The following is a 62,129-nucleotide window of genomic DNA, read 5'->3' as shown; positions in this document are numbered from 1 at the left end:
ACTGAACAAGTGACTGATGGCAGTTCCAGATGAGGCCACTCTGAGCCAGCTGCTCTGTCATGTGGGTTGTGGCAAGGATTTCTGCTAGGATCAATAGAATAAGCAGGTTGTCTCTTTTACGGCTCTGTGTAGTTTTATAGTACAAAAAAATCTCATACAAACATGTTAATTATTCAATTTTAAGGATTATTTCCCAGCTTTATGTTCAATGTCCAAGTTTGTCTAACATTTCTGTACCCAGAATTCATATGGTTGAGCACCATGAAAACATCTGCCTAGCAGTCTCAACGAAATGCATTGTGGGATGCTTAAAGACGGAGGGGAGGAGGGTTGTAATGGAATGAATATGAATAGCACAAAGTAAAAACAGACAGCACAACCAGGAGGGGAGAATGGGAGAAAGACAAAAGGATTTAATAGGATCCAGACTGTTTTGAGCTCTCACTGTTTCAAAGGGAGATGCTGCCATATGTATGTCTACACTCACTGTGTTTGTTGGAGACCTGAGCAGGCAGGGCCAGGCATTCAGAGCTTTTCAAAGGTCACAGCAACACCTCCAGTCTCCATAACCTTTTTTAGGGTCAAGCTTCAATTCACAAATAGTGCTGGACCTCACCTCATGTGGCCCCATTAAACTGCATAGGCATGGCTGCTCTGTGTTTCCCATTACCCTCACAAATGTAAATACACACAGTTGCGACTGGTCGGATGTTACACATCATTATACCGTGATATTTTGATTTGTGGGCCTCTTACATGTAGTATCAGATTAGTCAGACTAGTCTGAGTTAAAATAAAACACTATTTATTAGTGTAATTAGTTCATATAATACAAATGTACACCTACAAAGCAACTATCCACTGTCCCGTCATTAAACAGAGAATTTTTTATTTTCCTGTCCGGCCACAAGTACTGATGGTACACTGGAGGACAGAATCAGAATCAGAATCAGAAATACTTTATTGATCCCTGAGGGGAAACTCTTTTGTTACAGAATAATGTTTATGCTGGAGGGACAATTTGTTTTATGTTTTAGCTTTCCTTTTTCCTTCACTTTCACATAATTTCTTGTGACGTGTTTAATATTAGTATTTATACATCTCAATTCTAAGTTTCAGTAACCAGTGCCTGTTGATTTTACACATTTTTACCTTGTCATTTAAATTGTTTTAAAATGATTTCATTTTCATTTGTCAAATATTTTATGTTTTTGTGGACTAGCGATTAGGTTTATCCACAGAAGAAAAATATGTTTGTGCACAAAACCCAAGACTAAACAATTTTGTGCAGTTGGATTGCGTTACAGAGGATTTATAGTTTCCAAACCAACATGGTACCCAAATGGAAGTTTATACAAAATCTGAGAAAAATCTGGATTTACCAGCTATTGAAAGACATCTGGAATCTCATGGGAATATTCTTCACCATTGCTTTTTCTTCTTCTGCTTTTCAGTGAGTCATACCTGTGTTTGTGCTAGGCAAAGCTGTCACTAATAAATCAAGGGAACGGTGAATGACTGCGACCCTGATTAAAATTCATCAGAGTAACTCTACTGCCATCTACTGTCTGCTCTGGTTTTCCACAATGAGAAGTGTGCACATTTTCTGTGTGTGGTGGAGCTTCATGTTGAAACTTGAGCAGGAGGAGCTTACTCTGACCACCAGTATGATAAAAGAAGAGCAGCTAAGTTTTCTAAAACTATTGAATTATTTTAAACTGACTGCAATGATAACGAAGAGTGCAGAGCAGCTAGTTTTGTCCAAACTGAAATCAGACAAACCTCTCTGAGAACAATGTGGGCGACATGGGCTTCCACTGATTCAAAGAACACCTGGGTCACCGTCTAAATCCTGTGCTGGACTGTTGTGATTTCTGCTCAGTGTTAAACTAAGTCACTTTGGAGTTGCCAGCTCCCAGCTCAATGCAGCTCACCTGTATGTCTAATGAATCATGGGTATTTTAGAGGTTTCAGTTAGCGCAATGGCTTGATGGAGCTAATCATGCTAGAAATGATTTTCTTTACCTGAACCTAATGTTTGTGATGATTTCTTTGGGTTTATACTTTGTTACTCAATTAGATTATTTATTTGTTTGTAGTTGTAGTAGCCTATTTGTGTTGTGTAAAACCATCCCATTCAATCCCTTCCCAATGAGAGAGACAAAATTTTAACTTTGTGTCACTGTGATTTAATGAACACTCTGCAATCAGTGTGATAATCACTGAACTCAAACTACCCAACTAAACATTACCTTAATTCACCTCCTACCTGGACCTAATCCAAGAAAACATGGTGGCCCTCTACTGCAGAGAATTGGCCACATGGGTATTTAGGTGATGTGCCAACAACCTTGATCATAACACAAACAAGACTGCGGAGATTAAATTGACTTCCACAAGAACCCAGATGCTCATCTCCCCCTGGTAATCAACAATGATACCTTGTGCACACAGTTGAGTTGATTAAATACATCAAAACCCTCAGATCGGATGAGGACATTTCCAGATTGACTGAAAGCAAATTCTGGTCCAAATTCTTATCAATGAAAATCCACTCAGCATCCATTACTGCTTGGTCTGGCTCTGCCTCCTGCTTTTCTGAGCAGTTTGTCATTTCTGTGTCTGCTGGCTGCTCTCCATCAAAGACCCGATTTTAAAGTAAGGGCAAGAGGAAAACATGATTGTTGGTGTTGTGTTCTTACTATAACCAAGACACCAGAGACGTGAGGTGCATGTTAACAAAACTTTACTGAAGAACTGACCACCAACCAATCACTGTCACCCTTGTACATTTGGCGGAGTGATCTCATTACTCTGCAGAGTGTTACATTATCATGACAGCTGCTGACTTTGCCCATCTGGGAAACCACCTGTTTGAGATACCGGTCATGTGCATCAGTGCTTGCACCAGCCGCCACTGCAACCGCTTCTCCCCAATCACAATCATGCTCTCACCAAAAACACACACACACACACACACACACCGCCGTCAGACTGACTGAACAAACAAACAAATCTGCACATGGCTCCTAGTTATTAGATTATTCAAGCTATTTATCAATGCCAGCCACTGATGCACCATTGCCACTTTGTTTTGTGCTTCACTGCACTCTCAAGTTGATCCTTTTCTGTTTAAGGTATTCACAGTAGGATTATGATCTACCACTGTCTGTCAAGTCCTGTATTTGACATGCACCTACTGTGTTTATTTGCTTTGTTACTGTCTCGTATGTTATGTGTAATGTCTTGTGTGCATAAATTGGTGCCCAACCTTATTATTGGTGAAATTCAGCGTGAAAATACATTATACAATTTCAACCTGTACCTTGTGCACAAACACATGTATCACATAAAGAATAGTTTCATTTATGTGAATTTAATAGGAGAAAACAACCTGAAGATGTATGATACTTTTGTACAAGAGCACACACACGCTATTGTCTCTTGAGGACATGGTGTTCTCAGATGTACTTAGTGGTACTGATTGTAAGTGAGGGATTTGACTTCCTACATTGCTACACACAATGGCAGGGGTAGTGTTTGTCACCACGGAAACCATCCGTTTCTTGGCAACATTCCTATCATCTCTAGCCGACTCTAAAATCAAATCTAATGATGGGATTCCAGCAGTCGAATGAAAGAAGAATGTTTGCGAGTGTCTGCAAAAGCTTTGGCAGTGTGAAAAAGCACACAGGTGAAAGGGAAAATAATGATGAGGTACAGAAAACTTTGGCTTTTTTGGTCCCCATCCAATCGGTCTGCACATACTTCTTGCAGCAGCTGACAGGTGGCTTTCTAAAGATGAAAACCAGACATTTAGGCTTGAATCCAGTCATCCACAATATTCTTGAATGATAACTGTGAGAGGACTAACATGCGTCTCCATCACTAAATGTCAACCTGTTGAAATAAAATAACATTTGTGGCATGCAGCAGTAGCCGAGCCACGAGTTGTTTATTCACATTAGTAATTCACCCTCTCAGACTGACCTCTGCACCTCCCAAACTGATACATTTTTAATTAGTCATTTGTAATTAGCTGTTCAGCTTAAAGAAATTAGGGATGATCCTCTCAACTACCGCTGTCTCCATCTACTATCTAGTAGATGCTTGGAGTCAACACATAAAGCCTCTACATTTAGAGAGCCATAGTTTTGTCATCATCATTACTATTAGAAATGTATTTTTGTTTCAAATATCTTTATTTGCATATGATGCTATGGAAGGTCCTCCCTTAAATACATTTCCCTGCTTATTTCTTCCCTGTAGCGCCTTCACGTTCCCTAAGGGTAAACCAATTTACATTCTTGTTTTGCTCTTCAGATCCATGCCAGTTTCCATGACAACATAGTTTCACTTTCTCATCCTCTCTGTCTCACTCTCTCTGTCTCCCTCCTCTCCCTTTCCTGTTCTCTCTTTCCCCACTGCTTCTTTCTTATGTTCTCTTGACCTTCCTCCAATGTTTCATTTTCTTTCTCTCCAAATACCAGGGTCCAAATTCCTCCTCTCCTCTCATTTCCTCACCTAATTGAGCTCATTCCTCTGCTTGCCGTATACCAGCAGAGAATAATGGACTCAGATAAAGCATATCTCAGGGGGGAACAGTGGGATAGAATTCACAGCATCTTTTTGCATTTTCATCATAAAATACAAATGCAGCATACTCTGTCTGCGGGCTGTTTTATTCCCTCTTAAATATCCCTGGGCTGGTCTATTTGGCATGAGCGATGCCTAGAGCCTAAAATTATTGAATCAGTGCAGCAGAGTATTCTTCCTTTTGATTAAAACAATACTCTTGTTTGGCAATTAGTGTGTCTATCCTTAATCCAGTCTGTTCTCCATTCTGATTTGGCATATAACGACAGAATAATGTAGAGTGCAGATCTCTACCCAGTGGCATAATTAAAATCTCAAGCTATTAAATTACTCAATGATTAAAAATGTCTGATGCCAACAGGTGTGATGGCGCTTCCTTGGCTGATTAATGCCTGTCCTTTCTGTCTTGTCTGCAAGGAGAAGGTCATGAAGAAGGTGGTTGTCTCCTGCACGACTTTGACCAATCTGCCTGCTCTCGCTACATGTCTGCAGGTCAGGGAGTCGCAGAGAGCCACCTCTGTGGTTTGTGATTATTGTCATTGCTCCATTCTGACCCGTAGCCACTGCAGATTTGTGTTTTATTCATCTCCCTCTCAGTATAAATCACTGCAGCTACCTCCTCAAGGATTTAGGACTCGAACTTCCTTCCCTAATATTCAACTGGTTGCCTCATAAAAAAATCAGAGTAAGGTTTCTTATTCCTTTCAGCAAAAAATAAAAAATATATATAACAAATTCCCTGCATTGTGGGTGGTCCAGAGACCTACATCCTAGAGGTTAGAGAAGCAACTGTTGCAGGTGCAAATCCTTGCACCAGTGGAAACATCTAGACAAGGAAAGCGTATGAGATGTGCTCTCCTCCTGAACAATGTCTCATGTTCCCATGATTATGGCAATTACTTTGGTAACCAGCACCGGAAAGGTAGAGGCCTTATGCTGCTCCTAGATATAGCCTACAGTAAGTCTTAACTGTATAAATGTGAAACCAGGAATTGCTGCAGTAAAACACATGTACACTGTCAGTCTTTCCTAGGTAACACATCATATGAAACATTACTTTCAAAACACTTCCATCTCAATTTAAGAACACAGTCAGTACTTTTGCAAGAAATGCTTTTATCCCAAGTTCACTTGAGGGTATGTTGCCAAGCCTACTTCTGCTACCCATACCACCAGAGGGAGTATTCAACTGAAAAAATGAGCAGGTTTAACAGTGCAACAACTGAATCTTCACTCTGAGTAACTTTATAATTGTTCCCCCAAACCTGAAGTGTCTGAGCTCAGTTTACAGTGTTTCTGATTTACTTCTACTTTGAATTTGAAATCACACGATCCTCTACTGCAGGATGGTGTCCATTGGAAATTTGATGTGAGATCTGAGATGGAAAGGGTGATTTGCTGGATCAGACAGGCCTGTGATGAGATGGAAATAAATGATAAATATCTGCTGTTTAATTGATTGATTGATTGATTCTCCCACGTTTTAGGAAAGGCATCCACAGTGCATTTTAGGTCTGCAAGACAAAATTTTATTTCAGGGTGTTGATCACCATCATCTGAAAATATTATGAATATTACCATGATAATTTTGAAGAGAGTGGAAAAAAAAAAAAATCCGACTCCAAGCAAGCACAGAAGTCCAGTATGACATATCAGTACAGTGACATACGGATGCCCGTGTGGCCACACTAATTATTGTCAGCGGCTGGGAGTGATATGGACTCGCAGAGAAATGCAACGTCCTGCCCTTCTACATCTTGAATAGTGGGAGTCATGAACCGCTGCAAGGTGACGCGTCCTCTGATTTCAACCGAAACTTCAACCTAGACACGCCGTTTTTATTTATCACCATCTGAACCTCACCAGCACAAACTGCACCAGCTCCTCGCTTATCAAACATAGGGATCGGGACCATCTTGCGCAGTGGGACGGCGAACGGAGCAAGCAGTGGCGGCGGCGGCGGCCACTCCGGGGAATGTCGACTGGCCGTCAGTCCTGACATCGGCCTCTTCTGATCTCAGACACCAGGTACAGTACACAGCATTTCAAAACACTGTCACTGCTGAAGCATGCTAGCTGTTCGCCTATTTCGGAGCCGTCTTCTTTACGTGTGGACTCGTGTAACTTTCTCTTCTTTTTATGAAGTCTTCAGGTCGCTAGCAAGCCAATAAACAAAGTTCAAATCCCGTTAGCTAGCACTGGTTCGCTTGCAGATGTGTGCTACGGCAACGTCAGTTTACAAGCAAGTAGCCTAGCGAAGACATGAATTAGCATGCTAAGTTAGCCCGTGGACCTGGCTGGCGCAGCAAGTCTCCACTCATGAGCGCTGGGGTTCACACCAGGGGCATGTGTCCTTAAATTCTCCTAACAACAATGCGGTGCTTGCCTAACTTTATGTTTTCGCGTTCTCGGTCTGCCGATAAGTACATTTCAATCCAGATGTGTAATTACTAATATTAGCTTGTCAGCAAGCTAATCTGACAGACGCAGCCAAAGCAGCATTTGAATGGTTTTGTGCTAAGCAAGGAGCTAAACCGTGTTCAGTAGGTGACAGACTGCGTAACGATACCTGTCACTTCAACACAGACTCAGTGTGGGCATGTGGAGACCAACATGCAGTTAATACTGCCGCTGCTTAACACTACCTGCCACTTTACTGTTACCGTGGTCAACGTTACCTTTTTAATGTAGAAAAATTATATCTATGTAGTTAAAAATATTTACATTTTAATAGGCGTTTCCTGCCCCGCTGTGATTCCGTTAAACACAGACAAGCGAGCCGTGTAGCTGCACGTCAAACTGAATTTATACCTGACAGCTTAAACGTTATGTTGGTTAAAGTTAGTTGTCAGTTAATATGTCGGTACCACTAATAGTTCGTACCACTATTAAAATTGTTGTTATTGTAATTTAAAGCTAGATGCTGTCATACAGCCTGTGTAAAGTGGCTCTGTGTGTGTGTGGTCTCAGTGCAGTAAACTTATGAGGACCCACGACCCTGCTAGTTCAGCCTGTTGAATATGGTGTGATAATGCTGCACTTAAACCTGTTCACAGAGAGATACTACAGCTCTTCTCTTTCCGTGTGTGTGCACAGACCTTCAAGCTGTTTGTGTATCTACAATATCCTGGAGAGCTATATATAGCACCTAACAGAGTTTGCAACTTGATCCGAATTGTCTTTCAGAGCCAGAGTACACTGTGCGTTTCTTTCCACTGGAAGGGAAATATCTCTTAGTTCAGAGCATCTTTTTCTTTAGTCCTTTTTTTAAAAAAAAAAAAAAAAGGACAGTCCATCACCTACCTGTAGACCTTCATGCAAGACTGTTTTATTTTGTGCTCTTGTTTTTGTATGTGTTTTGTCCTTAGTGGTCCCTGTAAATGAGGTTGTAGTGGATGATAATGGAAACTTTGTGTGAGACAATTAATCTAGTGTGTCAGGGCTTAATAGACCAAATATTATTTTGTTTTTAATCCATCCAGTGCTAAGCACTTTGCAAACTGCATAGATATTTCAGCAAGCAATTGTGTACACTTCTGTACGCTTTGCTTAGATAAAACAAGTGACAGAACAGGTGATGATGAAGCATCATCTTGTAACAATAAGAGGGCAAATGTATCTGTAATTGTACAGTAAATTTCTGCCTCTTTTGTTTTGTCCAGAGTTGATTTGAATGATTGGCACGTGGGAGCCACTGCATGTTCACACAGACTGCTCCACTGCAAGCAGAGACAGATTTGGTGAGCTGCTGACAAAGTGTTTCTTATCTGGTTAGGTGATCTGAGAACTTTGGGGTGAGTTACAGGGAGCACTGCTAAGGTGAGCTATGAAAGAATAATGTGATATTGAGAACGTTTCCACACGACAGAATATACTAAGACACTTAAGTGCTGGACTCTATAGGCTTAATGAAGGCCCCAGTCTAATCCCTAAATAGAAAGCAATTAGGCTAAGCATTTTTATGACACTTAAATTATGGTTCACATTAATGTTCCAGTGTCTGTTATGGTTCTGTGCCTTTCTGTGTGCTTATCTTTTGCATATTTTTGCATACCGTCTTTGTAGACAAAAGTACTCTGTTCACACTGCTGCTGGTCCTTAACCTTTCAAATTACATTCATATATTTAGTCACACTATGCCAGGCACAGTCAGAGCAGTGTGTTAACTTTAGTTTGTTCGGTCAGGTGAGAACAATGCCATTTGAACTCAGGTGTGCACCAGATAACCACACTCGGACTTTGTGAGCATGCAGGTCTTGGATCTTTTTACAAGCAAACTGTTGTGCTGTTTTCTAGAAGGGAGAATGTAAAATGAACCAACTACAGGATTTAACCCTCAGATACACTGTTTCATGGGTGCAAGAGGACAGATGTTCACCTCTGTTAATCAGGACTTACTTATGTGTGGAAAATCTTGCGTAGCTAACTGCGTGTCATCAGTGGATGCTTATATTAAGATATTTCCTCATGTATTCAAAACTGATGTGAACACAAGAAAATGTACGATTTAGTAAAGAGCACAGCCAAGTGTATCCTGCATGGTTACAGTTACAGGGAGAGGAATCTTGATACTGCCAAATTGTCCTAATATCCAATAAATTAGATACTTGTGGGTCTGTGCGACTTTTGTTTTCGAGCTTGAAACTTGTCTGTGTTAAGCTTGATGACTCAAATCGGAAAATGCATCAAAATAAACTTTTCCAGATTCAACCAACTGCAGGTGTGATCACAGGCTTGGTGACCAATGAGCCCCTGTTCCTCCTTTACCACGAGGCTCTGCTCAGATCTAACCAATCAGCAAAGCTTTGCAGCAATATTACAAACAGAGTAAATGAACAAAGTAAGCTAAGTCTGCTCTATGAAAGAAAAATGTGGGAACTGAGTGCTACATCTTTCATGTTTGAGATAATAAACATAAGTCTCGTTGAGGATGTAGCAGGTCTCATGCTTTCTGTGACTGGACGTCACAGTGCATTTTAAAGTGCCTCATACATGTCAAACAAAAAGTTCTGTTAGAGAATCAATGCACAGCATTTTAGTTCATTTACTGACTGCATAAAATCTCCACGTTACTTCCTGGTATGTGAAATCTGAACTCTTCACGAGTTAGTAGGTGCTTGTTTGACTCACTGCCTGCTGTATGAAAGCACAATAGTATTTTATCTTTGTGTGGGTCTCATGGAGCTCTGTGTGGCCTTAACAGTGTAAACCATTATTCCCTCTAAGCAGTGTGTATTGCAAATTGCATTATACAAATGCACAAACAAACAGGCTCTAACTGGGATTCTACATCCGGATGCTGCATCTGTCACCACCTCTGTCCTCTTAAAGGGACAGTTCACCCCAAAATCAAAAATACATATTTTTCTTCTTACCAGTAGTGCTATTTATCCATCTAGATTGTTTGCCTTTTTTTAATATAATAACTTGGCTTGTGGTGCTCAAAGCACCAAAAATATATTTGAAAAACTCGACAGCAATGTCTCTTTCCATAATGTCTCTATCAGTAGAAATAAAATAGTTCCTACATGAAACTGCTCACAACAAATCTGTGGATTATCTTGAGTAACCGGGTCATGATTTCTGTAAAGAGACATTGCTGTTGAGTTTCTCAAAAGGATATTTTTACGCTTTGAGCACCACAAGCCGAGTGTCATAAAAAACAAATGCAGACATCTCTACGGCCAATATCTCTAAAACTCGGCAACTCGCATCAAAATAATCTAGATAGATAAATAGCAACTACAGGTAAGAGGAAAAATATGTATTTTGGATTTTGGGGTGAACTGTCCCTTTACGCTTTCCTGTCCTATGCCTTTGTAATCATGCTATTACTTACAGTTGGTATGTAATATTATAATTGAGACACTCTCACTATTTTACCCAACAAATAATATAGAGAACATCACTTTCAAATTCAGATAGGTTACTTTACACTAAGTGTACAAACTGTAAATTAGCCAAGCATATGCAAACACTTTGATGATCTGGAGGTAATTTCCCACCTTGTTTATATCCGTTGCAATAATTACAAGTATGGTTGTTCAGTCCAGGTGAAATGTCCTCTTTCTTTGGCTTTCTTTCATCTGTTTTCCATTATACGTTTCTCACAGCTTGCATCATTGCTGTCACCACTTTTTGTTCCGTTATGGCCAGCTCAAACTCATAGTAGGGCCATGTCTAGGTTGGATTAAACTTGTGTCAATTTTGACGTTTCTCTAATTGTAGTCCTTCTGTTCCCCAATTTGGCTAATGTTAGGGTAAGTTTTTTTCAGTTAAGTTCAGGTTATGTTTATGCTAAAAAGTTTTGGTCACTGTTTATGGTTAGTTCAGTGATGTTTTGGGAAGAAGATGCTGTGTGCAACCCCTAATGCTCCCCAGGGGAACAACAGTTCTACTTTTAGTTCTACTTAGTTAATTCACCAAATCTGAAAGGGTCAGATGTAAAAAAGAAATTCGACACATATTGTATGATAAACCATGTGTGGAGTGCATTCTTACACTCATTTTCAATGATAATGATCTTTGACCTGTGGGAAAAATCAAGACGCCGTATCTGGTTGGACGGACAGACAGACGGGTCGTCCTCTCTTGTGCAGACTGGTAGGTGTTTGTTGCTTTACGCTGAATGGCTACTGTCCATCAGCCTTCCGTTTTCCAACTGCTTCTGTGCCATAATGCTTGCCTTCTGCCTGTACTAAGGCTGCAGTTTGGTCTTTTTCCTTGCTCTAGTTGGCTTTCTTCCCAGAATGTGTTGGAAAGGATACAACCCTTGACCCTCTGTATAAAATGAGCCCAGTACTTCCCTCTCCCTGAGCTGAGAACCATGGACTAGGTGCCTAGTCCATGGTTCTCACCACTTAATTTTCAGTCTGTTAGAGAGGTCTTTATCAGTGTTTGTCTGGAATAGCCAACAAATCCTGTGTAAATTGCCCACATTTCCATGCCTTCTTAAAAATTCCCCCAGTCCAGAACACATATGGCACAAACACGTGCAATATCCTCCCTGATTGTAGCACATATAAATGGCTTCATTGGATCAGTTAATATTTTAGCTGAAATATTCTTTTCCGTCCTCTGCTTAACTCACTGCTTTTTGTATGATTCATAAGTTTTCCCTTGGTGTAAAAAGGCAGGTACACCTTAGGTCATCTCTTTTGTCATCATTGTGTAGTGAGGCCTGTTACCTCAAAAGACAGCGATGCTTTGAGATCTTCACAAATGTCTCCGTTTTCCTTTTTTTTTTCTGTGGCCTTTCCTGTGTTGCAGGCCTTTCTCTCTGCACATCATCTACTGGTTAGCCTATATTTACTCAGCCCTGTGACATGTTTTGTTGCCACAGCAACCTGCCACAACCCCCCTAGTGTGCTGATTTTTTTTTTTTTGTTGGCTGTCACCTGTGTACTGTCCCACAATGCACTGCAGTTTACCCCCAACAAGTACTATGAGCGGACTGAGAACTGTGAGTGCAGAGAGGGAAGCTATCCAGATCACAGAGTTTGTGGATTATCTTCTCCCAAAAGTATAAATACCTTTTTAACTTGATAGTTCATTGGATCAACTGAATCCTTTTCATTTTTAGATGTTTATTCAAATGGGTGCTGACCTGCAGTAATCTCTTGTTATGATTGTAGAGTAATACATTCCTACAACACCAGGCTACAGAAAAACAAAGTGCATGTTGGGGAAAGCAAACAAGCGTGTGATATAAGGAAAAGGGGAGGGTACTTTTTTTTTATGGCAAGGACTATAAAAAGCAAGAAATAGATATAGCTATAGGGCTGAATGTGGTCAATAATCTAAGAACAGGGTTTCCCTGCCTGTTACACTCTTAGCAGGCCCATTTGAGTGCTCTGACCAAAAATGCCAAACATGCAGTATACTTTTATTTTTTCCTCCTGCAAGACTTTTGAACAAGTTCCAGTTGTGTCCTTTCCTTGCCTACAGCCTCTGACAGCATACAAATATAGTCTCCTCTCTACTTAAAAGTTATGAGTTTGAATCTACTGCCTCTGCAAGAACCATTCACACACGCTACATCAACACAAAATCATTTCTCCAAGATGGGTAGTAGTTTCTGAGTTCATAATCTGGAATTTGTTGCTATATTACCACTTGTGGATGATTGGCGCTTTCCAATTGTTACATTTTTTTTACACATTGGTTTTGTATGATTCTAACAGAAGCATGCAACATTTGAAACTTCATTCATCAAAGAGAGTTTAAAGGCTGTATTTTATTGGGTGCTGGCACGAATAATCACTCAAAATGTACTGATGGCTGTCACTTGGAAGCAGTTTCATTTTATTGGTCTCAGTTGGTTTTCCATGAGTGAAAGTTGGCAGGGGCTTGATAGATGATTCAACATCTTTTAAACCAAGCAGAGCTCGCCTATCATCATCCTTGATTTTAATAAAGTTGCATGGCTTGCAAATCAGTTCGGAAGCTGACAGAACCATTCTGTGTTGCCTTAAATTTCACTTTTTTGCAGCAACTATAGATTTCAAATCAGAGCATGAGTTGTGATGTTTGAAATTATATTATCAGGTCTTTTTCACATGATTTCAATGTTCGCACAATTCTGTTTTTTTTTGTTTTTTTTTAATATAGCGTTATACTGTATAGTTTTATGTACCACTTGATCATATTTATTTAATATGCCTTACCGAGGTGGGATTTGAACCACAGGAGACAGTGACAGTACTCTGTCACCGCTGTATTCTCTGTCCACAGGTCTAATCTAAATGGCTCCTTATACGAACAATAGGCGAGTCTTCGTTTCTCTGCAGCAACATAGAAAATAAAGCTGACAGTCCTCAGTTTCAGTTGTGTCCTTGAGCTGCTAGTCTTCTGACAAGGATTGTAGGTTCAATTGTTGGTATGTGTTCAGCTGTACTACTGCATCAATGGTAATTTCAAAGCAAAATAAAAACCAGCCCAACCAGTGACTAAAAACAAAGGTTTTTTTAAAAGATAACTTATTTGATCTTTCTGCCTTTTTGAGAGGAACAGCTGAAGAGAATTAGAGAGAGAGAGGGGGAATGACATTGCAGCAAAGGGCCGCAGGTTGGATTCGAACCCAGGCCCCTGCGGTAAGGACTCAGCCTTGTACATGGGGCACGCCCTCTACCGGATGAGCTATGTGGGTGTATCTGAAAACACATTTTTATGTTAAACAGTTTGGAGAAATGATACCATTCATTGCTTTCCCCCCTTAATTTTATTACACTATATCCCACGTTATCGCAGTGCATCCCAATCAAACTGTTCTCTCACAGCAGCTTCAATGTAATCATGGAGTACCATTGTTATTCCTACATTCCAACAAAGAAGGGTTCCAAGCTGTCCATGTCAAATCACATTTCATAAAATTTGACACAGTCCACTGTAGAGTTGATTAATTTATTTAAGAAGGGCCACAGGTAGATTCACCAGCAGAAACTCAGTGACATATATAGCATTTCTAACTCGGTGGAAAGTGGCGATAAGGGTGACAATTTTGGGTTTGTTTGAAACCATTGTGTGTGTGTGGCCATGAAGGGAGTCATTACACCAGCCACATAGCCCACATTACATGAGTGTAACATAAAAGCAGGCGAGCTGTGTTGTATTCTTTATTTGAGCAGGTTGTGATAAACCAACTTTTTTTTAGGAAGCAGCACTTGAGCTAGAGAGGTTGAATAGGTAGCACAAAGAAAAATTCTGTAGCACAACGAAAAATATGTTTACGTTAATACTTTTTCTAAAAAGCAAAATATTTTTAATAGAGTGTACCTGTGTAAAAAAAACAAAACAGAAGATGACAGTTATGCAGTGGTGGCTGTACATCAGATGAAGTATGGCAATATTTTGAACATATTCATGATATGATTGAGTGGAAACTATGCCTTAGGTGGTGAGAGCTAATTTGCAATAAAGAAAACACTTAAGGAAACAAAGCCAGATATGAATAAGAGAGAGAGTTCAAATGAGAACATTTGCATTGTTACCTGAAAATATTTTGATATTATGGGACTAAACTATAAATATTTTGTTAAGAGACAAACAGTACTGTAACTTTATCAGTCATGTGGTCCACTGGCCCTACACGGAGAAAACACTGCAGTATTTTTACAGTTCTCCCTAACAGTGTTTCTAACACATTTTTATGTTTTGGTGTCACTAAAAAAAAAGTTCCTCAAGTGTTAGATACTAAATCAATTACAGCTGATAACTTTCACTAGCATACGTTTTTGATGCTCTTGAACCTTATCCAAAGTTATTCAAGGTTCAAAATCTACCAGCCTGTAGACAGATACACACCATTGACTGTATATAAATGGATGACATGACAGCTCTCCAAAAGTGAAGCCTCTGTGAAACATCTTGCTCGCCCCCCTGGTGGCTGACTGTAGTATGGGTCCATCTTAGCGGATGGGACATGGGCCAAACTAAACCTCAAAGTATACGTCAAATACATTTTTCCCAAAGATGGTTTGTGTCATTTTAGGCAGTTCTTATTATGCTGATGTGTGTTCAAGTGTTAATTTTTCTGATAAGTTTGGTACTAATTAGTTATTTGATGCTACCAAAATGAGGTTTCACGTCATGAATGACAGCTGAGGCCGGCTCGTGTTTGAGTTGGCCGGGTGTATGGGCGGGACTTCGATACCGTGGCTCCAACCACGATCACTACTGCGCAGACTCTGGCTCCAAATGACGTCACCAGCGCAAGACGGCAGCTCTCATATCTGGGATATTTTGGCTTAATTTTTGTACAGTGGGAGGAAGTGGAGACGCGTCATCCATCTTTATATACAGTCTATGATACACACACTGGTCAACCTGACATGAATGTTGTTAGTGGCTGTCCTGTTAGATCACCATAATAATTGATAAAAACTGAAGAAGAACTTGACCCTGCAAGGACAAGTTTTAATAGTCCTTCACAGAGGATTTATTTTGTTAACAGTCATGCATGTTGTGTTAGCCATGGCCTTGTCCTGAGTTAGAGCGCAGCGTGGCGAAGCACATTTAATTTATTTTCCTTCTCTTAGGCTACATTTCGACTGGCGCCATGTGCAAATGCAGTTTGTTAACCAGCTGATGTCAAAAAAGTCTCAACTGTGCATCTCTGTGTAACTGTGTGCCCTCCTGCGTCATTCACATTATTCATTCATCAGTACTGTTAAACACTTTAGCCTCAGTGTTTACTGGTGTCGGCCCACAGAGCAGCTCTGTGGCATCTGTGTTTTGGACTTGGCTTCGTATTTTGTTCTCTGTTGGCCCTGACTTCCCAGGGCTCTCTGGGTCTATTAATACCAGCTCGCTCTAAAAATACAGAGTACTGTGTGACCCACTGGGACTAAATAGGAGCTCAACCTCTTACCGTAGGCATACTGACACACACACAAACACACACACAAACGCACACACACACAGCAGTTATAAATTCTGATTTTCTTAGAATACAACATCCCTGGATGGTCAGGTGAAAAAATAAAAAATAAAACATCAGTATTTTCCACACTCAAAGGCAAATACCTTTTTGGCAAATTCATTTAAATCATTTATCAAACCTTCAGGCCTAACTGAGATCAGTGATGTTTGTTTCCACTGATGTTGAAGGAATGGGGCGTGTGTTTGTGTGTGTTGGCCTGCTTTGTGTGTGTATATATACTTATCTAAATGAACCTACATGAACTGGCATTATACGTAAAGACCACGCGCTACAGATTTTAAAACTCATTGAATTATTTCCCTAATTTGTTTGGAGCAGTGATGTGACTCATCTTGACAAGGTCCAGCTGTTAAATTGAATTTGTTTCCAAAACAACTTGTGAAAATGTCAAATAAGGAAAGGGAAATGGACAACATTTTATGCCCTAACACATTTGTTGATTGGATAACAGCTCAACTTTGCATAAACAAATGCCTAGCTGATATGTGCTTTAACAGGAGGAGCAACTCCAGCAACATGTTTGACTAAAGGCTTAATAAGTATCTCACATACTTATAAGGAGGAATTAAGACAAAACAATGTACATCAGGGCATGAACATAATAATGCCAGCCTTCTTTTTTTTTTTTTCCAGTTTCTCTGTTTGCTCCGCCTCATGGGCACACACTGTTTATTTGTTTGTGAGTGCATTACAAAAAATGGCACAGAAATAACCAGTTAGATCATTTCTTTGAACTATTAAAGTATTATAGTAATACCTTATTTAGAAAAACCCTCCACATAATCAAAAGGTGTCAGTTGGACTGGGTTCGCCAAACTAGATAGGCTACATTTTGGTAACTTGATATTGTGCACATCATGAACATTGGCAGTAACCAATTGTCATGAATAGGTTTTGTGTGGCATCCATGTCTCTTTTTACCTGCACACACCTTGCTTGGTGTAAGACAATAACTTTTTTGTTGCAAGCAAAGGCACCAGCCTATTTGATACCATTTGATCCTAGCAAACAGTGATTATCTCTCCTGCCTCAGTTGGAGACATCTTTTTTTTTTTTTAAATTGGCTCCACCTTGACATAATGCCTGTGATGTTGAAAAATGTTCAGTTCACTAGTCGTGTGAGACATGCTGAAAATTTAAGTAAGATGGCAACTCGGGCAATTTTTTTTCTATGTTTCTTTGTGCTACAGGCATGACTTTAAGCAGCAAGGAGGTTTTAACTATGAAATTTGGTCCTACATGAACTCCGAACTCCAAAGTTCGAACAGTTTGGCTTATTTTCAATGAGAGACTCTGTGTTTTTGTCTCAGCTATTCTTTTTGGCTTGAAGTTGGCGGGGCTCTGTTGGAAAAAGGTGATGTCACGTACTTCTGAGCACCAATCAGGATTTAGCAGAATTTTAATCAAAGTCTGATGACAGTTGGTGGGTAGTTTGCGTATGTTGCCAGGCCAGTGTCAGTCAAATCTGATCAAACCACACCCACACAGCCCTGGTGAAGCAGATTAGCTGCGTTTTTCACAGTTGTTTTTTTTTTACCCAAACTATAACTAGATTGTTTCATATTTGGTCATGAATATTCAAGGTTATGGAGAAATACTTGAAAAAAATACTTGGCACAAAGCTGTTTTTAGTCAGCGTTAGTTAAAATAAGTACGCAGGTGAGCAGGGTCCATGTCCTTTTGCTGCTGATTCAAATGTTTTCTGCTGTAGGGATAAAACCTGAGGTGTTTATAATAAGGGGAGACTAAATATTCGAAACCTGAGTATGATGGAATATAATTCAACAGCACTGCAAATTGCAGGCTCCCAAATGACCACAAAGTTGATACAACACCTCTTTAAAACTGTTTCAACAAAAACTGACCATTTTAACCTTCGTGAGCAGATTTGCAACACTGTTGTATTAGACTACTTTAGTTTTAGCTGAGGGTGCACTGTACACTGAGAAATTTTGAATTGAGACATTTCAAATAAGAGACACTCTTTTAGTCGGTCAGTATTAGTCCACTCAGTGTATATTTTATTGAAATAGCTGCTCAGACAGATGTGTTTGTTGACATTCTCAGATGACTGAGCAGAAACCTGAATGGGAAGCAAGTTAGCAAGTTGGATCTGGATAATTTGGTTTTACAGAGGTAGGTTCCAAGGGTAACATTTTTAAAAAATAGTAATAGTAAAATAGTATTTTTCCCCTTTTTTTTTTAAAAGGCTCAGCATCTGTGACCTTCATCATGAAATAGTGATGCACATACTGTTTTAATTTGAGTATTTAACCAACTTGAATAGAGGAGCCGACTTTCATAAAGGGACCTGCATGGGTCTATTTATGAATTATTGGTGACTGCTAAATCTATCAACTACAATACAGGACCATTTTCTCACACTTGTTACAATGAACCAATAAGGTCCTTGGCAGTCCTGCAACTTTTTATTATGGATTACGTACTTATTTTTATCTAGCTACTGTGAGCTTGCAGGTTAGCATGTTACCTACTGAGCATTGTATATTTGAGTAAATCCAAGAGTTAAATGTCACCCTACTGTAGCAGTAAATCTTTCTCAAGCTTTTAGCAGTGTGACAAATGGTTTCCTTTTCATGTGTTTTCTCAGTAATTGGTCAGCTGCTGGAGTTAGTATGGGTGATGCCAGGGCCTTGATTAGTCAGTCTCTGTACACACAATTACTGTAATTTTTTGTGCCATTTATTCATTTTCTCAAATGAATACCACCAAGATTTTCAGCAGTAGGAAATGAAGCTACGGGTTGTTGTGTGTAATCTGGACAGTCAGGGAGGAGCACCCAGAGTGTTAGCAGCAAGCTAGCAAATATGTTTTAGTGGAGTGATGCCTTCAAATTACTTATTATTATTATTATTCTTATTATTATTATTACTTCACTTTATTTCATTCACTCTATTTGTCTTTGGTGTGCCAGCTTGTCAGGTCATGGACAATCTAAATGGGTTTAATACAGTTTGTGGTCACAAATTGCTACTTAATAACCCAGAGCAGCTCTATTCTCTTCAGTTCGTGTGCCAGATTTGAGGGGACTGGGTTTTACTTACAGTAGCAAACTTATCCAGATAACTCATACTACATCTACATTAAGCCCTCTGAATTTTAAAACGCTGTTTTCATGTGAAAATGATTGACACATTAGCGTTTCCAGGTTGTTTTTGTCGAGACCTCTGTCCACAGTTAAATGCTCGAACAACATGAAAACGGCTGAACTTCTTTTCAGTTGCCAAACAACAGAAATACGCATCAGAGCCAACATCTGGTAAGGAGTGGGACAGACAGCCCAGCTGACCCAATCATTAATTTATGGTTGGGACGTCGTCTGACAAAATCAACATGAATACAGGTTAATGACGATGGTGTGATCAACTATATCGATGTTGAAAATGCATGAATACAGAAAAAGTTAGAGACAACAGGAAGTTATATTATTAACCTTGCTGTCACACAACCCCCACCTGTTATACACACAGCTGGCGACTATGCTGAGTGACAGCCCATTACACATGTGTTCAGTGTCCTCCTGCTCTCTGTGGTCACCTATACTTTGTTTTAATACTGCCAAATTCACAATATAGTTGTTCTCATTTACATATTTTTTTTGTTTCTGTTGTCAGACAACTGAACGAGTATGAAATAGTTTTTTTAATTGTGTTAACATTCCCAAGCTGCTGGAGTGCCGTGATATTATTTGCTAAAATCAAAATAATCCAGGTTAATGACAACAACTCTGCTGTATATTTAGCAATATTGGCATTTAATATAAACAATCACAGAGAAAGTTAGAGGCAACTAAAGGTTGTCATAACTTTATTGCCACACAGCCCCCTCACTGGGCTGGCTCACGTCATTGTTGACAGTTCATGCACTATTACTTACTACTTGTATTATTACATTGTATTATTATACCATACATACTTATGATCAACCGGTAAATCCACTTTGTACTTTACACTTATTTTAATTTTATACTTATACCCACTTGGTACTTAATTTATCTGACCTGTATTATAGTGTATTATATTCTGATTTGCTTAGTACTTCTATCCCTGTGTGCACTGACGTGATAGTGAGCTGCTGTAACAAAAGAGTTTCCCCTCGGGGATCAATAAAGTATTTCTGATTCTGATTTTGCGAAAGCTCCTTTTTACCCCGTACACACTGAAACACCAAGCTGGTGTTTTAAGATGTACACACTCTGGGGGCTGTTTTGGAAAAGCTCAAGAAGTTTTGGGGGGAGAAAAACGCTGTTTTAGTCTGGATAGAGGGCTGAAACTGAGAGAAAAAGATGCGTTTACTAATTTAACTGGCTTAATGTGGACCTATTTGTAATTTTGCTTTGTGACAGGCCCCTGATCTCTTCTACACAGCACGACCACCTGTAAGAGTAGCCTTGGAGCCGGTGTGGCTCTGGTCTGTTCCTGTCCAGAGGTCTCCCAGTGACATTTCTCAGGCTTTCACCACATGAGTTTTTTTTTTTTTTTTTTTTTGTAGGGCTGCACGATATGGTAAAAAATCATATTGCAATTATTTTGACCGATATGATTCACGATTAGTGGGAAGGATAATTTTTGCATCACAATTTTTTTTTTTTACTGGAAAAAATATTAAAATCATGTCGTCATATGACATTTGTTGGGGTCTGTATCAAACAAACATGTTTTCTTAAATCTGGAGAACAAGATTTGTAGGCCAGGGCATTTCTGCAGCACTACAGTAGTTCATTATAATGCTGTTTTGTCACACATTTTACCTTTTTATCAAAAAATTGCAGCTTCTGCGATTTGGATAATATGATTATTGCATATATTACTGGTCCGTAAATCTTGGATCTACAACTGTGCCTTAAGCCAGGGGACTTTTTAAAAGGCTCAGCATCTGTGACCTTTATCATGAAATAGTGATGGCACATACTGTTTTAATTTGAGTATTTAACCAACTCGAATAGAGGAGCAGACTTTCATAAAGGAACCCGCATGGGTCTATTTATGAATTATTGGTGACTGCTAAATCTATCAACTACAATACAGGACCATTTTCTCACACTTGTTACCATGAACCAATAAGGTCCTTGGCAGTCCTGCACCTTTTTATTATGGATTACGTACTTATTTTTATCTAGCTACTGTGAGCTTGCAGGTTAGCGTGTTACCTACTGAGCATTGTATATTTGAGTGACAAATGGTTTCCTTTTCATGTGTTTTCTCAGTAATTGGTCAGCCAGGGCCTTGATTAGTCAGTCTCTGTACACACCAGGTATGTGTGATTAGTCATAGGAGGCAGTGCCCTTTTTACATAACAAGGTAAACTGGGGTTTGTACATTTCCAGACTGTGTCAGTATGCTCTTTTGCACAGTAATACTTGGGTCTTAATCAGGTTTCATATATCAATCCATCCATTATCTCTTGGCACTTATCCTTTTCACAGTTGCGGCGGGCTGAAAGGTATCCCAGCTCAACTTGGGTGAGAAATTCTTCATAGATTGTTCAGTGTCATTTTACCTCCATTCCCCTCTATCTTATCTATTGGTTAAAGGGCTTAAATGGTTGGGTGAAGAAGTACAATTAGCATTTTGGACCTACAGATACAGATATATGAGAGCAACATATTTTCTTGCCATTGAGAAGTTGTTAAACCATTAAAAGAGAACTACAGGAGACCCTGCCTAAACAGGAAAGCTACAGTGTGTGAGGCCAGATGGAGAGCTGCAACCTTGTCAACATGAACACAAAAGCTAGACCGAACATGAACATTCAAACCTGCTTTGGCAGAAACTGACTGATTAAGGGGGAGAGAACAGCTCCCTTAAGGGACATTAACTCTGATTTTACAACCTTGATTTTATAGCAAATTAATTGCATAGCAGCCAGGTTGATTTGATTTAATTCCATCATTCAAATGTCACCATAATTAAGTACTAATCATTTCTCAAGCTTAGTTGTTAACTGTCTTGTTATGTTCATGTATTGAGGTCAGTAATGAATGCAGATGATGCCAATTAAGTTTAGTGTTGGTACTTAAGGTGTGTCTGATTTGTCGACGTCTTTTTATAAACAAAAATGAGAGCTGATGGCAGAACGTGCAAGTCAGATTTTGCTTGTATCTGATTCTGTAATGCTGTTCACAGTTCATGTACAGTACCTATAAAAAGCATAGAACACCTTGGCATTTTTCCTTTTTTCTGGTTTTACAGCATTGAATCAAAGTGGATGTAATTTGGCCTTTTTTGACGCTGATCAAGAGGAAAAAAAGGACTTGAATGTCAAAGTGAAAACAAATCATCACAAACTGATACAGATACAAAGTAGCTGACGCTCTTTACTATGACACATCTAAGTCATCCGTGGTGCAACCAGTTGTTTTAAGAAGTTGCGTAATAGGTTTAATGGCGATCACCGGTGTGTGATTAAGGAAGGATTTTGACTCAACTCAACTTTATTTATATAGCACCTTTCATACAAACATGCAGCCCAAAGTGTTTTACAAAGCAACAATAAAACAACACAGACAAAAATAAAAAAACTAAAATTAACAACAATAAATACAATTTTGCAAGACTAAAATTACAACAATAAACACCAGGGATAAAAATATTTTAGGATTAATAGGCCTCAAATGAATTTCTTGTACCCTCAATTTACTTAACTTGTGTACTCAAGTTAAAACATTTTACTTATTATTTGAATCTTAAGCCAGACCTTCCATGTCACAGGTCTAATCTAAAATCCATAATAAATAATAATTTATGTTTTTTTGTGTTCTCCTGTCTGCAATGCACTGAAGCACTTTTCTCCAGATGTTGCAACACAAACTGGGTCTTGAGAGTCATCCAAATAAAATAATTTTTGATGCCTGTAAACAGCACTATACAAATAGAATTTCTTGGCTGGAATAGGGACACCTGCTTTGTTTGAGACCTGTGACAGCACAACAGTTGAGTTAAACATTAATGTGTTAACTAAAATGTCCTAGTCACGCCAGCACCTTGCCTAGCTACTATTTCAGAAGGTCAAGGAATAACATCTATTACATACTATAATATTCATTAAGGGCAGATTGGTTTGAATAGTTGTAATAATTTTCATACATTAGTGTATTACCACTTCACAAAACCTGAAAACCACACAAAACCCTCAAAAGTAAAAACTCATCCAGTCTGAAAAAAGCTTCAGCTGCTCTAAAGTCACTGTTATGTTCCTTGTGGCTGATTACTTAAATATAGGCTCCATACAAGTGGCAAGGAGTGGGGATAATGGTAGTGCAAGGCCCTAACTCCAGGTTTACAAAATGTTCGAGTAAGATACAACAATTACTAGGCCTTTCAACGACTTATACCTGCTTCAAAGTTATTTTACAGTCCAAAGTGGACTCAATATGACTTCTTCAGGCTTTTCCCATGCTACCTTGTTGATCATTTCAACTACAGCAGAAATGACTTTGCGTCTCCTTGATATCTACTAGACTGGTATTAACTTAGGTCTTTCTTTTCTTAACTGTCCACTTGAAGGTCAGCGACTCACCATATGATTAGTCTGCCTCCGCTTTGTGTTGCACAAAGCAGATGAGTCACACTTTGTCAACAGGAGCGATGTCTGACTGTCCCTGTTTGAGTTAATGACTGATGAAGTCCTCAGCCAGTGAACAAGGCACCTTTCTGTGCTGACTTGAACCTGTGTTAGTTAATAACTAATTACAGCATTGTGTTTACCATTACCTGTCAAGGTGAGTGAGTGGTACAGATGGTTCTGTGAGAGCGAGACAGCTGACCTGACTGACTACACCGTGTACAGCGGTGGGATTGTGTCATCGGCCAAAAATGGAAACCAGTGGAAATGTTTACATGAGATCTGCATTATGTCAGCCAAATATCTTGGCTAGATGTTTTTGAACGTGCTGTGATGCCTGTTTTGACCAACTACCATTCACCAGCAACAGGTGTGGAAGGGTCTTGTTGAGACCTGCAAATACTGACGAACAGTTTAATGCTCTGTGCACAAGAAGCTTTTGTGGTATAGACAGCAAGAAAACTTGTGTACAACTAGTTTGTAGACTGCACTCAAATTCTAAGACACACACACACACACACACACACACACACACACACACACACACACACACTAGTTGCAAAGGTTATTTAAATTGAACCCAGTTTGATGCCTCATGTGCTGGGAAATGTCCTCCATTCTTGATCTTGAGCTTGAATCCTGCTGAGTTTAAGGCTGTTTTATTCCCTAACATTACCAGTAAAGCTAGAAGAAGATTTCTAACAGCTGAGGCATATGCCTCGTCATGTGGGCTCTCAGGTCACACTAAAATAGATTAAAAACAAGTATGGGTAATGCTGATAAACCGTTGAGGTTTGGTGATGTGTCTAAATAGGCCTAAAGTAAAATCTGTAACAAGCAGGTAATGAGATTTTGCCTGTTTGGGCTTTAACTCAAAGTGCAAAAACTGAGAGAGTGAGGGAGGGAAGACACAGGTATTGCTACAGACAGTGTTGTGGAATGTGTGGTGGAGTTTTTGTGGTTTGCAAAGTGTTTGGCAGAGGGTAGGGACCTAAAACACTGCTGAGCTACTTCTGAGTTGCAGGTCCCTCCCCCAGCTCAAACTCAGTCAAGCTCTCTGTCTCTTAAAGGAACAGTTACTGTACAGGGTCTCTTATCAATCTTTTGGCTTCTCTCTTTTACGTCTTTGCTCATGAAGTTGATGTTGACCCACAGCCTGAGGACGCACACACTGACAGATAGCACTGACTGTAAAGGTTGCTATCTGGCTCCACTGATGATATTACTCTCCTGGTGTCCCTCAGGTCCATGTGTGGTCAGTGAAGTGTCCTAGAGAACAGCATGGCAGTGTATCAGTTGAGCGTCTGGGTGAGATGAGGTGAGTGAACAGGCTGAAATGTTTGCTTTAATATGGGCTCAATATTAGGTTTATTTTTAGAAAACATAAGCTCAATTAAGATGAATTATTTTACATTGCCAAATTGCTGCTTGTGCAGCGGTCAGATTTGTATCACTCCCAGATCAGGCCTTGTAGAGAAATTATCTGAATATGTTTTTCAACTCTAGGGCCCAATACAGAATTGTAGTCTGAAATACTGATAATCGTGATTTTTCTTTTCTCCATCAGTGTCATCTGTAAGCAATGTGAGCTCTATTGACAAACCGGCACAGCTATTCTCCATACCAGACCTCCACCTCAATCACCAGCCAATCAAATGCACCCAGACAATAAACTGGCCAATCATGGCAAGCAGGTCACCAGTGACAGCCGATCCCAAATACCCAGTGTAAATCAGCAGGCTCAGCAGCAGCAGGGAGCTGCTGGCCACCTGGGTCCAAAGGGCGTCGGAGCTGGGAGCCATGGAGTCAAAACCAACCAGATTTCCCCCGGCAATCCTGGGCTGAAGACTGTCAGCCAATCAGTGAGCAGCGTTGGAGGGATGCTGAAAACCAAATCGAAGCGGGAGCGGAGCGTCTCAATTGACTCTGGTGAATCAAGAAATGCCATTCCCCCAGCCCTGGAGACAGATGCCAAAGGAGGTAAGGCATGAATGTATAGAGGAAACTGTGTCAGCATCTGGGACATATAGACAGTGTGTTTTTGTTCTAAGTGTGCAGAAGTTAACTTCTTTACCTTCCTATCAGCTAAATCTTAACTCGAAATACCAGATTACGTGCATTCACCTCCTCCACAGCAGGAAGTCATTGTAAGGACTGAGAGGACAGAAGAACTTGTTTTCTCTCTTGCTGAAATGCCCTGACCTTTCAGCTAAGCGTCAGAATTTCCCCCTGGCTTTTGATAGTTTGTGCCATGCCTGTGCTGCAGTGACGTATCTCAGATGAAAAAGCATCTGGGCTTTCAATAGAGCTCAGAGAGAGACAGGTCATGAGGTTGCGAAAACTTAGTAAGCCTAGAGAGGTTGTTATTAAAGCAGGAGACAGTGAGTGGGTGGAAAGACTTAAAGTTTCTTTTTGTGAGTGTCTCTGTAAACATTTGTGTTCAGGTGGTTCAGTACAAAGTGTTTGATTTGCATTTGTTTGCTGTTGCTTATTTAAGCCTTCATGTGGTCACATGTTTGACTGCAGATGATATTAATGTGATTTTGTGAAACTTTCTGGGCTTCCTGTACATGACTTGAATCTCCTCTTTAAACATTCACACACAAAAACACACACATACTCACACATGCACCTTGACACACTCAGAGAGAGAGGCGCGGTCCAACACAAAGAGTGACAGAGGCTGAAAGAGGGAGAGAATGAAAGATAGGGTGGATCATTTGAAGGGAAATCTCTTCTGGCTCCATTTGACCTCCCCACTCTCCACACACACACACGCACACACTCACTCCAGTCTCTCTCTTTCTGTCTCATTCCTGTGATCTAATTTCTGCCTGTAAAAAAAATAAAAGTGCATTCAAATGAAACACAAGCCTGCCTCCTCTTCAAATCACTCGGCCACCAAACCTGGAAACCTGTAGAGATCAGTGACAAAAAGTCTGAACATGGTAGCAGGCATAGCTCAATAGCTGACTTTCTTGTTAAGATAAACCAGTAACTGCTGGCAACAAAAACATTCACAGAAGACGGCCCTTTCATACTGCCTCTGTGTCAAGGTAGCAGTCCTCCCTCTGCTGTTCTTTTCTCTGTATTGTCACTGCAAACTTCCTTCCTTCCTTACTGTACGTTCACAGTCACATTTAAAGTCTGTGGTTACCCAAACTCATCTGATGTGTTTATTGGAAGATAGTTTTCTGCCACAAAGTCAGTGATATGTTGAGTAATGAACCTGAAAAAGCTTCTCTAAATATGTGACAGTAATCATATAATTTCTGTCTCCATTTGACCGTTTAAACCCACCATTTTATTTGCTGTCAGAAGTTGGTTCTGCCTCTTCTACTGCAGGTTACCTTCTGGAAATGTTAAAGTTGCTATATATTTCTTGCAGCTGTTTGCACCCACTGGTGCACAGCAGCTTGTGCATCCACAAAATCATAATTGCACCATGTGTCAACATGCTTCTCAAAAAATTGTATCTGCAGATGTGATTAGCATGCATGGCATATTGTTGTGAAAAGAAAAGGAAAACCAATACAGACATGAGCAGAACTGCAAATGATTGCTGTGTTTTTAATTTTTCTTGTAAGTGTTTTTGTTTTTAAATAATATTTAAATAAGTTCATTTAAGAAAATACATTTATAGGTCAGCTCAGTTTATTTTAGTATTTACTAATGTTTAATTTTTTGCACGGGCAAAAGGAGCACATTTGCATGTATGTCATTGCTGTTTTAGGGCTTTATATGACCACACAAGAATGATAATGGAGAAAGTATAAGCATACTTTCTGGTCAGGTCTGGTCAGCAGGAGCATGTCTGCAGAGGAGATGGTTTAAGCATGGGTGCATGAACCTGAGTTTCACCTTTTTTATAGGTTTCCAATGTTTTCAGAATTTGGCTCACATAGACGATTGCTCTGGTTAACATAATCCATAATTTTACATGACATGACTATGGTACATTTTGCTAACATGACGTTATGATGCAGCTAATAACCATTTTTAACAAAGGCCATTTATTGATTGATTTGAAGTGATTCTGCCATTTGACATCCTGTTCAGATTTAAGGAGAACTGCATTACAACAGATAGTAGTATATTAGCTTCTGACTGTGGAAAATAGTGGGTTTAGACCATTAGTGGTGAATGATAAAAACAAAATACATTGGTAATACCCTTTTAAAGGGACAATACTATGACAGTTGTTATCCAAGTGTTAATGTATGTGTATTATCCTCCAGAGGGTGTTATGCGCAGTAAGCGGCGCTGTGTTCTGGAAAAGAAACAGCCATATAGTGGAGATGAATGGTGTTCTGGACCTGACACAGAAGAAGATGAAGACAAGCCACACACTGCAACCCACCGTGAGTCTGTCTACCTCCAAAGAGGGGAAACACGTTGCCACTTGCTGTTGTCTGAATGTAGCACAGTCCTCACTAACAATAGTGTCATTATGATCACAGCTGTGAATGCTGCATGAATTACATGTAGAAATCCCCTGCCACGTCTCAATTTTATGTTCTCTGAAAACAACAGGTTAAAGCCATGAATTATCCATAGTTGTTTTCAGATCCTGCACACACAGTGAAAGGAAGAGGATGTCAGCTTGGAGTGCCATACTATCCCTTTCCACTGATTTGACTTTATATGTGTTTTAGCTCCATCTAGTGTTTAGATGTTGTAGCCAACAGGATGTACTGGTATTACAATTATAAACCAGGATACCACTTTAGGCAAATTAAACCAGTGTGCTGCTGATTTTTCTCAGGAGAGCGTGGGCTGACCGGTCCTATCCAGGGGCTCTCTGATCGCCTGTCTGCAGGGCCCATGTCTGAGCCTGGGGGTCCTGTAATGGGATGTGGAGTGGGACCAGGGCTAAAGACAGAGCCACCTCAGGCTTCACAGCAAGTGGTGTATGTTTTCACAACCAGCCTAGCCAACAGGTGAGAACTATTTGCAGGCCTGACATGCAGGTGATTTTTCACATCAGAGAGATGGAGATGTCTTGATTTTCTTTCTTATCAACAAACTTTGGTTTGTTTTTTAAATTTTGATTAGATCTGTAAGTCAACACTGAATTATGTAACTGCATACATTTTTTTTTATATTGCTTTATTTGTTTGACAGTGCTGCAGAGGCAGTAATGAAAGGACAGGCTGATTCCATCCTTCGGTTTCACCAGCAAAATGTACCACACACCAAGTTGGAGCAGGTCAGACATCCACAGCTCAGCAACAAATTAAACAAAATGTCAATTTTGTGTTAAACTTGGTAAAGCACAAGTAAAAGTGTTTCCGCACGAAAGACCACAGGTGCAAAGTATGTGGGAAGGTTCATTTGTTTAGCTATTTTGGTCTCCTCTTTGTTCCTGTTTTCATTAGCAGTTGTTGTGACTGCTCTGAATACTTGTACTGAGAGTGCAATATGTGTTGTTTTGGCAAATGAACAAATAGACAATATACTATAAAATATAACTACAGCTACAACTAATACTACTACTAAAAATAACAATGTAATTGTAGGAGTAGTAATAGTATTTTAATAGCCTGAACTTGTTTCTTTTTTCCCTTTTGTCTGCCACAGGGCCACCCATCAGGGAAGCTTCCTAACCTATCTGAGAAGGTAAATTCCAGCAGCTCTCCACCCACAGGTACCCCTAAATCCCAAAGTGGAACTCCACGGCCAGCCTCTGCAGGAGTTGGAGGCCCATTGCATCCTGCAGGGACACCGTCATCAGCGGGACACTCCGATAATGAATCTTCTCAGACCAGACCTGGCGGTGCCTCTAGCAATAACAGCATTGTTACCCATAGGTCAGAGGGAGGAAGCATGGCCACACCTGCAGGCCCAGTCCCAGGAAATGGCGATGGGGAGGGTGCAGGGGGTATGACTCTTCCTGTTGCTACTGTCTCCCCTTCAGGGAGTCCCCCAATCCTATCTGCACACTTACAGAGTGATACAGGCCAGAGGAGTGGCCCAGGGAACACAGATGGTCTTTCCAAAGAGCAGCTGGAACACAGGGAGCGCTCTTTGCAGACACTGAGAGACATAGAGAGGCTGCTTCTGCGCAGTGGGGCAAGTGGAGGCCCTGGGGACACAGGAGGCTCGAACAACAATGCTAGTAATAACTCCTCCAACCTAAATAATAACAACAATACTGATAGGAGTGGTATTCTCGAGGACAGTGACAATGGTACTAATAACTCTGGAAATTGCAGTAATAGTAATATGCTATCAACAGCCTTGGCTCCAATCGGAGGGATGAAGAAATACGAAGAACCCCTCCAGTCCATCATTTCTCAAACGCAGTCCCTTGGTGGACCTGCCCTTGACAGCCCTCAAATGGACTCTCACCATAACCTACCACAACACCCCCATCACCAGCTGTCTTCACCTGGGGTCGACATGGGTCCCTTACTCGGACCAGAAGGGCTAACCCCAGAGCAAATGGCGTGGAGGAAACTTCAAGAAGAATACTACCTAGAGAAGAGACGACAACAAGATATGCAACCCCCCACACATCCCCAGCACTTTAGAATGATGACTGAGATGGGCATGCATGGAGGTCCTATCATGATGAGAGGACCCCCTCCTCCCTACCACAGCAAGCCTGGAGACCAGCAGTGGGGTCCTGGCAATATGATGGGGGGAGGAATGGGTGGAAATGCACGAATGATAGACATGCACCAAGAGGGACCCCGTGGCGCAAGGTTCCTGGGACAGATGCAGAGAGGACCACCTGGGGGAGGGGGTTTTCCTGGTAGTACGGGCGGAGTTTTATCAGTGGAGGGTCTAGGACCCCAAAGACCCACCAGGCCAGGGATGATTTGGCTAGATGATATGCCCAACAACATAGGTGGTGGAGGTCCTTTTCATGGCTGCTACCCCAGTGGACCTCCTCAGCACTTGCAAGGTGACCCAGAGCATTTATTAACGCGTGAGGAAATGTTTCGCATCATGGAGAAACGGCAGATGCAGGGGCTTCCTAGATTTGAACTTGACAGATTAGCTAAACAGCAGCAACAGGGTAACCTTGGTTCAAGAATTATGGATAATCATGGGGGCCCAGACTTTCCCAATTTGGGAATGGGCAGGGGTCCACCCTCCACTCGAGGTGATCCTATGGACTTTACTGGCCCACGGGAGATTATGGGCTCTCCTGGAGGGGGTCCTCAGATGAGAGACTTGGTGGATTCTCCTCTGGGGAGCCACCTCACAATGAACATGAATCCACAGATGAATGTTCAGCAACAACAGCAGATGATGCTATCTCAGAAACTCAGAGGAGGTCCTGCAGGAGGGGGGCCTTTAGGTGAGCTGTTTAGCCCTGGAGAGATTTCACGAATCAGGGCGTCACAGAATGGAAGAGGAGTAAGTAAGGGAATGATCCCAGTACCTGATGGCCCCTTCCAGTTTCCCAATCAAGGTCCCTTCTCTGGAGGACAGGTGGAAGGGCCCTATCTTCAACAACCTGGCCCTGAGATGTTTGGGCCTGACCAGCAAGGTCCTAATCAAATGGGAGGTACGTCACGCCTTAGTCATATGCCGATGACTGGAGGCTTTAGGGGACCAGACCTCGGTCCTAGGCACCCCTCTGACCTATCAATCAATGTTAACCCCCTGACCTCTCCTTCAGTGCCTCCTCCTCATCAGCTCAAGTCTCCATCCCTCAACCAAGAGCCATCTCCTCTTCTACCTTCCCCCTCTGCTCCAGGACTGAAGTCACCCTCACAGATCTCCTCTGCAGGGCATCACCCCCCTCTTCCCCCTGCATCAGGTGCTGGGACTCCTTCGTCTTCTTCCATGAAGTCTCCCCAGGTAATGGGGTCTTCCAACCTTATGTTGCACTCTCCGTCTGCCTCTCCTGGACAACTCAAGTCCCCAGCCATGGCTGTGGGCTCTCCAGGGTGGTCATCTCCTAAAACAGCTCTTCCAAGTCCAGGTGGTCCAACCAGTGGGAAGGTAGTGGGCAATGGAGGAAGTATTTCTACTGACACAGGTACACTCAGAATCCAAGATGATGTTGGATCATCATTAATGGTGTTACTTGTATTGCTGTGACATTAATCAAATTTTTTTAATGTTCTTTGCAGGCCAAACACTTCCCCCCAGGAGTTCCAACTCTACTCCCATTAGCCAGCCAGGATCTATGAATCCTAGTATGCCGTTTACTTCCTCTCCCGATGCCCCTCCATCTCAGAATCCTTTATCTCTTATCATGTCTCAGATGTCCAAGTATGCCATGCCCAGTTCTACTCCTCTCTACCATGATGCAATCAAAACAATTGCCACTTCCGATGATGAGATGCTGCCAGATCGACCTCTTCTGTCTGGTGTCAGCATTGGAGGTATGAAAACAAGGACACAATGCAACAGAGAGGAAGCAGTAGAATGGCTCTGGTTCAGTATGTCACTTGTAGATATTCTCACTCCATCAGAGAAAGATTGACTGAATGAATGAACGAATGAAGTGTGTTAATTCTCAGATCTGTGTTGCTTTGCCTATTAAAAACCTTCTCTCAGCCAGCCTAAACCCTCATATTATAGTAGTGCTATTTAAAAATATGAAGAGATCTCCAGTTAATATTTTATAAGTCTAATGTGTTGAGAAAAAGAGCAGTCTATTTTCAAATGTTAATAGTGCATTTTTTCACATGCTGGCCTTGTTTTATCACCAGGAAACATGGGGAACCCCCAGACCTCCCAGATACTTGTCTCCCAGGGCTCCATTGGTCCCCACAGTGATCCACAAAGCCCCATGGGTATTGTAGGCCAAGGTCAGCAGCACCTGTCCCATGATGCCTCAGGACCTGTGCTTTCTTCCCCAAACCACATGGGCATGCCTGCCATGAATTCTGCCATGATGGGGGGAGGCGCACCTGACAGAATGGGGCCCTGCAATGTTTCACCTATATCTCAGAACCAGATGGTAGGTTTTCCTCGCATCCAGCCACCACCTCATGGGCCCATGCACTCACCTATTGGAGGAATGTCACAGAATTTCTCTCAGTCTAATGAGGATATTCTGCCACCTCAGCAGTTACACCTGCTTAGCAAAGGTCATCCTCACCAACGCCCCTCTCACCCCTCAGACTCATTTGCCTCTTTGCCCATGGGGGATGGCCCGGATCTAAGTGAAGTCATAAGACCCACTCACACAGGGATCCCTGAGTTTGATCTCTCCCGCATCATCCCTTCTGACAAGCCCAGTAGCACTCTTCAGTATTTCCCCAAGAGTGAGCCACATCAAGGGCCACCATCCCAGCAACCTACTCCACAGCAGCTCCTCAAACAGCTGTCTTCTTCTGGCTCTCCCCACAGCAGTGGCTCTTCATCCAACCCCCACTTAGCAAACCTACAGAATATGATGGCTGAACAGCAGCTGCCACCTCACCCCTCACATGGTGGAATACGTCAAAGCATGGGCATTCCTCAGGGGGGCTCTAGGGGTATGGTTTCTGGTGGGGGCATGGGCCCCATGTGTCCCCCCGGACATATGATGGGAAGGACAGGCATGGTGCCCCAGCAGCAACTCCAGCAACAGCAAGCCATGATGGCAAACAGTCTTTTCCACCATCCTTCCAATCCATACCCTGGCATGATGTCCTCCCAGCAGCACCCACACAATCTGATGGCACAGCAGAACATTATGATGATGCAGGCTAAGCAGCGAAGCATGTCAATTCCAGGGGATCCCTTTGGCCCCCAGGGTCCTCTAATGTCCCCTCAGGGTCCCATGATGGCCCCCTCCCACCCACAGTCTGGTATGATGGGCCCCCAGTCTCTCAGACAGCGTGGAATGTCTCTGGACAGTCCCATTGGCTATGGCTCCGGAGGTATGGCCAATATGCCATTCTGATCCAGCTCACATAAACTGTAAAAAAACAAAAACAAAAAAAAAAAAAACATATCCACTAGGTTACCTTCCCATTGTGTCCCAAGTTTTTTTCATTAATGTTATTCTTGCAGTTGTTTGAAAAGAGGAACTGTAAAAACAATAAATCTGTGATACTCTTCACATTTTGGATTACAACTGATTTAAAAAAAAAAATTGAATATTTAAAAGCACTGTATCACAGTTCAATAACAAATCTGAAGCCATTTTCTAAAATACTGTAAAATATGTATATTTCAAAGATGTGTGTATTTGTTGTGGGAACAGAGTGGCAGTCAGGAGAGGAGTGCCTCAAATTTATATTTGTTTTAATATCATTGATTTATTTTCTCCAACTACCAAACTGTTGTGCAAATGAGATATATATAAAAAATGAATTACACTTGCTGTATATAAAATGCAATTTGTGATTGTTTGCAGTTGTTCTGTATAACTGTGTTTAATAGAAGTCTAAAAATAGAATAATACTGATCTCTAAGGTGGTTTTAGTTATGGTTATTGTGTTGTCAATTATTGTGTTTGATGACACTGACAAAGGGACACGGTGCTGTATAATATATGAAATCTTTTATTTAAAAAAAAAATGAAATTCAATTAGCAGTAGCTAAAATACAAGCAAAAACTGATTCAACAATAACATTTTTTTTTCTTGACTGGGTAAATAAAACATCTTTTAAATGCAATCAAAGTAGCAATGGGTACTATATTGTAAGAATGTGATAAAAGTATAACATTTTCCGTCATTACAAATGAAATACTGTAACAGAAGCATTTTAGTTACAGCTAACATTGTCAGTCATTGTCAGTTTATTAGATGAGACTGGTGCTGGTGGTTGTTACTCCATCCGAAATGGATGGTCGACTGTGACCCTGAGCTCTGATGAAAGGCATACAAACACGGCTGCAGCCCAATTCACAAAGTAACCGTATTAGCTCATTGCGAAACCGCACCCCAACAAAGGCATACAAGAAAGGGTTCAGGCAACAGTGTGAGAAACCCAGGCTCTTCGTCATATCAAGGGCTTGATACAGTAGGCCATAAGATCTGCAGCTATCATATGAGATAACATCCAGGTCTACCATCGTGTTTATCAGTAAGGTGATATTATATGGTAGCCAACAGAAGCAAAAGACGAGAGTGACGAGTAAAGCCAGTCGAATTGCTCCTTGCTTTGCTTGGCTTTTCTGACTATTGCACAAAGTAACTACCACTGCTGTGTAACAATAGCTCATGACAGCCAGAGGTAGGAAAAAGCACACATGATCAAAGACTCCCTTGGTCAAAACCCAGTTGTTTGCATGAATACCATAAAGATTATATACACAGGAGGCATCATCTGTCACAGTAAGAAACACAACATTGGGTATTGATAAACCCAAACAGACCAGCCATAATACAATACAAGTTAGGTGCACTGTTCTTGGACGTCGACTTTGCATACTAGGAATAGCATGAACAATAGCCAAATACCGATCAAACCCAATACAAGCTAGAAGGAAACTCCCACAGAGAAGGTTAAGTTGTTTCATCAGGCCTGTCAGCTTGCAGAGAATCTCCCCAAACGGCCAATGAGTGGCATTTTCAACTACATCGAAAGGAAATGTGAAAAGGAGCATGAGGTCAGCCAGGGCAAGGTGCAGCAGATAGATCTCAGCGATGCGCAGGAGGCGCCAACGTCTCAGGAGGACTGTTATCATCAGGCCATTCCCTGCCACACCCAGCAGAAAGATCAAGCTGTAAAGCACAGGTTGGAACACAGCTTTAAAAGTCTGGAGGCCCATCTTCTCATCATCATCGCAGTAGATTGTAGCGTTATCGTAAACGTAGTCTGTAACGTTATCAGGTTCTCTGTTGCCTGCAATCTGTAAAATATAAAGGGGGGGAAATGTTCATTTCAATCTCAATCTCCACAGTTCGAGAATCACTGTGTGCTGTAGAATAATACACACTTGAAATCTTGATTTGAATTTTGGCTAAATTCTAACAGTTATTTTTGATAATGAAATGAAAATAATATTATTTCATAAGCTTGAATAGCACTACCTCATTTGTGTTTTTTGTTCTGTGTGGTTTTCGCACTCAAATTGTTTGGCAGGAAACTCTGAATAGACTAGATTTTTCCACTTCCCCTTCACAGTGGCCTAACTATGAGACGTTTTGGGGTAAATATGCCAAAACATCCTAATTTGGCTGTATATTAATGAATGAATACTAATGACATTTCCCCCCCAGTCAACAACCAAGTTAATATATCTGGTGGAGAAATCACAGCTATTAAAACCTGAATTGTCACTTTAAATTAGGACTAGCTGGCACAAAAATATAATGTGAAAATTCTGTTCCATAAAACAAAACTTTTAAAAGTTTAAAACTATTTGAACTAGTTAGAATTTACACGTAATCATCGCTGCAATTACTGTCACCATTATTATTGAGCCTAAAGTTCACAATGACTACTACATTGTAACCTGTTTTTATATTGTTTTTTAAAAATGTTTTAACAGCATTCTGTAGTGTAATTTCCGCTCCAAAGATCAAGTTCATACATTTGATTCATATTACAAGTAATTTAGACATCAGACAGAGAAAAAAAAATCTGCTGAATGACTGTGATTTGAAATTAGAAATAATCACATATAATTGCATTAGTGTTCTGTTAAATTATATTATTTTAATCTTCTGCATCTGTGTGATGATTAATTCAAATAATTAATTAATTGCAAGTTATTTGAAGCCTGTAATACAGTCGGATGTATTACACTGAATATCTTCCTCGCTTATTTCCCTGGTGTGTTAACAGGAAATAAGCAGTAGACACCCAATGTAACTAACCCACATATGTTTAGGTGCATTTTTTTACAGTTCAGTAATTCAAGCTACTGTAGTTTATTCATTGTTTCTCAACTTTAAGGTAACAATTTAAACATCTTGTAGTTGAATCTTAATCATGGGAAGCAGCTACATGTTGTTTGTTACCTTAAAATCTCTTGCTTTAAAATGCCAGATGCTGCAGCTGAGATTTAGAAAATGTTAAAGAGTTATGCTATACTGTCTTAAACAGTAGATTGTAGCTACTGGAAGTTGTCCACTAGCAGTTAAAGGACATTTTACTATAGACTAAATCACAGTAAGACTTAACCTGTTGCTTACTATGACATCCATTCTTTTAATGTTATAGAAATTACAAACTGAACATATACACATGCCACATTTGAAGCATGAATGTAGAGCAGAATGTGACCCATTATATATATATATGCTAATATAACAAAAACCTGTCAGAGACAATAGTTCTACACAATCTACAGCAATTTACCATTCACTTAATTTAACAATTCTTAATTATGTCTTACCTCAAAAACTGTAAAAGTGTTTGTTACAGCCATGTGGATGAATCTTGGTCACTTGAAAGTGTACCTTACACTGCCGTAGTGAAATGTGCTTGTACTTCCTGTTAGTGCTGGTTCTTCTATATTTACTTTGCTGATTTCTTTGTTGGGGGGTGCGTTTGGTAGAAACATGAAGGCAAAACAGACAAAAGCTTTATTCCAGGCTTTCTATAGTAAGCATGCAGGGGCATTAATGCAAATCAAAGTAACTGCACTCTACAGTATATTCTAGCTTTTGACAAGAGACAATTATACCAAATTGGAAACAACATTCAGCCATCCTCTGACAATAAGAATATGTTGGTGTGAGATTACCATAAACATTATCCAACCATAAAATCTAATTTGCTAATGTAGCTATTTAATATAGCAATAAATATGGGTAGGGAAAGCCACTGAGGAGCCCTTGAGCAAGGCACTTAATCCCCAACTGCTCCAGTGGAGCTGCTCCATGGCCAGCAGATCAGACTTTGGTTATACTGGGCAGCTTCCAGATTTGAATATGTGAGTGTGAACTGGGCATTCCTGAAAAAGAGAGTGCATTGCTGTCAGTGATATGCCCCTGGTTAAATTAAGGTTCACAAAGAGTTGTACATGGATATGTATGTATGTAAATGTCACATACTGATTCCAATTTTTCATCTGACCCATAGTGTCACTAATGATGTATTCAAATCTGCTATGCTACTTTTTCAGAGCATCACCATTATAAAACTAGAAAAGCCATGCCCCCATAATTATCCACATGTACTTTCTTAATGCAGAGCTACTTAGCTGTTGAATATATCTAAATGCTTTACTATTGTAATTTTTATGTAGGCCTTAAAAGCCTGGTTATGGTATGATATGGAGCAGTAGAGTGAAGATTACTTAACTATAATAAAGTATTTGTATATGAAATGATAATAATAATGAAAAAATATGGTGGATGACAGGGACAGAAACAAGATATCTTGCAGCAATACAAATATAACCTACCACAGCCACATTGGGTTGAGAGTGCTGCAACCACCTGTGGGTTTGCCAGATATTTCTATCACCTTCTTCTCTTTACAGTTTTAATCTCTAATTTGGATAGAAAAAGAAATAGAGGATATGCACAGTATAGCTTTGGTAATGTGAATGTGAAAGTACATTGCTTTGCTTTGCAGGATGCACTCCCACACAAGTGATGCAGAATGGGTACTGAAACTAATAACAGCCATTCAAAATGATGTTTTTGTGTTATTTGTTTACTTAGCTAGAGGTGGCATTCATCTAAAAATGTTTAGAAGGTAGATGAATGTACATAAATTTGAGTCAAAGAGAAAACCGAAGGTACACAATACCAACAAAGACTCGGGCTCGATAGATGCAGTGGTGTGGATGTAGTCTGAAAGTATTATTTTGAGAGGACACCCTAAAGGTAAATCCTTGATTTGAAATGAAATCAGCTGATTAGTTGGATGGGGGCGGGTTCAAATACGAGTGGAAGCCATCTTGAACGGTTGGTTGACAAGACTCTTTCGCAGTCAGCTAAAAATTGAGTACACCTCACAAACACCGCATAGGGAACCGGTTATTTCAGGCATTCAAGGTAAATGCATGCACATCTAATTTCTAATTGAGGATAGTTCTTCGCCAGATATTCTATTATTTCGAGGAGACTTTTACAATTAGCGTTAACTGTTAATGTTATTTCGTCATCATTAGCCAGTTTATGTTAGCTTGCTAGCAGACCTAGCACGGCATTCGCCTCGGCTGAGTTAACTAACGTTAATATTGGTTGATGGTGGATATCTAGGTTTGTTTGTAAGCTAACATTGGAAAATGCGTCAAGTTTTTGCACTGGCGTTAGAACATACTGACTGGATTAAAATATTCTGAAACCGGCATCGTAACGTTGATTACCGAAACAGCACAACATTAGCATGAAGCTAAAGCTTCGTGTGCTAGTTAGCCCGATGTCGGTGGCTAGCAGAAGGGTCTCTAGTTAGTTGGATTAAACAGACATGTAGTCAGTCATGTATTCATGTATTTTCCCACTAGACTTCTCAGACGAAACAGTTTTAGCTAACTGTACACATAACTAATCTATGGATGTGCTTGACTTTCCGTTTATCAACGCTGTTTCCACATTGTTAGCAAGGGTTAACATTACCTTAACAACATTACCATCCACCGCTGTGTCGGCTAACTTTTGACGTTAGGCCAGCCATGTAACTGTTATTGATCAGCTATTTAGATATCGACTTGATAAGTCTCACTGCCCTCCAAACACAGCATTTTGACTTTTGCCACACGGCGTCATTCAATTGCAATGTTATTTTTTTTTCGTCGGCTAACGTTATGCTGTTTCTAACATTGTGTCTTGTATGTTTCAGGGTTGGAAAAACTTGAGGACACAGCAGCTCAGTGAAGCTACACAAGATGGCTAGCTAAACAGTCAGCCAATACATGAAAGCTAGCTAAATTCTCCTGGTGTATGGTTTTCCAGATAACAATGGCAGATTACATCTATGCTAAGCCCTGAATTACAAAAGAAATACGTGCTTAGAAGTTTTCTAAACATTGAAAAGAATAATTTGACAAACAACAATATTGTTGTGGAACCTGCTGAGACAAACTATTTGAACAATTTATATTTGGATAACTAATCAAAGTCTCAAGAGGAAAGGGCAGTTTTGAGTGGTGCAGAGAGCAGTTTGGCCTCACGTCATCTAGAGACTGTTAAAGGTGTCATTGCTATTAGAACAGAAAAGTTAAATTAAATTAAGTAAACATGAGTACCGCCAGGACAGAGAACCCAGTGATTTTGGGCTTGTCCAACCAGAATGGACAGCTCAGAGGCTCAGTAAAGCCTGCTGGAGCGCCAGGTGGAGGAGGCTCTCAAACACAGCAACTTAACCAGATGAAAGGTGCAATCAACAATGGCAATTCCCAGCCGGCCCCTACAACTAACGCTGTCATCAAGTAAGTTATTTGATACTAGAGATCCAAGAATTTGGCCTTTGTTTTCTGTATGTTGGCAGAATTATTACTGTCAATTCTTTGTTATGCTTATTGCTTACAAGAACTTTACCCTCCACAGACCTGGAGATGACTGGAAGAAAAATTTGAAATTGCCCCCCAAAGACATGAGGATGAAAACTTCGGTTGGTACAAGATAGTTCTCCTTTTACTGAGCTGAAAGTCATCCAGTTTGGAATGCTAGCAACTCCTGATAAGCGTTGCTATTTTTATGAAAAGCAGGAATTTATTGTTCATACTATTAGCATGATGTGTTAAATTATAATGTTCTTTTATTTAGGTTCTTAATTTTAAAAAAAGAATGCCTTGCCATAAACATGCATTGTGAACTATTATGTGGCAAACATATATTTGCTGCTATGCCTTAGAAAGCATCTGTACTATGATCTTGGTTGCTTAACCTTGTGGTCCTTTTTTTATTAAGCATATACTTTCAGCATAGTCCTTAGAATGCCACTGTTGCACTCAGTCATTTTAATTAAACAGTTTTCATTGAAATTGTTGCAGTGGTCTGATTAGTGTTAACAAATCTACTACTCAAGCTCTAAGAGAAACCTGCAACTCGACTGCAGTTTATTTCTATATTCTTTGTGTAGTTGATGACATAGAGCTACTAACTGTCGATTTTAGTTTGACGAAAAGCACTTATTTTCATTCGAATTTTCATTTCTGAAATTGGCTGACACTTTGGTCTACAGTTTTTCATTTTAATAATTTTCGCCCTTTTCATTCTCAGTGGGACATAATCCATCAGTTTACAAGCCCATGGTCTGTTTACATCTTGTAAATGCTAATTAATCTATCATTTTTATGATGATTACAGGATGTGACTTCAACTAAAGGCAACGAGTTTGAAGATTATTGCCTAAAGAGGGAGCTGCTTATGGGAATCTTTGAGATGGGCTGGGAAAAGCCATCTCCAATCCAGGTACATTCAGACACAACTCAGATTTGATCCCTTTTTGACAGCTGGACAAGAAGGTGTCTGAGCTAAAGGATGTTTTGATAAGAGTTGGGTGTATTGAAATACTACTTTTATTAAACAGTCAACATAATTGCAGTCTACCATTTTTTGACTGTCCAAAAATTGGTCACACTGATTGTCTCAACAAATGGCTGTAATGTCTTATTAAAATATAGTGTACGGGGTTTTCATATGATAGGATTAACCTCGAACTAGACACTGGAACTACAATTAAAATGATGGGGATTTGTTTAAAATCTGGTTAGTGTGGGGGTCGAGTTAAAAATTGGACAGGGTTAGAATTGGGTTTGCTCTTAAGTCAGACTCAGGTGATGCAGCCAATAAGAAAATGAGCCTTCACACTTAGAGTTAAACTATTTTTAGCCATACTAGAGGCATGGCTCTAGGGCAAGGCAATGTCAGTCGATCACCACCTTTGTCCAGACTGAAATATCTTGACAACTATAGGAATAATTGCCATTAAATTTTGTACGGACATTCATGGTCCCTAGAGTATAAATTCTAATGACTTTTGTTGATCCCTTGACTTTTCCTCTAGCACCACCAGCTGGGCAAAGTTTTCACTTATTCCATGAAATGTCTCTAACTAGTTGTATTGGCACAAAATTGTGTACAAACATTTATGGTTTCCAGACAATACAGTTCATTGACTTTGATCCCTGAGTTTTCTTCTAGTGCTACCATGAGGTAGACATTTTTGGTATGCTTAAATTTTCTATTCTCCACGGCCGAGTATGGTCGCACATTTGCAGCGATAAATACTCATATAGCATTAGTTATTGCTTTGACACGGTCTGAATCTGCAGCGAGAGACTGCCTGAATGCTGTGGGGAGAAGCACTCGCCTTCCAGTCTGCTTCTGTCTTGTTCCGTTAATCAACACATTTGGGCGACGCCTTCGTAAATGACTTTGAAGTGTTACCACAGACATACCCGACTCATAGTTGCTCATCGTAACTAACTGGGAAACCGTGATGCTCCCCCAGAGGGGATCTAACGCGCTTTGACCCATTCAGATAGACCCACTTCACTGAGCGGCCTGAAGGGGGTATTCGTGAGCCAATGATCAGGGTCTTTGAATATAGATGTTTTGCTTTTCATCCAGTCGCTCTACATGTTACTTTTAAGCCACAAGAATGTTTGAACATATTTTGTTAGAGCAGACATAATTTGGTATCTGCCAAAAATGCACTGATGGTACAGAGCCATAAAAAGCAGTATTGTATGTACTTATCTGTTAATCTGCTCTTTTCTTAGGAGGAAAGCATTCCCATTGCACTGTCAGGAAGGGATATCTTGGCTAGAGCCAAGAATGGTACTGGAAAGAGTGGAGCCTACCTCATTCCCTTACTTGAACGCATTGACCTGAAGAAGGACTGCATACAAGGTGAGTGTTTGCCACAATTTGCTCACAGTAAATGTCAGAAAGTTGACACTTGACTCGCACCTAATATCAAGTCATGCATCAATTGGGATGGAAATGGGATGGAATGTAACAAAAATGACCTGAATAATAAGAATAAAATCAATATACCCACACTGCTTAATCATTCACAGCCATTCTTGTGGTACTTCAGTCACACCTGGCTATTTGTTGTTGTATGTTGAGATGAGACATCAGTCTATAAATGTATTAGTTAATAGACAGAAAATTAACAGGCAACTATTTTGATAATGTTTTAGTGATTTTTAAATAGTTTTTTTTTTTTCTTTTCAAGCAAAAATGCAAAATTCTCAATGTCCAGCCTCACAAATGTGAATATTTACTGGTTTTCTTAGCCTTCCGTGATAAAAATTAAAATTGATCGATAATGAAAATAATTGAGTTGCACCCCTAATTGTATGATTATATTAAAATGGATTAATTGATCATTAATTAAATGATCATCCAGTGTGTGTGTGTAAAACGACTTTCTGTTGGCACTGTATGTAATAACTAAATAAAAGCACAACACTAATCAAGGTGTCTTTAGCTTACTTTCCACCAAGCAGTTCAGTTCGTTACACATTATTAGAACATTTATTTTCGCGTTTCCATTGGCAAAAGTTGTGTAACAAATAGAACCACTCGACTTCGTCACGTTTTTTCGTTACCTCTGAGGTCTTGCACACTGACCCGGGACTAAAAGGTGGAACTAGAAACACCACAGTCTGTTGATTGGTCAACAGAATCGTCACTACTTGCATGAGAAAGACTGCACAAACCCGCCATCAAGTGCGATGGATACTCTAAACTTGCACACGCCACGCAAATTCTTTTTATTAAATTCTGAACTATACTATACCGAAAGTGTTCGGTGGAAACGTGTGTGCGCGCGCATGTTAAGCTTCCATCCAGTTCCTACCTCTAATTGTTGTGACTTGATTGTTTTAATGGCTTGGAAAAGCTTTGTTAATGTATCCAAATTAAGAGTAAGCTGGCTCAGGTGTAATAACTGTATGTATACTCTCACAAGAGTGTTTCTGTTTTTCCAGCTGTGGTGATAGTACCCACCAGAGAACTGGCTCTGCAAGTAAGCCAAATATGTATCCAGGTCAGCAAACACATGGGTGGAGTGAAGGTAATGGCAACCACAGGTGGAACCAACCTACGTGATGACATCATGAGACTCGACGAAACAGGTAAACTTCACAATTGACACAAATTCTGTGATGTTGAGATACGTTATTGCTTTGCCCGTCTTCATACTAAGTACCATGTTTATATCTATCTTAAATGACTTCTTAATGACTAAAGTATTAATTTTGGTACTTAAGCTCTCATTTTAAACCAACCTGTTTGGCAAAAGCAGATGGATGTGTCTGGGTTGTTACATAATATTTCACTGCAAGCCAATGGAAATCCCCATCTATTCTGTTCAATAGAAACATGACGACATCAAATGAAGCATTATAATTTAAAGTGGAATTCCTGATTTATATCTCTGGGCACTGTACTGAGGTCGGTGCAGAAGACTATGATTATACACATACAGTAGATTAAGTGTATGTTGATGCCCAGATGATGGATGTCAGTCTGGCTCATGTGTTAACTCTGGAAAGTCTTCTATCTGGTCCTGTCAGTATCTAACATAGATAATGAAGGGGCTTGTCGTCTTTGGTTGTATGTATATTGACATTCTCAGTCTCTCAAAGCAATTTTTATTTTTTTACAATTATTTTTATTATAACTTAATGGCCCTATCACAAAACTACAATGTGAGGTGGTTGTTTATTTCTTATTGTCTAAGGCCATAATTATTGCCTACACTGTTATGGAGTATAAGGAAATGTGTCCTGTTGACTAGCTAAGTTGGTTGTACACAAGGTTGCCAGGTCTGTGTGACAAAACCAGCCCAAAAGCCAGCCTAATACAGAACTCAAAATATGCCGCTGCCAAACCATATACACTGCTTTTAAAGTCCAACAGCACTGCTATCATTGCCAAATATATTGTAATACCTACAAAGTAACACCATAAATGTTTAGTGTGCCAGCATTAAATGCAGTTTTCCCTAAACAGCTTTTTCACCTAGGTCCTAAAATGGCCTTGTGTAATTAGATACAGTATATTATCATAGCTAAAATATAGCTCTGTGAATGTGTAGACCAATTCACAAACTAGCCTGTTGCTTTGTCTCTTCCATGGATGTATTCGCTTTCTCTTCCTCCCTGCCTTGGACAACACGAATGGGCAGCAGGCAGAGTGCACGTTAGGCACTGTGTGTGTGTGTGTGTGTGACGTGTCCCATGTCCATGTGTGTACATGCTTATCTGGAGCCCGTTTAGTAGGATTTGGGTATAAATAAATTCATTTAAAATATGGATTTTTATTTATAGATATTATTCGTGTAATTTGCATGCAAAATCAGTCAGTATCTGACTAACAACATGATAGACATGATCCTTTACATTCACAATGCTACATTGAAGTCTATGCATTTTAAAATCCTCAGCCAAGTGATAACGCTGCCATTCTTTAGTGCAAATCCTGTGTATCTTAATATTTAGTTATTGTTACAATGTTTGTTTAATTTATTTTACAGTACATGTGATCATTGCCACTCCTGGGAGGATTTTAGACCTCATCAAGAAAGGAGTGGCCAAAGTCAATCAAGTGCAGATGATTGTTCTGGATGAAGTGAGTTATAAATAGTTAATTTTTCATTCAGTTTGATCCATATTGCTTTTTCTAAATATCTCAATGTGCCTTTCCCCCATGTCACTCTGCTCAACAGGCTGACAAACTCCTGTCTCAGGACTTTGTGGTTATGATGGAAGAGATGCTGGGTTTCCTGGCCAAACAGAGGCAGATTCTGCTTTATTCTGCAACCTTTCCTCTCAGCGTACAGAAGTTTATGGTACCCCTTTTTCTCATATTTTATTAAAATACTTGATCAGCTAATAAATGATGAAACAACAAATCAGTTTTCATAATCTGTAGCACAACCTTAATATAATAACTCCTGTCTTCACCTACTTTGTAGAATGCACACTTGCAGAAACCCTATGAGATCAACCTGATGGAGGAGCTTACACTGAAGGGTGTGACTCAGTATTACGCTTATGTAACTGAAAGGCAAAAAGTCCATTGCCTTAACACCTTGTTCTCCAGGGTAAGTGTTGCCTTTCTGCACTTCATGATCCTGTTTTAATTAACTTCATGAAAACAGCACTGTATAAGGCCAACTTGACTGCAGGCTCTTAAATCAAAGGGTGGCTTTGCAAACTTTGAGTGGGGGTGGTGTCATAAGTACTATTGTATAAAGGGTGTTAACATTTTTGTATTGGACATTAGAAATGTTTATTATTATTATTCTTTTTTTATTTTTTTTAATTGGATACTTAAAACAAATGGCTGGAAACCTCACAATTCAAACATTGATTTCACCAGGATTCACTGCCATTGGTGTTCTCTTTTTCAGCTCCAGATCAACCAGTCTATAATCTTCTGCAACTCCTCTCAGAGAGTGGAGCTCCTTGCCAAGAAGATCTCCCAGCTTGGTTATTCATGTTTCTACATTCATGCCAAGATGAGACAGGTCAGCTCCAAGTACTGCCTCAGAAATACCAGCTTTAAGACCAAAATATACATGTGGCGATGGATGCATGCCAGAAAAGCTGCTACTATTCCTTTCGGTGTGCAAGTGGTGCATCGAGTAGCCGCAAATGTGTGTCTACTTGATGTGCTGCTACAGGTCACACCAATGCTCTATTTCTGGAGTGTTGTTGCCACTGCCAGTTTTTTTTCCCCCCATGAGAAACAGTCCTGTTGACAAATAAGGCACAGTCCAAACAGCGTTTTGGTCTCCAGTTACAGGTTGCCTTGAATACATGAAATGTATTCATATTATAGCCTAGTCCTTGTGCTTTATATAGTATAAAGTTTTACAGAAAATAACAATAGACCTACATACTTCACTACACTTCATATGAGGTTTACATGACACGCTGCTGTATTCTTGTCTTTATGTGAATGCTTACATGTGAGCGAATGTTGACTCTAAATGCACTTTTCTCTTTTCTGTTCTCCAGGAGCATCGCAACCGTGTGTTCCACGACTTCAGAAACGGCCTCTGCCGGAATCTTGTCTGCACTGGTAAGTGATAGAGGCATGTGCGTCTGCTGAATTTTATAAGATAGTGCTGAGCTAGTGGAGTGCAGCTCATATCATGTGTGAGAAGTCACCCAGGTGGGCAGTCAGTGTCTACTCCCAATATTTTAGTGCCTTTAGTTTAAGACAGAACCTTATTGTTGCACAAAGTGTAGCTTGGTGGATAAATCTCTTAACAAATATTTCTAGTTTTTGCAAGCAAGGAGCAGCTTATTGTCTCTCAGTTAAAGCTTCATATGTGCCCACGAAAACAAATGCACAAAGCTAAATGACAGAGGTTGTGGCAGTACATGCAGATAGGATGGCAATGCACTTCAGGCTGCAAAAAGATCTAAACAAGATCTGTTTGCTTTTACTGGAATTACTCACCTGATGATGGAACAATGGGAACATTTTGATAAGTTTAGCTAGCCAGCCTGAGCGCACTTGATTGATTGAATAAAGGCAAATGAGGTGCCACAATTCGACCACAATGAGCTCATGTTGCCTGTGGGAGCACACCAGACAGTTTTCGTTTAGAGTGTACTGTTGGCCTTGGTTTTGGTACTGAGGGTTTAGCTACCATGGTAGGATTGTGTGAGTGTAATGAAAGTGAGACTCACACTCTCACAAATTGTGATGACGCATGTACACACATACTTTCGTGGTGTCTTGTTGGTTAGACTTGACTTGCTTCACACACATTTTGCTGTTATGGTAGTGGCAAACAGAACTCTATATTATTGTTTACTACTTTTAGGTTGTTTGTAGTGACTCATGTGGGTTGTAATAAACTACTGCATGTTTTCTTGAAGTTCTTGTTCTGCAGCTAATTTAACATTTCCAGACTGATATGTTGGTATAGGTTTTGATTTCTTGCTTTGTTTTCTCTAGACCTCTTCACAAGAGGAATTGACATTCAAGCTGTGAATGTTGTGATCAATTTTGACTTTCCCAAGCTGGGAGAAACGTACCTTCATCGCATTGGTAGATCTGGTAAGAGCCCATATTGGTTATGTTGTTTATCGACTGTGCAGCCTCTTCTCTTGTACAAAGATTTAACAAACAATAATTTACTCTCACATCCTTTAATATCAGGACGCTTTGGACACTTGGGTCTAGCCATCAACCTCATCACTTATGATGATCGCTTCAACCTGAAAGGGATTGAGGAGCAGCTTGGAACAGAGATCAAGCCCATCCCTGGCATCATTGACAAGAGCCTATATGTGGCAGAGTACCACAGTGAGAGTGGTGAAGAAGTCAAGCCATGAGCCAGTGAGTACACATAGACAGCCATTACACAGAAGTACTTCTCTTAGTTGATAATTCCAGGCTGATTTAACTGCTTTAATGTTTTTCCATTTTGTCTTTTTGATGTCAATGTAACGGTTTTAATACACAGGCCGAAATAAGAGATTTTATAATTAGACTTATTGCAAGCATTACATTTTGCTGTGCTAGTGCTCTGCTATTGGGCATGCTGGGTCACTGGTATAGATTACTGGCACAACTAAATGTAATTTAGTAAGTGTAATTATCACTCTCATTACCTAGGCAGTGCTTTTCCTGTTGTGCCAAGTAAAAATGTCGCTGTGAGAAAGGTCTGTTAACTTTTTTTCTTTTTTTAATTAAAAAAAATGACAAAGGCAATCTTCAGTGTTTGTAAGACAGGAAAGATATAGGGAAATGAGTAATAACATTAGTCACTCTAAAACGGTCCTTTTAATGCAGTTGTTACTGTGCTGTGCCTTAGCTAACAGAAGGTGTCTGACCTGAAGTGTCCTTGAGCTAGACACTAAATCACTACCAGCTGCAAGTGGGACATCCTTTGTTATTTTCAAGAGTTTTCTGTTGAAAAAAGTAAAATCTAGGGATGTCATGATAGTGTTTTATCGCGTGCAGTGATACGAGTATATCCGATACTTATATTTACCTAAATGTTGATTAAATATGTATCTGACACATTAAAATAACAAGTGTAGCCAACAAAATTTGTTGTACCTTATTTTTCAGGAGCTTCTTGGTTGAAATATGGAAGGTCCTGGTTCAAAACTATTAAGTTTATAAGGTTAAATTATTGACATGATATAAAAAGTTTAACTAGAGAATGCGACACCAGAAATGTCTAACTAGAGAAGAGTCGTCACTTATTTGTAGTTCTACAAATGCATTCCATCGACTCGCGATTGTACAGTGTTGTTAGAGTGAGCTTTCTTACCTCACAGTCGGTCTCTGGCCGAGTACAGACACCAGCTTGCAGAGAGCACACAAACCTGACAACAGACAAGTTTTAATTTCGGCCTGTTATCAAGTTAATCACGGAATTAACATTCATTAGCAACAACTGAAATTACCTGTCTGCAACATTGCACACTGAGGTGGTCAAAACGGAGTACAGTAAAGAGAGGATCGCCATTTGACTTGTTTTATGCTAGATGATACTGAGCCATTTAAAATATGCCCAGATCAGCATCAGGACATCCCTAGTAACATCTTAAATGTAGTTGGGTAAGTTAGGTGGTTATTGGGTAATGACAGAAGCTGAGAAAGGCCAGATTAAAGTTAAAAAAAACAACAAAAAAACCCCAAAAAACCTCAGCCTAACGTACTACATTATCGGTTTGCGTTTCAATAGTATTTTTTGTCTTGAGCATCTTTTGTCATAATCATACCAATGTCACCTCTATGCAATGGCTAAATTGAATGACATTTATGGTATATAGGGAGACTGATTGTAGGCTACAAGTAATCTGTAAACATGGGACACACGACAATGTGTGAATGATTTTAGTATGCAGGAATGAATAATATATTGGAAATAAGTACATTCCTTTGAACACTTACAAATAGCTTAGACTACTCTATAATAACAATTAGGGGGCTTGAGTTACATAGTTACTTGAACACAATCTGATCTAACTTGATTTCTTCTTCTCTCTACAGATCAGTCCATCCTCCATTCCCCTTTGTACCCCCCTCCCCCCCATCTTGGAGTTTTTTTTATGTACAGTTTCTGTCTGTCTTCCTTTTTTGGATGCCACCATAAGGACTATGTATTTTGATGGATGTGTTTCGGAAAGAACTCATTTGCCTTTTTATAAGGCTCTGTGCTGCACCACCCCACCCTGAAGACATAAGCACTGGGAGGAAAGCATGGGACCAAGTCGAAAATATCAATGCACATCGTGACGATTCATATCCACCAATGAAACAAAGCCAGCACCAACAGACCGCTATATATGTCACCCTTCATTCTCCATGTTTTATTTTGGAAGTTTTAACCAATTTGTATCAAGTGCCTTAACAAGCAGTTCAACTCATTCTAAAGTAATAACCCTTCATTATCAGCCATCTTGCTCACTTCATACCACACACTCACGTTCACCTAATTGAAAATTTGTCACACTAGTTTAATGTCCCTCCACATAGGTGAATTCATAACTGATTTTTGGTTGGGTCATCCGTTTGCAAGGAATGGAGATAATTAGGAAGGAGGCTGGTCTGAATTATCTTTTGCTGGCTTAGCTGCACTTGAGTCTGGCTGATAAATGAGGACAAACTTGGATTTTCCATGGACAGAGATGCTGGAATTTTTCCAAGAGACAGCCAGACTGTCCAGTTGCTTGTGAAGAAGCGTGTGCTTCTAAAAGACCCAAACATTTCCTCTGTCTTCAGCATCAGAACACTAAAAATGAATTAGCAGCCTCTCAACACCATGAGTCATGAGGATTCCTGTTTCGGTGGAGTTAAATTGTAAGGAACGCTTTTTTTCTTTTTGTCCTGTGTTTCACCTTCCTATGGATGGCCATACTTAATTCTGCGAGACGTGCAGTCAACATGTGGGGTGCACCTTTACACCTTGTGTATATACCTTCATTTTAAGATTGTTTTAAACAAGTTCAAAAGGCTGGCTGACAAACTGAAAAGCTTTTTTCATCCCTTCTCTCTTGTTAGCACTGGAGACAGTTTCCTTAACTGCCAGTTTGTTTGTTCTGCAATATTGGCCTGTGAATTTATTTATAATTTTAGAAATTGCAGAATTTATTAGAAACTAAAACATTTAAATTACCTTGTGCATGAAATGTTTTTGGAGGCGGATTCATCACTAATCTTTAAGCACCTCCAAATTTGATGGCGAGTGCAATTCTTCAAAGCCACACTTAAACGGAGATTGTTTAAATTGTTGCCCTTATTCTCCTGCTACCAGTGTTAACAACTGTTCGGTCTAGACAGATGGCTTTAAGCTTGTGCATTTAAGTGAATTCTTTGTTGTCACCAGCCTTAACTTGTGAAACTGACTCTCGAGACACTCTAAGATCTCCAGTTAGAGTGAGCGTTGTTATTGGAAGAGAAAATAATATTCTATCATGTAGTAGTACTACGTGCTGCAGTGCAGCTGAATTGGCAGAAAATTTGTTTTTTGGGGGTGGTATTAGCTGTTACGTTGATCTATGTGCTCTTAAGCACAGCTACATTATTTCACACATGTTGAGGAAGCTGTGGATTTATTTTCCCCCTTTTTGAAGAATGTCTGCCGAATGCATCAAAATTAACCATCTGACCTAAAATGTAGCAGGAATTCATTCTCTGTGCATTGCAAGTTAGCTGGCTTTACTAAAGCCAGCTAACAAAAGATGCCTCACTTAAAACAACCCGAGCAGATTGGGCTGCACTTAACACACAGAGATGGATTCAGGCAATAACAGTGACTGCACTGCTTTTTGTACACTCATGATGCCCAGATAAGAGAGAAGTGTATAATGATAATGATGATGCGGAGCATAAAGAAAAAAAAATTGGCACGGAGGGGGAATGGGCATGAAGGATTACGAAATTACTATTAGTCGGACTGCTTGTTTAAAAAAAATAATAACATGGGCACTTCAGACTGCTGAGTTTATGGCTTAATTCTCTGCCCTTCATTGCTTTGATATTTTGGGTTTGGGTTACAGTTTTACATACAACCTTATTTTGCATTAAGGTCCTCTGACCACTTGTTTGTTCAGCGAAAACCTTTTTGCAAATGAGGTCCCCTTGGTTATGGTGAGATGCTCTCTTGACTGTTCTAATCAATGAAGTATTATTGCACATTTAATTTAAGCTCTTTTAAAAGATAACAGTGATAATGTTGATAGGTTTAAGATTACCATTTTATTTTTCATTGGTTAGAACTGTGATCCCGGTTCACTCAGTTCTGTTGTCCCCAAAATACTTGTACATCTAATTTGGCTAATTTGGGCGGGAGGGCTGTAATTGTTAAAAAATATCCACATTAAATCAAGCATTATTTGAGTGAACAGGGATCTAATTGTACAGGCACTTGGCAGCTGTCTGTTTGTCAGCCCACTGGCAGTAATCGCCACAGCAAATGCTTTCAAGGCTAAAATCAACAATCCTTCAACATTTAGTGCATTGCTACCTTTGACTGGGATGTTGTTTTACTGCCAGTGGCTGCCATTTGAGAACCTTAAAGACTGAGACAAGAGCATCTTGCCCCAGATTGGGTGACTAATTGGATAGTTTGTGTAATTAAATTGTCTCATTTTTTAAGGTCACTTTTTTAAATTTGTGGGGGGGTTAAATTAGTGCTCTTGCTGCCCTGATGCACATGTTCATCCTCTCGACAGTTATGACACATTTACAATAATACAACTTTTGTGTACAATTTGGCCGGCCTATCACTTCACTATTGCTGTTGCGGAGGATGTGAGAGGAGTCTGTTAGGGATTTCTTTCAAAACTGATGCATCAGTAATAACATGGGGAGGAGCCTTTGGGCATTACAAAAACAGGATATGATCTAAAGATCCAAAGTTATGGTAATGGATATAAAAAGGTTTGAAAAAGTTGCCCTTAAATTTGGAATTTTTTTTTTTCTCCAAATGTTCAAGTGGAGTACACCTTTTTTATTTAAAAAAAAAGTTGCCAAATTTAAGTGAAGAAGTCTGAGTTCATTTTTATTTGATGGAAATTGGTCGTTATTTAATTGGCAGATTTTTCAGTGAAGCTAATTTTACAATGGACTTAAGTTTAAAGGATGTCATGAATATTATTGGATACGATTTGAAAATTTTGTTGAAAATAAAGCTCACTGAAATTTATTGTCTCTTTTTTTTTTTTTCTTCCCCCCACCACCACTGCAGTGTCCTGTTAAACCGTTCTTTGAAAGCTAGGTGTCAGTATGCTGCTGTTCTGTTCAGATGTTATGTCTTAATATAAACTGTGACCTGGAAGCAGCTCTCAGACTGCAGGCTTACTCGTACTCTGGTATCACTTAAGTTTATAGCTCAAGATGCGTAACTTGATGGTGTTTTGCTTTTCATCAGTGGCTCTTTTCACCTATGTGAAGAGTGCTTTTCCACCACCATGTGACAGGTGAGAAATGCGTGTTTTTTTTTTTTTTTTTTAAAGGTTTTTGTATATAAGAGAGACTGTATTGAGACTGCTCTCTTTCTGTTCTTGAACTGTTGATTCTACAGAAGATTCTGATTTAATTTATGGCTATAAAACTGATCACTTAAACTAAAACTTGTCTTTAGGCACCTCGGACAGTACAACGTCTTTAAACTATTACTTTTAAATTTCGATTTGCCTCCAAAAGTAATTGATCTTTTTTAAAATTACTGTAATGCTTGCAATGTAAAATATTGGAATGCCTCCTTTTTGTCAAATGACACTTTTTTTTTGGAAGAATTTTCTACATACTGTCTTGAATGCACACGGTTATCTTGGCAGCTTTGAGCTCTTTTGTTCCTGTTTAGCAAACTATGGGATAACATCAGCCTAAGGCTAACTCCTGGAAGGGCTATTGTTTTTTGAAAATGTTGAATCCACCACCTACTGCAGCCAGCAAACACAGTTCTTAAAACATTTTTGTTGTATCTCCTTAAGTATATATATTAACTTATCAGCAGATCTTTGCCCTCAACTGCTTATTTTTAGTGACGGTGATATGGTTTTATTGCTTCCCAGCAGGACTTCTAACAAGATGTTGGCGTACTGTCCTAATACACATATGGCCTTCATATGTTTAATAATTCACAAATCTATAACTTCATTTCATCAGGTACAGAAAGCTAAACTGTTTGACAAATACTTTGTTGACATGAAGCTGAGGAAAACTCCTGGTAACCATTCACTTGAATCTCGAAACATGACGTGCCACACTGGAGTTCCTCATTACTTTGAGAAACCAGGAACAGAGTTTGAGTCATGGACACCACCAGACTGGCATGACAAGTGAGGTCCAGTTATTAGAGGACTCCTACTCGGATAGTATTGGATCCTTGGATGACATGAGTTGATGATTGTGTTTTGTTTGTTTGTGTGTGTGTGTGTATGTGTATATATATATATATATATATATATATATATATATATATATATATATATATATATATATATATATATATATATATATATATACATACATACATACATACATACATACATACATACATACATACATACATACATGCATACATACATACATACATACATACAGGCCAAAGTTCCTGGGAGGAATAGCAGACCAAGAACTATGTAACTGGGCTGAAAAGCGGCAGAAAGGAGATGATGAGTAGAGCTCAAACAATTGGTTGACTTAGTTGATCAGCAGAAAATTACTTGCCAACTATCAGGTAATTGAATAATCATTTAAGCTATTATTTATTTTTTAACGGTTTTCTTTCAAACTGGTGAAATCGTGACACACATTATTCACTATTTTCTGATATTTTGTAGGCCAAATGATTAATCAAAAGTATTGTGATTTATCAATAATTAAAATAATCAGAGAATTCACATTCCTGTTGCAGTATGTATTTCCAAGCACCCACGTACATGTATACTGAGTCCAAAGATTTGAAATTAAAAATGATTTCTTCTCCAGATCTACGCTGGTGTTAAAAATCACCCAGAGCTCTACTCGCAGATATACACCCCACATCCTGTCGTCGTGTCAGGGGGGCGCTTCAAGGAATTCTACTATTGGTGAGTGAGCGATGAAGCCTGTCTCTCAGCTGTCTGCCTGAGAGCTAGAGTCTCACCAGGTCAGAGTGAGTAGAGATCACAGCTATACCCAGACACGGGTCTCTGCTGAGAGCCCACCCAGGTGCCATGTGCAGACAGTGACATGATCCTCTCTGTGTCCAACAGGGATTCCTACTGGGTCATCAACGGGCTCCTGCTGTCAGAGATGACAGACACGGCCTACAGGATGATTCAAAACTTCCTCTACCTTGTCAACAGGTGAGCCACAAAGCACCTTTCATCTTTCATAGCACTTAAAAGAAAAAGTCCAGCTCGCTGCAGGTAGTTCAGCAGGCTCATTTTGAATGAGTCATTATAGCAACTTAAGTTGTACACTTTGGATATAGAGCTCTCGGGGGAGGGTTCAAGATTTGTGGAACAAAAGTTTTTTTTTCTATCACTCTCCTACAGATATGGCTTCATTCCAAATGGTGGGCAGATTTACTATGAAAGGCGCAGTCAGCCACCATTCCTCACTCTAATGGTGGAGAGCTACTATCAAGCAACCAAGGATAAAGAGTTCCTCAGGTGATATTTAGGCTTGAGCTGATGTCCTGCCAGATACATTAGAATTCTTCAGCTGCCTCGCGTCTCTCAGAATAGGGAAAAAAAGGCATATTAAACATCAAAACCTCAGTACTCGTGTCTCTGTGTGCCTCTGGTGTTTTGTTTTTCCTAACATGCTTAGTTAGAATGTGACACCTCAACTTGTGTGTGTAATGATATTAAGGACTGTGAAAAGTAGTCTTAATTAAAACATTGCTTCCTGCTGTCTGTACAAACTTGCATGGTATAGAGCAGCTTTACCAGCTCTGGAGCAGGAGTACCCGTTTTGGATGCAGAACCGTTCTGTGGCTGTGAAAGTAAACGGGGCAGAGCATGCACTGAACCGGTATTATGTGCAGGTGGGCTTGCCCAGGTATGTCTAAAATAAATCTAGTGAATTATAAAAACAAATCTAAGATATGTGGGTGTTGTAGGGTGTACTTTCACCTACACTAAGCATGTCTTTTGTTTTTTCTAGGGCTGAATCCTACACAGATGATCTGGAATTAGCTGAAGGACTCACTGATGGTAATGGCTTATTAGTGTTCATATTCTTGGTGGCTTAATGTATGTCCTTTTATCAGCAGGAGAAATATTACCCTGCTGTGGTTGTTTTAGTCCATGAGAGAGAGAAAATTAATATACTGTAGTTTATAATTTCTCCTAAGCAGAAAATTAAAGTGGAATATATTCCCCTGGATTCAGGGATCATCTGTGCAAAACAAATTTGCTCTGAAAATACCTCAGTTCCATGTTGTAATGAATATTTAATGTTAAACACAGTCATTCTTTCACGTTGCTTTTCTTAAAATGAGTGGTCAAATTGTTCAGCGGCGGTTTGAAGGAAAAATACTCTTCGCTAAAATGTTGAATTCCCTTTTTATGTAAGAATATATTTTCCTATTAATAACAAATAATCAAGGTCATTAAGTTATTTCCTCCTCCTTGGAAGAGACATTTAATTGTTTTATCTTGAAAGCTTTTGGAAAACGAACATGTTCTTCAGAGGCTGCATATTTTTTACTTTTTTCCACATGCAGTTAATAAACAAGACTGAATGAATATCAAAATTTTAGATGCTGATTTGTTGTGGGTTTTTTTTTTCTTGCCCTCAGACCGTAAGGAGCAGCTGTGGATGGATATGAAAGTGGGTGCAGAGTCTGGTTGGGACTTCACATCCCACTGGTATATAGATTGTGACGGCCACAACAACGGCACCCTCAGAGAGACCCGCACCAGTCAGATCCTGCCTACTGACCTCAACGCTCTGCTGTGCCTCAATGAGAACAGTCTTGCTTCATTTCACAGGATACTGGGTGAGTGTATGAGCAGCCTTTGACCTTGGAACTAACTTTGGTCTGCACACTGTTTTTAGCTCCCAACTGGTGTTACATAACTGTGATGTGCTGTTTCTTGACAGGTGATTGTGACTCAGCTGCACTGTATGACCAGGCTGCAGTCCGCAGACTGGAGGCGATAGTCTGTGCTGTGGGATGCTGAGAGGGGAGGCTGGTTTGATTACAGCCTGGTGACGCACTCCAAACACTTTGAGTTTTACCCCTCCAACCTGGCACCTGTTTGGGCACAGTGCTATTCTCGGCCTGAGATGGGAGAGAAGGCAGTACAGTATCTGAAGGTTGGTGGACATTCTAGGCTTCATTGTGGTCTCAATTCACAAATAAATGTGAAAGAATAGATCATTTTGTTGGTTCAACCAAATTACAAAGGAAACATATTTTCCCCACTTACCTTAAATGGTATCTAGCTATGCAGATATTGTAGGTTTGGTTTTATTTGAGCAGGTTTTGAGATATTTGTCTCTGGGATTTCTGCCTCCACCCAAATACAGTGGAGGTGTATGGAAGTTTGATTTAGATAATCTGAGCATTGAAAAAAATAAATAAAATTAAGACCAAGTTGTCTTTACAGGAACAATGCCCCTGTAATCTATGGAGTCTATACAGTGTCAACAGTGTCAAAGGGGACTATTTTTTTTTTAGGTATAAAGAAGTTTCAATGAAAAAGCCAAAACAGCCAAATTACCAATTACCCTTCACTTAGCAGCAGAATGTCAGAGACAGATATCTCAAAACCTGGAAAAATAAAGCCAAAACTGTGTTGCTAGATACCATTAGGGGAAGTGAGAAAACACACTCAGCAACCATTTTATTGTATTATGTACAGCTGTCTATTGCAATTCAGTACAACGGCTCTGCCATAAACTCTACAAAGTTTATGGATACATGAGATGGGCTAACTATGACCTCAATGTTTAAACAGATGATTGAATTAACACCTCCATGACAGTGTGAGATTGTACAGGTGTACCTAATAAAGTGGTCGCTGAGTGTATGTATTTATGCCATTTGTGTGAAAGAACCCTTTAACCTGTATTTATTCAGATAATGTTGAATGAGCATGGCTGATTTTGTTTTTGCTCCCAAATGTCACCACAGCTGTAAACATCCACACCTGCACACCACCATTTTAAGTCATGAACCCTCCTGCTGCTCAGAAGCCCACCTAGTAGGATGTTCCATGTGCTTTATGAACTGTGCTCATTTGCTCCAGCAGATGGCGCACACACCTTACAGTATGCTGGTTTCATCCATGCATGCTTTAATGGTTGCTCTTGCTTTTCACGTCTGTACAGGGGAGTGGTGCTCTCCAATTCCCCAACGGAGTTCCAACGTCGCTGAGAGAGCCTGCAACACATGCTCACCAACGCTGGGTGGCAATAAATTGATCTGCTACCATGGGAATTTCCTGAAACCCATATTCATGATTCACCACTTGCTCAACATGTTGCTCTGTTGTCTTTGCATAATAATTTCTGAAAATAGGGTAATGCTTTATTTTTTTTGCTCTAGCTTTGTACTCTAGCACATGGATTTGAAATGAAACAAAGCAGGTTAAACTACTGACCTTCAGGTTTAATTTGAGTGTTTACATCCACACCCTTAAAGGTGCCCTGTGGAGTTTCCTTGACAACAATCAAAAGTTGCTTGTACGTTGCGTGTTACTCATTAAAATGCATTGTGTGTATCCTTGAGGTCTAACAAACGTGTTAATGTTTTCCCCCTCACATAACACACTAATTTTTGCATTGTTATCATCCACATTTGCTCATAAGCAGTCTTCTTCCCTGCATTTATTGGCACATTGCTGTGTTTCTTGCCTGTCTATCGGTGGAATAGTGTGAAACCATTGGCAGCAATGTGTATCACGTCATCCGCTTGCGCATGTGGGTCCTTGTACAGTACAAACAAAACAGGGACCCTGTTACATAAAGTCATCATATTTGACTTCAAATCCAACAACCCACAGACACTTGGTATCTGCTCTGGTGATGCTCTGCCAGGCCCGTACTGCTGAATTTCCCTAAAACTGGGGGGCTATGTATTACCAGCAATTACACCTAAAAGGGCTGTGACTTCACTAAATATACTTAACGCTGAGTCAGCAGCTCTTAAAACTCAAAGTAATTGTTTAATTATAAATCCAATCTGCCAGAGCCAACATATTTAAAAACATATTACTTGCCTAATGTTTTTGTTTTGAGCAGCCTAATGTGTAAAAAGACTCTTGTTTACTGATAATGATAATAAAATCTAATTGTATTTCCAGGTTTATCCAAACTGCCTTCAGAGGATGCTAAACAACTAGCATTTGATTTGGCCCAGCGTTGGATCAAGACAAATTGGTTGCCGTACATGAAGTATGAAGCCATGTTTGAAAAGGTGAGTCTCTTAAAGTTTCAGTATTTCAGAGCTCGTGTTGTGCAGTGATGCCACAGCTGGCTCAGAATGTATAATTTTCTTCGTTCTGACAGTATGATGTGAACGGAGATGGCAAACCTGGTGGTGGAGGAGAATATCAAGTTCAGGTATTTTTTCATGTGTTGATGGTGTAAAACTAATGTGCTTATAGTCTTTCTAATTTCATGCAGAGAACTGTCAGTTCTTTCTACCTCACTTCTGCTTCTTAACACATTTGCATGCTCATGTACACATACAGTACATCTGGAAAGTATTCACAGCGCTTCATTTTTCCCACATTTTGTTATGTTACAGCCTTATTCCAAGATGGATTAAATTCATTATTTTCCTTTCAATTCTACAAACAACACCCCATAAGTTTATTTGAAATCTTTGCAAATTCATTAAAAATAAATCACATAAGTACCTTTGAAGCACCTTTGGCACCAATTACAGCCTCAAATGTTTTTGAGTATGATGCTACAAGCTTGGCACACCTATTTTTGGGCAGTTTCTCCCAGTCTTTGCAGGACCTCTCAAGCTCCAGCAGGTTGGATGGGGAGCGTCGGTGCACAGCCATTTTCAGATCTCTCCAGAGATGTTCAATTGGGTTCAAGTCTGGGCTCTGGCTAGAGTTCAATCTTTGTTTCATCAGACCAGAGAATTTTGTTTCTCATGGTCTGAGAGTCCTTCAGGTGCCTTTTGGCAAACTCCAGGCGCGCTGTCATGTGCCTTTTACTGAGGAGTGGCTTCCGTCTGGCCCCTCTACCATACAGGCCTGATTGGTGGAGTGCTGCAGAGATGGTTGTTCTTCTGGAAGGTTCTCCTCTCTCCACAGAGAAACGTTGGAGCTCTGTCAGAGTGACCATCGGGTTCTTGGTCACCTCCCTGACTAAGGCCCTTCTCCCCTGATCGCTCAGTTTGGCCGGGCGGCCAGCTCTAGGAAGAGTCCTGGTGGTTCCAAACTTCCATTTATGGATGATGGAGGCCACTGTGCTCACTGGGACCTTCAATGCTGCAGAAAGTTTTCTGTACCCTTCCCCAGGTCTGTGCCCTGATACAATCCTGTCTCGGGGGTCTACAGACAATTCCTTGGATTTCGTGGCTTGGTTTGTGCTCTGACATGCACTGTTAACTGTGGGACCTTATATAGACAGGTGTGTGCCTTTCCAAATCGTGTCCAATCAACTGAATTTACCACAGATGTTGTTTGATGTTGATTTTTTATTTTTAATACATTTGCAAAGATTTCAAACAAACGTCTTTCGCCATCTTTCACGTTGTCATTATGGGGTATTGTTTGTAGAATTTTGAGGAAAATAATGAATTGAATCCATTTTGGAATAAGGCTGTAACATAACAAAATGTGGAAAAAATGAAACGCTGTGAATACTTTCCAGATGCACTGTATGTGTACATGAGCATGCAAATGTGTTAAGAAGTGAGGTAGAACTCTCACCCTCTCACTTCTTTGTCAATATCTATCTTATTTTTTTGTATAATTTTCTACCCTGTTGGGTCTTGTCATCTACTTCTCACTTTGTTTTTTGTTTTTTCTATTTCCATCAGCACAAATTAATCACGTGTTTTATTTCTTAGTGTTTTTAATCATTGGATTTTATTTAGCTACTTTGCGAAAGTGCTAAATAAAAATGATAAACACCCCTTATGATCCGCTGTGTTGCCCTTTCTGTAGCTGGGTTTTGGTTGGACCAATGGTGTGGCCCTGCAGCTCCTGGATCAGTATGGGGCAACTCTCACCTCAGGAAGCAGGCTTGTGTCTTCTGGCCTCCTGCTGCCTCTGGTGATCTCAGCCACTCTCCTGCTCCTGTGAATCACAGGTGACAAAAGAGCCTGATTGGAGGTTGGATTTCATCATTCCTGGTTTCACTGCACTAAATCACTCCTGTCCACAAACAAACACAAATTGACATTAAAAATGAGAATAAATTGTGCATATTTTAACAAGGTCTGGTATTTTTCTAAATCTCATATGATCAGGATCACTTAATAAGCAGAATATGATTTATCATAACTAAGAATTCCTTCAATGAATATTTTAGTATTTATCCTCAGAGGTAAATGATCTCTGGCGATATCAGAAGATGCAGATCATGTACGCACTTCTGGACTCTCTCCAGTAATGCAGGCTGTTAGTGCTCGCTGCTGCTTAGATCACAACATTAACTTGTCCCAGATATTGAAGTGTCATTACAAACAGTTATTCGCCTAATTCAATTGTAAAGTTTAATGCTGAACTGTAGCTTAACTCCCTCTGAGGCTTTCTATTTACATGCAAACAAGCTCACGTGAGGTAAAAACATTAATGTTTAAAACTGCCGTCTTTATTATATCTGACTTCTCAAGACCCTTGTATTCAATTTTTACAAGTCAACAAAGGAATTGTAGATGACAATGCTGGTATAATATCACATGTTAAATATAGTGATGAATTCCTGCACACTGTCAGCACTAAGTTAATTTAAAATGGAATGTTTTGGTCATAGACTAGTGCCGACAGTGTGTTGGAATTCATTACTTTCTTTGGCATGATTTCATCTTCCTATGCACCGCTCTACTAAGTGCACATTAGACAACACTCAACATAACATTGCATGTTACCTCTTACCTTTTTTCCTTTTAAAAGATACATAGTACAGGTGTATATGGTGCAAAACACAACACACTGCTAACCACTGTGACAAATACATTGCGTTTCCTGTGGCTGCTTCACAATAAAAGCTACCCTGGAATTCCGCCAATTGAAAGCTCTTAATGTTTAGCAGTCGGATGTTTGCTTCGCATTACTGGTAACTTAATACAGCTCTGATGATGTAAAGAGTGAAATATAAACACTTAGGATGCAATCAGTGAGATCAAATTTCGCTGGATTACACACATGCATTGTTTTCCTGTGAATCCCTGCATGGGAATGGTGGAATCTGCCACTAGCAATGAAAACTGCCAATTAGAGAGGTAATTACTGAATGTAAACACATTGAATGGCTATTTCAGAAAAAAAAAATACAACCACCACTGATTTCATGAAAATCTTCAGGATTGTAGCTTTAAGAATGACAAAGAAGGTAGGTACCTACTTTTTCCCCATTTTCTGAAATCTTTTGTTTAGCACCTGAGGGCCACCATAGTTAGTTAAACCCCTTTAACAATAAAGGAGTCTACTTTTGACATCATGGGGAGTTGTGTGATGACTGATGATCTCACTCCAGTTTGAACTCAGGCTCACACCAGAAAGTGAAAACAGTCAAAGGGTAAAAATTTTATTGTAACACACAAACGTATTGTTAATGTAAAAAGAAACAAA

At 39.9% G+C, this 62,129-nt stretch overlaps 4 protein-coding genes across 8 annotated transcripts; 3 read left to right on the top strand and 1 right to left on the bottom strand.

Annotated features, from left to right (window-relative positions):
• The first annotated feature begins 6,122 nt into the window (after window positions 1–6,122).
• bcl9l (bcl9 like) lies at window positions 6,123–33,508 on the top strand. 2 transcript variants are annotated; one of them, XM_044201420.1, is made up of 10 exons: window positions 6,123–6,624; window positions 8,259–8,336; window positions 24,865–24,938; window positions 25,188–25,600; window positions 27,859–27,981; window positions 28,386–28,560; window positions 28,745–28,829; window positions 29,201–31,616; window positions 31,711–31,965; window positions 32,296–33,508. In XM_044201420.1, the coding sequence occupies exons 4-10, from the start codon at window positions 25,276–25,278 to the stop codon at window positions 33,474–33,476; spliced, it is 4,560 nt and encodes a 1,519-aa protein (XP_044057355.1). In that variant the 5' UTR covers window positions 6,123–6,624; window positions 8,259–8,336; window positions 24,865–24,938; window positions 25,188–25,275; the 3' UTR covers window positions 33,477–33,508. The 2 variants fall into 2 exon arrangements, with proteins under 2 accessions (XP_044057355.1, XP_044057354.1); XM_044201419.1 differs by lacking the exon at window positions 8,259–8,336.
• Window positions 33,427–38,066, bottom strand: LOC122878554 (C-X-C chemokine receptor type 5). 2 transcript variants are annotated; one of them, XM_044201424.1, is made up of 3 exons: window positions 37,881–38,066; window positions 36,867–37,427; window positions 33,427–35,375 (listed from the first exon to the last, which is right to left on the bottom strand). In XM_044201424.1, exons 2-3 carry the CDS (start codon window positions 36,897–36,899, stop codon window positions 34,323–34,325), a joined length of 1,086 nt encoding a protein of 361 aa, XP_044057359.1. In that variant the 5' UTR covers window positions 36,900–37,427; window positions 37,881–38,066; the 3' UTR covers window positions 33,427–34,322. The 2 variants fall into 2 exon arrangements, with proteins under 2 accessions (XP_044057359.1, XP_044057358.1); XM_044201423.1 differs by lacking the exon at window positions 37,881–38,066 and having other exon boundaries at window positions 36,867–37,685.
• A 257-nt stretch (window positions 38,067–38,323) lies between these two features.
• On the top strand, window positions 38,324–52,570 carry ddx6 (DEAD (Asp-Glu-Ala-Asp) box helicase 6). 3 transcript variants are annotated; one of them, XR_006378510.1, is made up of 15 exons: window positions 38,324–38,478; window positions 39,266–39,854; window positions 39,973–40,036; window positions 40,735–40,839; window positions 42,153–42,282; window positions 43,371–43,517; window positions 44,921–45,015; window positions 45,113–45,235; window positions 45,362–45,490; window positions 45,800–45,916; window positions 46,410–46,473; window positions 47,362–47,463; window positions 47,566–47,745; window positions 48,025–48,071; window positions 49,414–52,570. XR_006378510.1 is itself a non-coding variant. In XM_044201422.1 (14 exons), exons 2-13 carry the CDS (start codon window positions 39,664–39,666, stop codon window positions 47,739–47,741), a joined length of 1,443 nt encoding a protein of 480 aa, XP_044057357.1. In that variant the 5' UTR covers window positions 38,324–38,478; window positions 39,266–39,663; the 3' UTR covers window positions 47,742–47,745; window positions 49,414–52,570. The 3 variants fall into 3 exon arrangements, 2 of the variants coding, with proteins under 2 accessions (XP_044057357.1, XP_044057356.1); XM_044201422.1 differs by lacking the exon at window positions 48,025–48,071; XM_044201421.1 differs by lacking the exon at window positions 48,025–48,071 and having other exon boundaries at window positions 47,362–47,745.
• Window positions 52,571–53,901: 1,331 nt separating this feature from the next.
• treh (trehalase (brush-border membrane glycoprotein)) lies at window positions 53,902–58,786 on the top strand. The gene is given in 11 exon segments (XM_044201425.1): window positions 53,902–54,109; window positions 54,361–54,461; window positions 54,627–54,719; window positions 54,912–55,028; window positions 55,297–55,419; window positions 55,525–55,574; window positions 56,162–56,362; window positions 56,467–56,524; window positions 56,526–56,682; window positions 57,700–57,890; window positions 58,674–58,786. Coding segments are annotated over 8 exon segments (852 nt in total). The 5' UTR covers window positions 53,902–54,109; window positions 54,361–54,461; window positions 54,627–54,666; the 3' UTR covers window positions 57,793–57,890; window positions 58,674–58,786.
• Window positions 58,787–62,129: the final 3,343 nt, after the last annotated feature.

This window comes from Siniperca chuatsi, linkage group LG7 (genome assembly GCF_020085105.1).
Source record: "Siniperca chuatsi isolate FFG_IHB_CAS linkage group LG7, ASM2008510v1, whole genome shotgun sequence".
Classification (NCBI taxonomy): Eukaryota; Metazoa; Chordata; class Actinopteri; order Centrarchiformes; family Sinipercidae; genus Siniperca; species Siniperca chuatsi.
This window is presented reverse-complemented; position numbering and strand designations above follow the sequence as displayed.

Coding starts and splice junctions, on each gene's coding strand:
- LOC122878554 (XM_044201424.1), bottom strand. CDS start 36,899: ATGGCTGTAACAAACACTTTTACAGTTTTTGAG. Junction 35,376..36,866: donor ACACTTTTACAGTTTTTGAG/GTAAGACATAAT, acceptor TATATTTTACAG/ATTGCAGGCAACAGAGAACC.
- bcl9l (XM_044201419.1), top strand. CDS start 25,276: ATGCACCCAGACAATAAACTGGCCAATCATGGCAAGCAGGTCACCAGT. Junction 28,830..29,200: donor CACACACCAAGTTGGAGCAG/GTCAGACATCCA, acceptor TGTCTGCCACAG/GGCCACCCATCAGGGAAGCT. Junction 31,617..31,710: donor AAGTATTTCTACTGACACAG/GTACACTCAGAA, acceptor TGTTCTTTGCAG/GCCAAACACTTCCCCCCAGG.
- ddx6 (XM_044201421.1), top strand. CDS start 39,664: ATGAGTACCGCCAGGACAGAGAACCCAGTGATTTTGGGCTTGTCCAAC. Junction 39,855..39,972: donor ACAACTAACGCTGTCATCAA/GTAAGTTATTTG, acceptor TACCCTCCACAG/ACCTGGAGATGACTGGAAGA. Junction 42,283..43,370: donor GAAGAAGGACTGCATACAAG/GTGAGTGTTTGC, acceptor CTGTTTTTCCAG/CTGTGGTGATAGTACCCACC.